Source organism: Mytilus galloprovincialis, chromosome 8, assembly GCF_965363235.1.
Source record: "Mytilus galloprovincialis chromosome 8, xbMytGall1.hap1.1, whole genome shotgun sequence".
Lineage (NCBI taxonomy): Eukaryota > Metazoa > Mollusca > Bivalvia > Mytilida > Mytilidae > Mytilus > Mytilus galloprovincialis.
The window spans coordinates 45,722,753-45,794,841 of record NC_134845.1 but is presented as its reverse complement, the minus strand read 5'-3'; the positions used below and the strand labels follow the sequence as shown (position 1 = coordinate 45,794,841).

General features: G+C 32.4%; 1 protein-coding gene and 1 long non-coding RNA gene across 2 annotated transcripts; one reads left to right on the top strand and one right to left on the bottom strand.

Moving 5' to 3' along the window:
• Positions 1-509: 509 nt before the first annotated feature.
• LOC143043321 (uncharacterized) lies at positions 510-4,505 on the top strand. The gene is made up of 2 exons (XR_012968309.1): positions 510-659; positions 3,039-4,505. It is a non-coding gene; the product is annotated as an uncharacterized LOC143043321 (long non-coding RNA).
• A 40,961-nt stretch (positions 4,506-45,466) lies between these two features.
• Positions 45,467-61,947, bottom strand: LOC143042041 (uncharacterized). Its single transcript, XM_076214275.1, has 7 exons — positions 61,883-61,947; positions 56,281-56,403; positions 55,291-55,410; positions 50,855-50,965; positions 48,216-48,332; positions 47,446-47,589; positions 45,467-46,064 (listed from the first exon to the last, which is right to left on the bottom strand). The coding sequence occupies exons 1-7, from the start codon at positions 61,935-61,937 to the stop codon at positions 45,796-45,798; spliced, it is 939 nt and encodes a 312-aa protein (XP_076070390.1). The 5' UTR covers positions 61,938-61,947; the 3' UTR covers positions 45,467-45,795.
• Positions 61,948-72,089: the final 10,142 nt, after the last annotated feature.

Genomic DNA, 72,089 nt, shown 5'->3' with positions numbered 1-72,089 from the left:
AAAATATATCGCATGTAAAGTTACAGCCTGGTTCGATTTGTAATGCATATTTAGAATTCTATATTTTTTTTTTATTTCACCCTCTTTTGTTAATATAAAACGACGGTCAGGATATCATAACACTATATCCAACAAATGTTAACAGTTACGATCGCATCCAATAACATGTTAATTTTCAAATTATACATCTTATTTATCATTTCGATTTTCTGGCCAATTTTCGAAAATCATTATCAATTTATACATTTTCTGTTTTTCTCTTTACCTTTTCGTAAATCAGTTTGAGTATTTTCTACAATTTACGTTCCGAATTTAACTCAATTAACTAAGTGCGTCTTTTTAAATAACCATAAAAAAAATCGACATGTCGCAAATTCTTCTCGACTTTTCTTAACCATGAGAACGTATTTTTTTCAAACGGTTATGATATAAGTTGATTTATATGTGGTAGATCGGTATGTTCATGTTTTGAGTATATTAAACAAATTGGATACAGTTTCAGACAAATTTGCTGGATATTTTAACAGCTGTAGTATTGATGATACCAGGTCTGATATGGTTGTAGTAGATGCCATCAAATGTTCTGCCATCAGATGTGCTACGAGCTGTGGAATGTCCAAGACTTGTATGGGTTACAATTTCAACAGTGCCATAAACAGGTGTGTGTTTAAAAAAAAAAGTAATAACAAACTCTCCCTTCTTTACACTTCACTCCTTTCATGGGTTTTTTAAAAACAAGTTTTTGTTAAGAATTGTTACACATACGTTCAGAATTCGAAAAAGTATGACGAAAATATTAGTACCAATTCTTATCTTCTATTTTTCCCTCTCTTTTGGTTTACTTTTTCAACCCGTAGGCGTACGATATGTGATTATCTTTAGAACTGCCCTTTTTCTCTTGAGTACAACCTTCATGCAAGCTGGCATGAAGAGGATTAGTAAGAGAACTGCCCTTGTGTTCTTAAATACAGAAAATAAGGGGAAAGTTTCAGGAGATAACAATCCAACACATTTATAAAAACAGAAAGGTTCTTTAAATAATATAACAGATTCAAATGATTGCCAAGTGTTCGTAACTTAACTTCAGTCAATTTAAAAAGAAGTAGAAGTCAAATCAATGTCAAATTTGTGACATGCATCGAAAATCTTGTTTCATAATTCTTTGAATAATCCGTTAAGTGGATTATGGCTAAGTCAAAGGAAACGAATGCCTGAAATATAATTTTGCCAATCATCCTCTTATCATATGCTGAGATTGAAATGCTTTTGTTCGAAAAGAACGGTTAACATGGCTCATTTTACATTTAAGCACAACGGAACAAGGACTAAAGATAAATAGATGAAGTATGATTGACATGAGACAATAGATGGGATCCTTCATTTCAATATTCTTTAATTTTTGTGCCATTTTTCTCTATTCTTTGTATTTTAGCACCTCATTATTCTATATTTTATTTTAGCCCGTCTATATTCTCTTTTCTGTAAACTCCTTTTAAAACGATAGCAAAAGTATTGCTACCAAAATAAAAAAAAAAAGAACACTTTATAATTGCATGCGTCCAAACTGCTTTTCTTGATTTTCCTTCAGAAATGTTTAAAAGTCAAAGCCAAATATTTCAAGTCTCACAATATATACATGTACTTTCATCATAAACATTGTACGACAATATCTATGCGGACCTTGAAAAGACTCTTTTCATTTTTTGAAATAAACGATTCAATCTTGACCTTCTTATTACAGTAGAGACTTAATTGTTATCTTTTAATTTTTAATTATACATACCTTTGTAGGTTTTTCTAGCTCTTCTAGAAAAAGACAACGAATGTCTCCTGTGACCTTTTCCAATTTAAAACTAATATGTTGACAAGTTCATGTGTTCGTCTACTCCCTTTCAACCAAACAGTTTGATGTTGTAAAAAATAAACAGTGTAAAGCATAACTTTTGAACTTTTGTTTCCTTGTTAATTCTTCTCCCAAAGAAAATTCACTCTCCTGGTTGTTCTTGTTTTGGAGTTGTGCCTACTCCTGTCGTTTGCTGTGTCCTTCTAGCACTTAACGAACGCGTAAACTCGTAAAATTGCAAGTCCTCTTCGTCTAAGAAATTGATATGAATATCATTTTCAATTTATGGGTGACTCAATAATCCTACATACAATCTACAATGTATTCGGTGGGTACGGTTTTCCGTCTTGCCCTCTCGTTTCAATCACAAACTTGCTCATTCATGGATTAATGTCACTAGCTGTTAATATTGTAAGATCCAGAATGGCACAACTTGTGCTTGCTATGCGCTCATTCTCTAATCGTTGAATGTAGATATTCTCAATTTTGTATTCTTTGTGGGTTTATTCACTCTCAATAGGTTTAACTAAATTGTCAATGTCAATGTCAATATTTTCATCAAAGTTATCATACCGTCCTTAATTAACATGACCCTCTGCTTTTATCACGCCATTAGTTTCCGGCATGATAATTTTCTCCAACTATTTTTATTGTCGCCTGTTATGGGAACCTATGTTAACTGAAAATCTGATTGAAAAATTTCAACCGCGCGGTTGACATCCATGTCAATTTCGTACTTACTTTACGCCTAGGAAAGGGTTGAATCATCCATGTTTTACCAAAAAAAAGTGTGTTCATTTTACCTATAATTACATATTTGATTTAACGTAATGTAATCAACACTTTGATCCCAGTGTGCATATTAAAACTTCATTTCTACCAAATTTACTTCAGTCTCCGTTTCCATTTTGCTCTTAACAAAGACAACATCAAACACCGAACTGAATTTCAACCCCGAGAAAAAATACAGTTAGGTGCAGTCCACGCATTACATAAAGTAAACGCACGTTAACGCCGCGTGCAACTAGCATACAAGGAAGAGAGCTTCAGCTAGTTTTAAAACCAGGTTTCATACACCATTTTTCTACATGGGAAAATTTCTGTAGCAAGACTGAAGAGTTCGGTAATTTTGTTATTTTACCTTTTTTGAAAATCAAATTATATGTGTATTCTTTAAAACACTTATATATTTCAGATGTGAACTACTCATGTTTGATTCAAATGTTGTGACAGACATACCAAATCACATTGAAGCCGGATGGAGATTCTATACTAAATGTTACAATGGGAAATCTGCTTGTCTCGGATGTTGTTTTAAGGTAGAGAAGGACACTGAGGACCCAAATAATCTAGCCAATGAACTTTCTTAAATTTCCCATATATTGTTCATTGGGGTGTACCTTACAAAATATCAAAATTGAGAATAGGTTTCCAGGCTATTTTTAGAAATATTCTTTGAAATAATTGCCTCCCTTTGCAGTCCTTTTTGGCCTGTTTAAGCTATAAAGGTACCTGCCAAAACAAGCATATATATTTTTTTTAACTTTTTCTCAGAACTTTATGATCAATGAATATTTTGAAATATTTTAGACATAATTAATTTTTTTATTCAAAATGGCTACTCTTTTTTGCAATATGCCTGTAGCCGGCTTGTTTACAATTTTGCCAAAAAAATATTGTAAAAGTAAAAAAAAAAAACTTTTTTTTTGGTATATAAAAATATATCCATGCTACAAGTCATAAACAAATAAAGATGTCTACAGAATTATAATCATATTTAATGGATAAACAAAAAAATGTTGATGTCTACAGAATTTTTAAATTAGAATTTTAACAATACTTTGATATTATGAAAGTTCTTGATAAAAAATCAAGTAGGTTTTTGAGTGATGTTTATAAAAATATATAAATGTTTATTGTAAATGTATTTTTATTTAATATCATTACACATATCATGTAGGATGACTCATAGGAAATGTAAACAAGTTTCATGTGTGTGTGTGAGTTTAAATGTGACACATGATCAATGTTTACCTGTACAAAAAGTAAGCATGCTTACTGAACATTGACCCTGTACTATCTATTGACTAGAATTTATTTGATATTTTATAATAAATCATATGATGCTTTCTATAAAATTATCATAAAACAATTGAAATATTACCAAAATCACCATGAGACACACTTAAATTAGATGAGACCCTTTTGTTCATCATCAATACACGTGGCATTCTTTAATCATCCGATCATCTCAACTTTCATGTGAACTTGTTTTGATCAAGGTTAAGGTCAACGATTAACTTAAAAACAATATCGGACAAAAGATAGTACAAATTCCGTAATTACGTGATATGAGGTAACAGTAAAAAGCAAATTGTCAAAATCAATGTATTTATATATTAGCATTGTATAACTTATCATATTTAATAGATAATAATCTTAGATAATAATAGAGAAATGTGCAATAAAAGATTCATTTTATTAAAAAAGAAAAAAAGAATTTTCAAATAAAACTATATGCTCACTCATATGTACAAAACAAAATCAAAGTGTTAACTGTTATTATTGCTGTTCTGACATAGAGTCACTGAAAAAGGCAAAAAGGGGCTGTGTTAATTACAACAATGAATTCAAGAAATAAAATTATTTTTATTAACTCTTATTGGTGTTTTGTTTATTTATATAGTATACTGATCATATATTTAGCTTGAAATGTTCACGCAAAATCTCCCCCTCAGATGTCATTGCTGAGGGGAATATCTCCCTCTTTAAAGGTTTCAGGGGTTGGCAGGTATGCCCTAACTACAAGTATGTTCATGTATTAACATGTAGAAAACAGTTAAAACATCATATTCATGGGGCAATTGTACTTTTAAAGATTTTAACTTTATGGCAGATGTACCACTTTTCGTTAAAAAACTATTAAAGAAGGTTATTTCGAACATTAATATACCAGAGGATAAAAGTGCTATAGAAAAGTTACATATAAGTAGAATGTGCAATGAGCATGATCCAGACACATTGCAAAACAAACTTTCCTGTTATGTTATACTCGACTTCGGACGTCTCCGTCAAGAGGATAAACCTACAGTGCGGGCATTCATACCATAAATTAACGTCAATAAATGTATTTGATACTATACAATATCATATATTGAGTGTGGTTAAACCCACCATGGCGTGCATAGTAAAGAAGAAATAAATGAATTGTGCATGTGTGAGCGTCTAGATGAAGTTAACTAACCAGTTTTAAAAGTTTGGATCTTTAACTAATTAAGCTTAGTCCAAATTGATCTGTCTTTTTCTAGCAGTCACAGATGAACCCTAGGTCAGATTGCAGATATATTGCACAGCCAATTCGCAAATAATAAAGGTAGCATCACGGATATCTAAGATTTCAAAAACTACATACTTATTAAATGCATACGCAATGCATAAAGACCACTTTAGCAACACATGGCGGTTGATCTTTTGAAATGTCAGTTACAGGACATCGTATTGTAAAATGTTGTAGAAAGCGGACAATTTCAAAAGATTAACCCCTTGTCCGTTTAAAAATCGTTTCTGATGTGGTCCTTGTGCTTTGGGTATGCTTTTGATAAGTTTGTGCATCAATGAGCCAACAAATAATAAGCGGGAGGACACTATCTATAACCTCATCAACTGAAATTATCCATAATAAGCGGGAGGACACTATCTATACCCTCATCAACTGAATTATCCATAATAAGCGGGAGGACACTATAACTTCATCAACTGAAATTATCCATAACAAGCGGGAGGACACTATCTATAACCTCATCAAATGTAATTAACCATAACAAGCGGGAGGACACTATCTATAACCTCATCAACTAAAATTAAACATAATAAGCGGGATGACACAATCTATAACCTCATCAACTGAAATTATCCATAATAAGCGGTTGGACACTATCTATAACCTCATCAACTGAAATTATCCATTCCGCTTCAAACGGATAAGTACTTACCTCTAAATCTGTATGTTTCTCCTCGGACACGGTCGTGATATTAAAGTCATAATGTCGAAAGAGCAGTCTTAAACTAGATATTATGAACAATGCTTCAATTACTGGTGGTTCTTGCACATTTACTAAATTGTACGTAGACGAAACGGGTGTCTGACGTATAAAATAATAACCATGTATCTTTGATATCTAATTATATAAAGATCAAAACCATTGACTGTAATCGTATGATTTGTTTTCACTTCCTATAGTTCTTTTTTAATAGATCTATCTAATGTCTATGTTGTCATAAAATTTGAAAATTATTATGAAGTTCGATTCACACTTTGCATTGCGTTTCCAACTTGATTGTCCTTGCATGGACGTGCGCCCAAATAGACGCAGTTAACTACAAAAAAATAATATGATTTGACACTATTTTTGTATGGAAACCGCACGAATCATATACATCATGTGTATATCAAATTAACAAAAATCAATTCGATATGCATTTGGTCTGTCTAAATTACAGGGTTGTATGTGCGACATCCACTTTGTTGGTTAGTCAAAGCAGACTAAAATAAACGCCTCAATATCAATAGCCAACATGTTCGCCTGTCAAATCATAAACTTGACGCGTTCATTATGAACAATGCTTTTTGTGATTTTACTTTTTTCATGCAAATCCTAGTGATTGACCAGAACAGTCACTGGCGGGATGTCCGCTGACAGATTCGGAGAGGCTTCTGGATAAATAAACTTCATATGATCGGCATCATCAGAAGAACTAGCAGTTTAATAAAAAATCTTTTGTGACATACATTGAAACAAACTACAGCATTTTGAAAATTTAGAATGTACTAGAACACACCCGCGAAATCGCGGGTATATACAGCTTGTGAACTGTTGTAGGATGATTTTTTGTAAAAGATATTATCTATGGATAATTTCATAAAAGGTATCAAAAGCCCTCTCCCTTTTTCCAAAGTCCGATATTTGTTTTTATTCTGTTAAATTCAATTATTTTCGTGATTCTGGTCTCAGACCACAATTATTCTTTTCCTTTGCTACAATGCTTCTTTTGGTAAAAGTTAAATCAAAGTGGCAGTCAAAATTTCTCCGACTATCATCCTGAGTGGCCTCTATCATGACACGATCTACCCATTGTATTTATTGTTTAACTTGTTCTCGTCCTGGACATGCATGAAATATTTGCCACTGGACGTTAAGCAACCAACACTCAATCAATCAAATCAAATTAAAAATTTACACCGTTTCAAACATCAAATAAATGTTACTGCTTATATATAGACCATTATCATGATTATTAGTCTAACAAAATATGCTTCAAGGACAATCCATCAGTGCTTTTTCTTTTGAGAGCTTTATTAACATGCCAATGGTAGGATATGAATCTTGTGGGAATCTTGTATAAATGACTAAGATCGACTAAGGCTAATTTGAGGGGTGGTCGGAGGGGTCCTGATCCCGAAATCCCGAGATGCAATATTTAAAGAAATTTATATCCCGAAATATTGAAATCGAAAAATATATTCCCGGATCCGGATCCGTAAGGATCAATCCCCAAATCCCGAGCTTAAAAACACCCGATCCCGACGCCCCGAAAAAGGTCCTGTCTCCCTCTAATCTCTACCTTACTTTCATTTTTCCCAAATCACTATTTTCCCTTTCAACAATAAATTTGTATGCCCCATTTATGAGCATCATGTTTTCTAGTCTGTGCATCCGTGTGTTCGTTCGTTCGGTTGTCCGTCTGTCCCTCTTTAGGTTAAAGTTTTTGGTAAAGGTAGTTTTAGATGAAGTTGGGCTTGTTTTACTTATTTTAATATATATGCAAGTGGTATGACCCCTTAAATAGTAAACATTTCAAAGAAAACAGTATAATCGTAGTTTACATGTAAATAAACGCGAAAAATAATTGTCCTCTACATAAGGAGGTATAATAGTTGTAGTTCTTGCGATCCAAACACCATGATATAGAGACCGCTCTCATTGGCTTATCTGTTTTTCATTTTTTGTTATCTATCATACGATTGGTTGTATTTGTGAATGTTTCAAACCGGAATTTCTATCTATGACTAAAAGTCAGTATGATGACAGAATCATATCCGGACTCTTTTTTTTTTTGTCGTTTTTCACCCAAAATATCTCAATCTGAATATTCATAAGAATGGATGACAAATGAGACTATACATGTTACCTGTAAGACACAGAGGCCTGATGATTGATTTATTGTGGAGGGAAGAGAAGCGACACACAAAATGAGGTCTTCTCGTTTAATAGTATAGATAGATACGCAGTCGCGATAATATATTATTGAGTTTTATTTGATGAGATTCAAGATTTGGTATTAAATTAACAGTCCAAAACTTTATACCTGTATACATATGAAGTAATTAACGAGAAAACCTAGTTCTATAACATATGACCTCGAGGGCATTATTTACTATTTTCATTTGCTCTTCTGATATTTTTTTTTACTATCAATGTGCCACCCGAGGTCATATCGCGATAGGCCAATGATAATTACATTGATTGTTTCCCTAAATTATATTCCTCCATTATTGGAGCACCAGTATCACATTGTACTAAAATGAAGCTGAGGCTACTATCTCAGAGTGAAGTAATAAGTGATGATGGATTAAAAACAAATCTGTATCTTTATTAATACTCTTTTTCTAAATAATTTTTTTATTTAGCTAGATAACAACTTATGAGGTACAATATAATAACAATTTATGTATACAATATATGTCCTTTACAGAAAATCTGAATATTTGCCGGATAGCTTCTGTGAATAATTGTCTACATTGCATTGATGAAATTTCAAAATGGAATAGGATAAAACTGTAACAGTATACATTGTATTTAGTAAATGGATCCGAAAAAGACTACTATACGCGGCGACCGAGACAATCCTCATTTATCGTTTACCCTAGCTACCACATTTCAGTCTATTTTTGTCTTATTTACATTTCTAGTTTCAGGAAAAAATTCTTAACACTAAAACTACATCTTGTGTGCAACTGACATTATTTAGAGGCACAACATGCTACACTGATACCAATCCAAATCACAACTTGACCTTCACCAGATTATTTCTCAATTTCTTGATTGCTGGCTTCATCAGAAAATACATCTACAATTTGCTTTCGAATGCATATCCCGTTTTTATTTTTTACAATATGAGCAATGTCTTTGTCTGTTGTCTTGAGGGTAAGTGTAAATTTGTCATACAAAATCAAACTATGTCCCTGTCTACCATCCCTAGCACAAGGACCCGCCTCCTGCCAATAGGGCGCTAAATGGTCGACTTTTATTTCGCTAATATTTAAACATCAAATAGGAAAATGTACTGTGTTTGCCAACGAGATAAATATCCATCAAAGTGCAAATGAATATAATGTAAGCATGTATCGTCTTGACTTCAACAATGAGTAAAACACAAACCGCCTAGTCCGTTTTAAAAGATCCCAACATGACAAATGTAAACAAAAATCAAACTGGAAAACTAACAGATCTGATGTATTCCTATACTTCATTGGGTTTTGGAAAGGATTATTTCGAAGAGTAAGAGGCGTGTCTTATTATTAGATTCAGATTAGATAACTTTTTGTATGCAATGTATTGCAAATTAAACAAAAAATCCGAAGATTTTTTTCCTTGAAACCGATTTGTAATTTATCTAATAAGTAATTTTATCGTATCTTTAAGTTGGTTTTTTTTTTGGGGGGGGGGGGAGGGGGGTGTCTGTTCCCAATTCGTCTAAAAAGTATATTGTACCGTTATTATGATTAACAGCCTTGACATGAAATGACCGGAAATAAAACGGCCTTATACTGATATGATTTTTTTCAGTCTATGGTAAAACTTATTGATAAGTTGCATATGTCTTATATTTTATTTGGCTGGAAAATACCACGTTGCTTCCTTTTTACCTTTGTAAATTGACAAAATATCGTATTCAAATTTAAGAAAACAACTTGACCGTTTTTGAAAACGAATCGTTTTTGGCTAACAGGAATAATCCTCGCAGAAAGGCTATTCTGATGACGGACAGCAAGGGCAAATACTTTAATACATTGATTGATTTTTTGGTTGCTTAACGTCCAGTGGCAAATAGTTCATAGATATAGGAAGATGTGGTGTGAGTGCCAATAAGACAACTCTCTATCCAAATAACAATTTATAAAAGTAAACCATTATAGGCATGCATGTTCAGGATAACAAGTTAACAATAAATACAATATATATATAGGTAGGTCTTGTCATAATAGAGGCCATTCGTGATGATGGTCGGGGAAATTTGAACTGCCAAGTTGGAAAATGAGGGTATATTGGATAGGGACCGAAATTTTGCCTTGCAACAGGCCATACACCTACGAACCCATCAAAGAGTTGTTGCAAGCCTTCTTAACGTGCAAAGAGTGTGGCACTTTATTTACACGAGGCATCGGATTTAACGTCCCCACTCTGACCGGACGTGACTGTGAATGTGATACATAGCGCACAGCCGAACGGACGCCCCACTTCGGCAAGAAATGGGGGCAAATACTTACAAGATGTTGTCAATCGCGATGAAAATATAATAGGGATACAGTTAAGAAGGGGCAAAAAGTAATAATAAATCACTGCTTGCAGAGCGAAGTATTCTGTTCGAGGGTGTTACTCGCCGCTTTTAATGAATCGGACAGGGACCTTTGATTTTACCAACTTCTTGCAGGCGGATAATATATATATAAACAAGTATAAATTGAAAACTACGTTCAATCATATGATTGCGTTGGATAAAAACCGCAATTTTTATACATGTGCATGTAAAACAAATTTCTTTGTAGAAGGGTCTCAACACAGCACAAACAACATTTTCCAAAAACAAAAAAGTAAAAGAGTATATTTTAATAAAACGTATATATTTGACTTTAAATTGACTAACAGGTCGAACAACTGATGTTCTTAAACCCTGCTGACTGCCATTGAGGATTGCCAAATAAATTGATCACAAGACGTAACAAAATGGATGTTGATATTAATTTAATACTCACAGAAAACCATAAACTTGCGGAAAAGGTGTTATGCCACAAACATGAGGTGTCAATTTCTTTTTCGTACACCAGATCTGGATTTCGACAATAAATGTCTCTTCAGTGATGTTAGGGATCGAAACGGTATTTGGAAGGCCATATAATTTACCTCAATTTAGGATAGACTCTTAAATTTAAAGAGTCAAATAGGATGAACGGATCATATAAACCGGAGGGAAAATATGATACAAGCCCAAACGAAGAAATATAAACAAGTCTAAATTGAAAACTACGTTCAATCATATATAATATTATATTCATTAAATAAAAGAGTAAAATAAGTAACAAGTTAACAGCTCTATTCTATCGATTTCATCCTTCCATGGGGACTCAGGAACTAACTTGTTACTTATTTTTACTATTTTATTTGATGAATATATATATCTGCACATGTGAAAATTATTTTTTACGCCTATACATGTATATGTATTTTTTTTTTTTTTAATATAAAAACTGTTTGTGAAAATCATACATGAAGTACATCATGTAGACAATGAATAACCTTGAATATAACAAAGAAGGAGAAAAACGGCCGTGTATGACCCTCATGGATAGTCAAAGTCGTTGAACACCTCCATACATGTAGTTACAGAAATAAAACACACAGAATTGTCGTTAAACATGGTAAATGATGATTGCCTCGCTCGCCGACTTTATTCAGTTAATTTTGACTGTCCCTCTGATATCTTTCGTCCCTTTTTTATTCAAAGTGGACAGATGTAAAACACATAGAATTGCCGTTTAACATAGTGAATGGGATTGCCTCACTCGTCGACTTTATCGAAAGAAGACTAAAAATAGTTGATAATTTTTACTGAAAGATAAAAACTAAAACATGTAGATTTGCCGTAAAACATGGTGACTACTTTTTTTGCTCGCCGACAATGTTTTTGTATACTATCAAGTGAATGAGGACTGAAAATATCATGCATACGTAACTTTTCAATATAAATTTTTAAATCCATCAGATGTGAAACAAAAAGTTCGTTCTGTACGATTCTGACGTCACGGTTAGATTTATACATTCAGCTAAATTTAAAATATGACGGAGCACAACAAGCGACCAGTTCGGTATGAACATGCATATATTTATTAAGGAATTTAGTCTTTCCCAACAATGTAAGTACATTTTTTCATTCACTTTTTTTGTCTTTTATTGGTACATGTTCATTTTTGTAGTGTAGCGTGTATGCTATTTTAGATTTTCGCAATATTCTTTCCGCCGTCAAACCAGGGCGGAAAGTGCTAAAGGAAAATGATCAAATACGACATGACTTCGCATTAGACAAAAAATAAAAAATGAAAATATCAGCATGACAACGTTAAATAGTGAATATATAATGCGAAGCCATATATTATAGTTATATTGATATTATCGACGCTGAGGAAGGCCGTGCTTGTATTTCCTATCATGACTTTTTTGATAGATGGTTGCTGCTCACAAGGAAGCTATTAAACCAAGAGTTCCAAATGGTGAAGTTGAAATCATCCCTTCGTAAATTTTACGGACGCCATCACGAGTTGGTTGACCGTTATGGAATAACCGTTCACAAATGATATATCGGATATGTTCCTTACGTCGAACTACAATCCCCTTCCCTTTCATAAATGTGACCTACCGAGTTAGACTCTTTACTGGATTTGTTATCACATAAGCAACACGACGGGTGCCACATGTGGAGCAGGATCGGCTTACCCTTCCGGAGCACCTGAGATCACCCCTAGTGTTTTGGTGGGGTTCGTGTTGTTTATTCTTTAGTTTTCTATGTTTTGTCATGTGTGCTGTTGTTTGTTTGTCTTTTTTCATTTTTAGCCATGGCGTTGTCAGTTTGTTTTAGATTTATGAGTTTGACTGTCCCTTTGGTATCTTTCGTCCCCACCCCCCTTTTGTTCAACACGTTTTATATCATCATCTTCGTATATTGCCATCAAATTTTAGTACCCACTGCTGGTTTACTGACTGATCATGGTGACTTCAGTTACCACGATACCAATCTGGCGGAGACAGAAATTTGTAAAATCGTTTTTTTTACTCAATATTACTCCGTGTATTCGAGTTGTATTTAATCAGTAATCAGGCGCCAACTTGATCTGTTCTGTAGTGATGTGTAGGTGTGTTTAATATTATATATGGTCTCGGCACCAAAATATAAGCCGTTGAAAATTCAAGAAAGATTATTGTAAAAAAATGTTTGATATCGTAACTGGACTATAAGATAGTAGTTATAACGATATGATGATAGTAATTTATTATCAGAGATGTTCATAACTAACCTGGGGATGGCGACCATTATTAAATATATACTTCCCAGGTTTATATTTACGATTAATATTGATGTTATTGTAAACCTACCATGAAAAAAGATATATTCCGTAATTAAATTTTAAGTTTTTTTTTAAAACAGAAAATTTCAATCATTCAATAACTGTTTCTGTGTGCCAGTACCATAGTATTGGCAACTGGGCTGTAATTATCTCTGGGACTTACAGTACACTAACAGAGATGTCGAACCGGTAGTTTTAAAGAAATAATTTCTTTATTTAAATGCTTTTCATTTTCTATATAAATAAAGAAAAAACACCATATTTTAATGCTAGAAGTAGAAGCTACTGTGCACGTGATATATTCGGGAACTGAAAATCAACTAACAAAGGTATCGGAGCATCTGTAGTTATTACATTGATTGTTTCAATTGTTTCCTTCCAGATGGGCTTTCGACTACTAATGTTGATATTGAAAATGGTGACTTTTAAGACAGCAGATATAAAATTAGTTGTTGGCTGCTATAAGTCCAGTTAACAATATTTCATGCATGATGAATGTCGGGGAAATTTGGATAAGTTTGGAGGATAAATATGGTTCTTGCGATTCTTTTAAGGGTTCCTAACGCGCAGACGGCTTGACATTCTCTTTATTCCCCGAGAGTTTCGCCAGCCCAGTATTCAGCACTTCTGTATTGACACGAATTATTGATATTGTTACAACTATAAATTTACTGTTTACATAACTTGAGTTATCTAAATTCTTAGCTTTTCTTCTTAAGGAATAGATAATCTTCGCTATATTTGACAAAACTTTTAGGAATTTTTTGTTCTCAATGCTCTTAAACCTCGGGATTTATTTTGCCTTTTGAATCTGTTTTTATTCGAGCGTTACTGATGAGTCTTTTGTAGACGAAACGCGCGTCTGGTGCAAATACAAAATTTAAATGCTGGTATCGATGATTAGTTAATTTACAACCATTGTGATTGATGACACTACTGGTGGAGTTGTCATTCCCCGAGTTTATCACTACTCTAGTAGGCAGCACATCTGTGTTGACATAATTTATTGACATGGTTACAGTTAAGAATTTACTGTTAACAAAACATTGAAGTTTTGAAATACTAAGCTTTTTTACCTCAGGAATAGAACACCTAAGCTGAATTTCGCATAATTTTTTGGGTGTTTTTTTTTTTATATTCGAGCGTCACTAATGAGTCTTGAAGACAAATTGCGCGTCTGATGCAGTTACAAAATTTCAAACCTGGTATTGATTATGAATTCATTTATATAATCATCGGATAAAACGTCCCCATTCTGATCGGACGTGGCTGCGTATTTGTACATCCTGAACAATAAAATAAAGGACGATCCGTTTTGGCAAGGAAAGTTTCTACTGACGGTAGAAAGGAGGACCAAAGGTTCCCACATTGATTTCCCCTAACCAACATTGGGTGTTTGTTACATGTGTTGCTGTTGGGTTAATCGACATTGCCACTTTCAAATGAAATAAATATTTCACAATAAAAAAAAATACAAAAATCACTGTTCGTATATGGGTAGTTTCATTGTAAGTTTAAATTTGAAGTAATTTTCTAATTTGTATTCACGGATAGTAGAAATCCTCTACATGTACATATGTTGTGTATATATTATCATTTCGATCAATAGAGTGTTAGGTGGTCCATCTTTTATTCAGGTTTCCATGATAAATCTGGATAACCAGAAGTCAAATTGTTTTATACTGGTATATTCCTCAACCCAGTCTTTGGGTTGCAGTTTCTGTTTACCGCTCAACCTTCTCACACATTCATGAACCAGCTTGTTGAATTTTTTTTTGTTGGGAATCTTTCATTTATTCTGAGTTCTAGTTCCTCTGATAGCACTGGTTCTGCAAATAGACTTGAAGCATTGCGGTATGAAAATACCAATTTTTGTGTTTGGATAACATATAAATCACTTAATTCCCAATCTATTTAACCAATCAAAATCTGGCCAATTGGATAGTCTATTGAAAGTAATTGAAGTTAAGAGCTCGAGGCATAGCCTAATGTCTTATGCTTCGATGAACATAAAGACGGACTGTGCCCATCAACGTATTCGTATCGACCTTTTTGATGTTATAGCCATACAACCTATAATTCCATTTCTCAAACCGTTTGAATAATACTTCCTTATGCCAATACCATCCAAACATAAGCCCTCCAAATAGGCCCACTCTATTAGAAGTATTGGATAAAACCAATTTAAATAAGAGAATGCAGTTATAACAATTCTGTTCCTGTTCTTCACGTGTTAACTTCCAAATAATTTCCTTATTTGCCTTGGTCATAATTTGGCATCTATTATCTCTTGAATTACCACCCAAGCATCAGGTATTATTTTATTCCTAGACATATTGACGATTAAAGTTTAACAACAATATGACTGATACTAATTGATTATGATAATTTCTAACCTTCGTATCATCCGTAGACATATCATAAACATATGGTTTTTTTTTCCTTTTCCTTTTCCCTTTTTTAGCTCACCTTGCCCGAAGGGCCAAGTGAGCTTTTCCCATCACTTGGCGTCGTCGTCGTCCGTCGTCGTCAACTTTTACAAAAATCTTCTCTGAAACTACTGGGCCAAATTTAACCAAAATTGGCCACACTCATCATTGGGGTATCTAGTTTTAAAAATGTGTGGCGTGACCCGGCCAACCAACCAAGATGGCCGCCATGGCTAAAAATAGAACATAGGGGTAAAATGCAGTTTTTCGGTTATAACTCAAAAACCAAAGCATTTAAAGCAAATCTGAAATGGGGGTAAAATTGTTTATCAAGTCAAGATCTATCTGCCCTGAAATTTTCAGAGGATTCGGACAACCCGTTGTTGGGTTGCTGCCCCTAAATTGGTAATTTTAAGGAAATTTTACTGTTTTTGGTTATTATCTTGAATATTATTATAGATAGAGATAAACTGTAAACAGCAATAATCTTCAGCAAAGTAAGATTTACATATAAGTCAACATGACCGAAATGGTCAGTTGACCCCTTTAGGAGTTATTGCCCTTTATAGTCCAATTTTTAACCATTTTTCGTAAATCTTAGTAATCTTTTACAACAATCTTCTCCTCTGAAACTACTGGGCCAAATTAATCCAAACTTGGCCACAATCATTATTGGGGTAATAAGTTTAAAAAATGTGTGGCGTGACCCTGCCAACCAACCAAGATGTCCGCCATGGCTAAAAATAGAACAAATGGGTAAAATGTAGATTTTGGCTTATAACTCTAATATTTAATATTGATTACTTGTTTTGACAAAAATGAAGTGCTATCTCATAGATTTATATATAGAATTTTTTTTCCATATTGTCAAAAATGATTACGGGGACTTCAAGTGAACCACACTACGATGTATATCAGCGCCTTCGTTTGTGTTGTATTAATTTAGAAAGTTCATTGATATGTAATGAACTGAATCATATACACGTCTTGCAGACTTTTTTTACATGCATTAGAATTCACGTCAATTCTGTAATAATTGACAATAAATTCAATAAGACGTGCTTCATTCGCTTTGTGAATGATCTAAATCCAATAAAATTTGTTTGCACATGCGTATATTGACTACTGCAGAATAATGAATTATATCAAATTGGCATGCATTTAATATATTTGATTAACTTAAAACTCTACCAACCTCTTATATGATGCAACAGTCATTACTTATTCATTTATAACGACTGTTACGTGTTGCAATTCGAAATTGACATATTTGAGATAGATACGACAACCGTTCATACTGGCTGTTGAAAACTCCTCCTGAAAAATCACATTGCCAGTCGTTTGCTTGTTAACAAACAAAAAAGGGAGGTTCATGGAACAGCCTGAACAACCGCTCCACACTTATACAAATCGGACATAGCAACTACTTTAATTGTCCAAATCATAATCGAAATAATTGATGCGAGCTATACTTTATTGTAGTTTAACATGGGTAGGCATTATATTCGTGTTTTTTAGCCCGAGCGATAGTGAGGGCAAACATAATCACGAATATAATGCCTACCGATGTTAAAACTACAATAAAGTATAGCTTGCATCAATCATTTCTTAATTACAATGTTGGTGGTATAGTTATCAAATGTACCACTATTATATTTTTATACGCCAGACGCGCGTTTCGTCTAAAAAAAAAAACTCATCAGTGACGATAAGATCAAAATAGTACAAAGTTGATGAGCATTTAGGACCCAAAATTCCTAAAAGTTGTGCCAAATACGGCTAAGGTAATCTATTCCTGGAATAAGAAAATCCTTAGTTTTTCGAATCATATAAACTTTTGTCAGCAGGAAATTTATTAAAATTACCAGATAATTGATATTCATGTAAACACCAAAGTGCTGACTCCTGGGCTAGTGATACCCTCGGGGACGAAACGTCCACCAGCAGTGACATCGACCCAGTGATGAAATAGTTATCAAAGGTACCAGGATTATAATTTATTACGCGAGACGCGCTTGTCCTGTACATAAGACTAATAGTGACGCTCAGATCAAAATATTTATAAAGCCAAACATACATGTACAAAGTTGAAGAGCATTAAGGACCCTAAATCCCTATAAGTTGTGCCAAATACGGCTAAGGTAATCTATTCCTGGAATAAGAAAATCCTTATATTTTGTTTTTGTTTACTGTAGTTACCACTGACGCATAGTATGTTGTGTATGATTAGGATTTTTTTTTGGCATATACTAGTTTACAGCATCGATTTATGTAAACGTAAAATTTAGTATATAAGGGTAATTTTTATAGTGTTTAATGTAAAAAAAAAAGTACTGCTAAAAATACTGCAGGGTTTGCATAACTTCTTTGTATGCACTTTTGAAATGAAAGTTGTATTAAAGTTTGATATGTTTGTCCTTTCGACTTTGCCATTTGACTACGGTCTTTCCGTTTTGAATTTTCCTCGGCGTTCGGTATTTTTGTGATAATACTTTGATTATGCATAACATCAGTATCAATCATCTTAAATGATTGACTTAACACTTGACAAAATGAACCTAAAACTTAAATGCCAATTGTAAATCTTATCTGTATCCTTGATACATTCTGTTCCATGAGTTTCTTAAATATTTGTGGCGGCCAATCTATATGAAGCATCGCGAATTTAAAATGAAATGTTTGATAAAGTCGTATTTGTCTTATTAAAATGTATGTCCACGTCTATTTAAATTATTTGAAATTACTTATGAACTACAAGAATGTGAAATTAGAAAATTATGTTACTGCGACAATTATTTCAATTTTACTAATGTTCAGATTTATAAAATTAATTTCAAAACGGTTTAAAGACAAAAACTAAAGAATCCAAGTGTTGTTTTTTTAAGATGTTAGGCGTATCTGCACATCAGATATATGTTATGGATATGATTATGTGTTTGCTTCAAAGTTAAATTTGAATTCACATTCGGAGTTGTAGGGATGACCATACTTTAATATTGATGTTAAGAATTGAATGCTTCTTTTTGTAACTTCATTGGGGTGTAAACGCGTTGACCGAAGTACATTTTGTATGAAGCGCTTCCGCGCTTCATTCTAAAAATGTGCGCACGGTCAACACTTTTACAACCCTATGAAGTTACAAAAAGAAGCATTCAATACTTATAATTACATTTTTTAGCTAGGTTCATGAAAACACGAATTTTATCATTTTTTCTTTAATTCATCTGTGCACTTTAATGTGGGACCTCGTGTTATCATGAATGGTAAGTTTTATTAAGTAATCCAATTGCTTACGGAATAACACGTGATGTGCAGTTAGCCAATCAGAATAACGTTTTATAGTGAAACATACATCAAATGTAATTATTAATAAAATTGAGAATGGAAATGGAGAATGTGTCAAAGAGACAACAACCCGACCATAGAAAAAACAACAGCAGAAGGTCACCAACAGGTCTTCAATGTAGCGAGAAATTCCCGCACCCGGAGGCGTCCTTCAGCTGGCCCCTAAACAAATATATACTAGTTCAGTGATAATGAACGCCATACTAAACTCCAAATTGTACACAAGAAACTAAAATTAAAATAAAACAAGACTAACAAAGGCTAGAGGTTCCTGACTTGGGACAGGCGCAAAAATGCGGCGGGGTTAAACATGTTTATGAGAGCTCAACCCTCCCCCTATACCTCTAGCCAATGTAGAAAAGTAAACGCATAACAATACGCACATTTAAAATTCAGTTCAAGAGAAATCCGAGTCTGATTGTTTGTGAATTATATTATAAAGGAGCAAAGACTGGCGTCCAGAATATGAACCAGCATACAATAAATTAAGTTATGTAAAAATGATAAATCTGTTCGGCTAAAAATGTCAAACACTATTCGTATTAATTACCCGAATTATAAACATCAAATACAGATCTATATCAGTAACGTAATGTGCATTCTTTGTCTGCAGTACGTTAGTTATTATATAATCACTTTTCAATTTATTAATCTTTTTATTTATTCTTTATCAAAAACAAATCTTCATAACATCATAATATTAAGTATAACTGCGTTGGTCGTAGCTACAAAATGCGAAATTTAATATCGCTCCTTTAGTCCTCATGTATAGAAATATTTTGTAATATAACTGCCTGGATCACTCCATTTAGAATAAAACCTGATATATAAAGATATACACTAAACAATGACGCTCAAACCACAAAATCTAAAAAGGCAAAATACATAACGAAGTTGAAGAGCTTTGAGGACCCAAAATTCCGAAAGGTTTTGCAAACAAAGCTAAGGTAATCTTTTCTAGGGTGAGCAAACCCTTAGTATTTAAAAAAAAATAATCAAAGTTTTGTGAACAGAAAAATTATCAATGATAATTCACATAAACACTAAAGTGTAAACTATTTGGCTGGTACTATCTCAGCATTTAAATTTGGCCATGACACTTTGCCGAAATTATTTAATTCCTCTTGCAAAAATAGGTTTTGATTCGACATCACAAAGATTTACAATCGTTTGCTCGGGATTATATATATACTGACGATTGATTCAATATGAAGGCTAATAATGCTGCAGAGAGCAAAGTTATCTATATTAATGTCTACTATCTCTGGTTTTCAATAGGCACACCATTATAGTAGATACCTAGCCTTAATTTTGCGTTTACACACATGAAGTCTATCAATTACCCCAAAATGGATTTTATTACTGATATACAGGTTTTTGGAAAGATTAGAACTTGTTCTAAATCTTTACTTAGGCACCGGCCTCCCTGACAACAGGACAGGTTTGCTACTGTTACTAAATGTATTCACACTGAAATATAGTTCCCTATTGTTACCATGTATGTGCACATAATACACATCTAAACTGAAAAAATGAGTATATTATTGGAGCAGTTCATTCAAGAATGTATGTCATTAAGGTGTGTTGATGTGCAGGCTTTTTTAAAAACATTTTGATTAGGTAAGTGGGTATTGATTCAATACTAGTATGATTGACAACTGTCATTATCACTTAACAATCAGAGACAAGGTGGACCTTTAATTACAATGCCCCACCTCCTAAACTGCCAATCAAATTGACCACATTACCTATCAACCTCAGTCTTACATAATTATACAGACCACTCAATATACATCTAATTCTTAATACACAAGTATTTGACCTCATAATTGAATACACAAATGTGTATATTAGATGTTTGATATACTTTCATTTTACTATTCAGAAATGAATTTGAATATGTATCATGACCGTTTACTTTTTTTTTGCTATTTTAAAAAACCTAAGGCCACTAGTACTTTTAGGTCTTTTATGGTGCAGTGAATACAAAATTTAAAAAAATTCTCAAAAATTCATTTTCATCTGTATGTAAAATTATTTCATATTTTTCTACACCTGATTCATCCCTCAGTTTGGGAAAGTATGTTCAGTTGATACTGTATTTTTTGTCCAATCACACTGTTTAGATACATTTACCTAAGTAGGGTACACAAAAGAGCAACCTAAATTCTGGAATGCAAATACTACCGTGCCACTTTAACCAAGACATAACAAACTTGAAACCAGTCATGACACCTATGATGCATAGACTTCTTACTTTGGAACATATTACAATAAAGAATACTAGTCTGCACTCATTTCTCACCAAAATAAAATGAAACATTACATCCCTACCCCATCTGGCAGATTTTCACTTTTTTTTTCATCTTACCATTTTTACTTCAGGAGTGAACAAAACCTAAATATATGATGTTTCAAATCAACACAGAAGTCAAACATGGTGATTCAGGAGGAATTATTGGATTGCCAACTCTGTTTATGGTTAATCTGACTGAAAGAAACAGTTTAAGCACCAAATCATGAAAAATGATATTAAAGTCCATCCCAAATTTTACAGCATGCCTTATATTACTTTAAACATTTCCAGATTATGAGGGCAATACAACAAGAGTCTTTAGATTGCAGTTAACTATTATTCCAAAATCTGTTTGACAATACATGTACTAGAATATATCTCTAAGTTGACTGTTTGTCTATTTCTCATGTATGCATTAAGTTAAATTATGTCCCCTTACATAATCAATTTGCCTTTATTGTGCTTTTCACTGTCAGAAAATCTTAACAACTAATGGTATTTGCATGGAAAATGAATAAATCATTTAATCTTGCTGATATAACATCATAAATACATTTTTTGTCAAAAATAATATCTAATCAATGTATAGAAACCCCTATTTCTATCTCTATTTCAGACCAATATGAGAGGTAAATGAATAAGGAAGGACCCCTTAACCACTTACTGGTTCCCAAAAAGCTCCTACTGATGTCATGTTACATCAGAACTACAAATTAAACCTCAAGAAAACTAGTATAGCTGTACTTGTGTTGAAAAAAATAAGAAATTATGCAATTTATTTATTTCGGTGAAAATAATAGGATGTACATGCAACTGAAGAATGTCGCGTCTCAAATTTCAGAGGTTGCACATGTGTCAGACACTGCGAAAAGTTAAAGCGAGCATTTATAATTAAAAATGTATTGCAAGTTACATAAAAATAATGAAGTTCTACTTTCTAGGTAAATTTTTACATTATTACCTATACAGATCAGGCAACTTTTTATTGATAAACTTACAAATTGCATAGGTAAAAAAAGTTCCTTTATTGATTTAGTGTAAACATATATATCCCCTTTAAGGTGGCACGGTAGTATTTCCTGGCCCATAAGGGATAATGATAGCCTTTTTAGAATTTTCATCACTTTCTAACACCGCAAAAAAATCTACATTCACAGTTAACTGAAGTACTTTCATTTTACTATTCAGAAATGAATTTGAATATGTATCATGACTGTTTACATTTTTGCTATTTTTAAAAACCTAAGGCCACTAGTACTTTTAGGTCTTTTATGGTGCAGTGAATACAAAATTTAAAAAAATTCTCAAAAATTCATTTTCATCTGTATGTAAAATTATTTCATATTTTTCTACACCTGATTCATCCCTCAGTTTGGGAAAGTATGTTCAGTTGATACTGTATTTTTTTGTCCAATCACACTGTTTAGATACATTTACCTAAGTAGGGTACACAAAAGAGCAACCTAAATTCTGGAATGCAAATACTACCGTGCCACCTATGTGATAGAATTGTAAAATAAAATTGGAAAAGATAACTTTAAGAAAATGCTTTGAGAATATCAAAAGAAAAGTTAGGTCACCGTGCATTTTTCCTGGCTAAAATACAAAATATTTTTAAAAACTTTGATCCAGATATAAATGTACCTGAAGTATGGACGAAATCATCTCGTCTAGGGGTAAATATTTAAAGATATCTGTATTGAAACAGTTCTTAGAATTTTAAATGGACGAACTACTGGAGACTCTATTGGCCAATAAACATGCTATACTCCAAATGGATGTAGGGTTGTAGATTATTTTATTGTATCAGAAAATTTATCATCAAAGGTATGTTTTTTAAAATCCATAACTTATTGGGCGATCTCACTGATCATTGTCAAATTTCTGTGTTATTGAACATACAGTGTTAAATAAAAGAAGATACATGTCACACTCAGATGTCTCTTTAAAGTTATAATTCTAATGCAATTAGTTTGTATCAATGCTTCTGATTGGATGACAGTTAGCGTAAAATTCTCTATCTCCTTGTCTGTAACTATGGTAGCCGACATTTTGAATTGCTGAATGTATTGATATGTAATTTCTACAATAATAAGCCATAAAACTCACATGTTGCACCTAAAAATTCTCTTTTTATCAAATTTTATTACATTCTGAAGCGGCACAGAAGCCATAAAACGCCCGGTGTTTATGTTTGACGCCGGAAGCATACCTATGACGTCATCTAGTGTTGGGACCAAAGAAGATAACATCTTTTCACGGAATTTTCTTTAATGGAGATTTTAAACTGAAATAATGATTGAAATTAAATTATGAACTTGTTTTGCATTAGAATAGAGATAACTGTATTGTATTTGAAGCTTTTCGGACATCCATCGGTAGTTTTACTGTCGCAAATACCCGTTTACCTGTCTCCGCTACGCGTCGCCAGGTAAACTAAATTTGCGACAGTAAAACTACCGATGGACGTCCTTAAAGCTTCAAATACAATACAGTTATCTCTTAAATGGAATGAGAACTTTACTGAATTATTTCAGGAAGCATGCAACAAAACATTTTGAATTTTAATAAACTGATTACCATTCTGATATTAATAATATGATTAAAGATGTAAATACTATATTCTATGAAGCAAAAAGTCTACTTAAAAATCAACAAGTAGGTTAAATCAAAATGTAAAGAAAAAACCCAATTGGTTAGATGCTTCATTGTCTGAATTAAAAAATAAACTAAATGACAAGGAAAAATTGTTACAAAACTATCCTTTGATCCAGTAATAATGGCATCTTTTTCAGTCTTTTAAAACATTACTGAAAAAAATAAGAAAGAAGAAATAATGGATTTTCGACAAGATTTGATAGATAAATTAGATAATTTAAAAGACGATTATCCAAGTCAATATTGGGCACTGCTTCATGAGTTATCAGATACAAATAGGGAGAATTCCACATCTGATGTGATGGTTTTCTTATTTTAAAAAATAAATGAAAAAGAGACCAATGCATCCTGTGATTACTTAAAAGATAAGCTTAAAGTAAGGAATATTTACTGAACTTGATAATTTGATTTCAAAAACTGAAAAAAGAAGGCGATTAGTACACTAAAAAAAAGCCAGTGGTTTTGATTCAATTTTAAAAGAACTGTTAAAGTCAAGTCAAATATAATTAGTTCCTTGTTCTCAAAAATTGTTTAATAGTATCTTAAACTCAGGAAATGCTCCCAACATTTGGGTAAAGGGATATATACTTCCTTTATTTAAAAGTGGTTCAAAAGACGACCCTTCAAAATTATAGAGAAATTACCATTGGAAATTGTTTAGGCAAGTTATTTGTGAAAATTTTAAATATTCTTTTTAATAGAGAAGTTTTTGGCAAGTAGAAATATTATTAAACCGGAACAAATTGGTTTCTGGAAAGACTAGCGCACCAGTGATCATCGTTCAGTTTTGAGACCTCTTATAGAAAAAAGTAAAATCACAAAAATACTGAACTCGGAGGAGACTCCATAGAAAAGTATACTCAACCAGGCGATAAAAAAATCTTTATATGCTTTGTTAACCTACGATGAGCCTTTGACACTGTTAGTCATGATGGGATTTTTTTTAAACTGAGAAATATTGGAGTCAGTGATTTATTTTATAACACTCTAAAAGATAAGTATAATAATATTGAACTTTATGTAAAGGAAGACAAATATTCTATGACTGAAAACTTTACATCTAACAAAGGAGTCAAACAAGGGGATAATTTAAGTCCCACTTTTTTATATCTTTCATAAATGATATTCTCGACTCATTTGAAAACCTGCTATTTTTGTATGACTCAGTATTAATGTCAGAAACAGCTTATGGTTTACAGAAGTGTATTGATAAACTATATAACTACTGTGATAATGGGGGCTCTAAATAAATATAAAGAAAACTAAATCAGTAGTATTTAATAAAACAGAAAAACTATGAAAAAATATTTAATGTTAATAATGTACCGATTGAAAGGAATAGGGGTTATAACTATTTAGGAATTTATGCAGTTGAACGGCAAACGATTTAATGGCGTCTAAGTTCAAGACATTGGTCACGTGATAAAAGGTCAGAGTTTACGATTTTTTGGTAAACGTGCATGTCTCGTGGTTTTTGGACTCGTATCGTCTTATTTGTACTCGTACATTAATAAAAACCAAAGTGTTCAATTCTAGATTGAATAAGCTTTCTTATTTTATATAACTATAATAAAAAAGTATTGTTAAAATGTTATAAATTCACGACTGAAGTGAAACTTTTTTTCTGAAAATTTGCGTAGGTCCACGGAAAATCCTTAATAAATCCTTAAATAGGTTTGGTAACGTGTTGAGGGGTATAAAATATGAAGTAAAACCGTTTTTTGCTCCTAATGTAACAATATCAGATCACAAAAACCCCGGATACGCAATTGTGTCAGTTTATTCGTGGCGAAGCGGAGATCAAAGGGAGATAACTCGGTACGCGCATCGTAGGATATTGCAAGTTCACAACAGTAAATTTGAGTAAAATTAATGATTGCAGATCTATTTCGAAAAGTTCTTGAATACCTTTCAATATTCCATGCTCCTCTACTGTTGTAACATTAAAATAGTCATGGAAAGGTTGAATATGACATTTTTTTTCAAGTTCTTACAGGTTTTTGAACACTTCCAAAGAAGACAATTACCTACATTTTATAACAGACTGACTTTTTCTCTGAAACTTGAACTTATTGTATATATATATTCTCAAACACCCTTTTGGTAGATAGAAGGATACAAGATGGGTTTATCAGTCATTTGTCAGAAGAACCTGTGTTACAATAGAAGCAGAAGCAGAAGATTACATTTAAACAAAAATATGACAAAAAAAAGGAAATATAGTCTTCAAAATTGTGACCATTACCATAGATGATCATAGATTGAAAATAAAATCAATCTGCAGTGGCCAGAAGTACATGCACAATTTTTGTTTTATTATAGCTGCTTTAAGATACAATTGCAGATCTCAGGGAGTCTGGTGATTGGAACCTCCTCTTTTTATGGAAGATTAATGCATTTGAATGGGATCATGCATATAGTTGGAACCCTCCTTTTTATCCTTGGTTGAGAATACCACCACTTATGTTTAAAATTTTCTGGATTCACCCTGAGATAAGAAACTACATAAGTTGTACAAGTTCTGTTGCTTGCCTTAATCAAGAGAAAAAAATCTGAACATCCAAAGAACCAGAAAGGGATTTAAAACATAATAATCAACACAAAGATAACTGAAAAAAAGCTGTATTGCAATCTGATATCCTGCAGTTATCATAAATCCTATTATATGTAATATTTCAAGTTTTGCTTTATATTTCTTCTTCTTTCTTATATTTGAATTCAAAAGTCCTGCAACCAACTGTCCTTTCAATTAAATTATTGATTGGATAATAACCTAAGCTGACCAGTATAAAATAAAATTTGAAAATGCTTTGTTGAAATAAAACAGTGGTATTATGTCATTAGATATACTGAATCAACTTCAAATGTAATCCAAATTCACATTTACCTGCTCTAAAATGCATAGTCAATTGGACTACAAAAACCTGAGACTACTTCAATGTATAACATAGAGATTGTGGTCACCTCCCATGTTATAGTAGTCTCAGACAAAAACAAAACTGACTTAAATACAGTATGTTCAGAATTTTTTTGAAAAAGGACAACAAAAAGAAATTTATTATTCTGATATCAAAAATAAATTCAAAGTGGAATGTCAGTTCTTTTAATTGAGATAACCAGTTTAATAACATTATTTACTATATAAAAAACACTCACGATATTATCTGGATTAATAATCATTGACTAAGCTTGTCATCAACTCACTTACTTTAAATGCTTTTAAAAGTTAACCTGTCAGTACTAAAATAAAGAAATGTGGTATAAGACAAGATATTTTATTCCAATTAAAGGGCATATGAAGAGCAAAGTAATGTACATGTATTACAATGATTTATATATATGTATATATAATGGAACAATGATGTTGATATAAATCAGATAAATATGGAGATAACCAACTCCATTCTTAGATTTTAAACCACAGCCAGATCAGAGCCACACATATATTTGAAAAGGCATATAACAATTATATCTTCAATTAACAGGCAAATATTCCCAAAGGCCCAATTAAAACAATATCTGTACTCTATATATTGATAGTTTTCTGAGTTCAAAACATTTATTTTTCAACACTTTTCAATGCCTCTAGGTTTTATTGAATGAAAAGCCAATTAGATTTGGCACTTGTGCTTAACTTTTCAATTTTTTTACAACTTATTATTATATTATCATTAAATTCTTTTCTTAAAACTTATAAAGGGGAAACTGACATTTATGGTATAGTTGCCAATGAGATAACATTCTGGAAACTTATCACCAGAGTCCAAGTCTCTGTTAGCAGTGACAGTTAAATTACAAGTCACTTTACATACATCAACAAAATCAATACATTCCATTGTTTTAAGGCAAATGAGGAAAATAAGAGTAACAATAGCTTTTGCCTTACTACATGCACAAGAGAACATTAGAAATTATAATATAAATAAGTAAATATCAGAGGCAAAAAAGACAGGACTTATAGCCACTGGACTTTTAGTAAAGTATGCCCTTACTAATCCTTAGAGGAGCTGCTTTATACTAGAAAAAAAATGATGTTGATGATTTAACCCCATCAATTAGCATTTTAGCATTACATTATTGTCAATTGCTATCTGTTCTATTTGTTCCAACCTGTTATGAGAGTCAAAATGTATACCTACATGTAGGGTGGGAATTAAACCCATGTACGTTCATTTACTTTATTGTTCTTTGTGTACATAAAATGTACATGTACATGAAATATATCAAATGCAAAAAATGCTGTAATGTATCATTACACCCTCACTGGTTAAGGACCAAGTAAAGGAAGTCCCTGCACCTACCTAGACGTATTTCTTAGGTAAGATGTAATATATAACTCTTGAAAGTATAACACGATAAAGGTTATTGGTAAGTATATAGTAACATCAACGTGCAATTCAGGTAAACACACTTTCAAACATAAACAATCTACCACGTGTTTGTCTGCTGTGCTTGAATTCAAAACGACCCATCAGACTTATTAACACGAATTTTTGCTCAGGCAGACAGTTAAATATGTCCGTTTACCTTATGGGGTCTGTTAAGAATGGATTTGCTATTATAAATTGTGTATGCATGGAAATATAAGGAAGATAACATTGATTTTTACCGTAACTTTCGAATACACAACATTCCCAAGGTATCCCCACAAAACACATGGCTACTTTGTAACGACGGCTGGTAACGTGTAGCCACTTTCTAACAGCAAATTTAATTGGATGATCTTCAAAGATCAATAATAAAATTGCTAATAAATGATTGGATACGAATTTGTGTCAGATTATAAATAGGTGAAAAAATGTAAACATTGAAATCCGCCATCTTGACGTAGGAAACAAACTAATTTTCAGTCTTGGATTAAAGGACATTGCGCACATTGCCAGCGTATCATGCATAAACAGTCATCTGCAAATATATCTTTCAATTTGTGTTTTACACTTACTTTTCTATGTTTTAGTTAATTTAATGTTTTAATTTACTACAGAATGGGACATCGTTCTCAAAGATGCCGCAGAAAAAATTATAGGTGGCGCTGTTTGTGGGCGTAAACATTTTACATACGGGTTCTTTTTTTGTCGACAAATTGACCTCTATCTGTCAGATTCAGGCGTTTGCCTTCCAACTGTTATGTAAGTTCAAGTGGAAGCTTTACAGAGGCTAAAGAAGATTCATATAAAAGGGGATTGAAAGCTTTATTTAAATATATTTTTTTTTACTTATGTAAACCTAAAATTAACACACTTTCACATATATTTGATCATATTGTGAAACCTGTGTTGTTATATGGGAATGAAATATGGGGAGCTTCAGTAATAAATAAATTGAAAAATATCCCTTATTTCTTGAAGTAGTTTTAAATATATTTAGATATTATATATATGTATTTAAGTTTGATGTTATCCTTCTCTCTGAAGCCCTGAATGTCTCCAGATCACTAAATAGTTTAAACAAAAGTATTTGGTATAGTTGTATTGTTATTCCTATGAAATATCTTGATATAGATCTTAAACTTGTTAAAAATTCAAAGATGGATTAAAAATCACTAATTTACCGGAAATTAAAACAGAAATATTCTTGTATTTGGAAATCTGAACTTTACAATGATAGACAAAATAAACAGCATTGAAATAAACTAAGAACTTACAGATTATTTTAAGAAAATATTTGTACGGAAAAATACTTATTAATTTAGAATGAGGATGAAAGGCGACTGCTCACTAAGTTCAGAGTCAGTGCACATAAATTAGAAATTGAAAGAGGCAGATATGTGGGGCTTCAAGTGGAGGATATAATATGTAAATATTATGCAACGCTGAAGTTGAAGATGAAATTCATTTTCTTATTTAGTGTCCTAGTTTAGAAAGTAAAAGATCTGAACATATAAATTACTTAAATAAGGTTAACACAAAATTTAAAAGTCTCCCAAATAACTCAAAATTAATATGGTTAATGTCATCCGAGGATAATGTTATAATTAAAAGAAGTAAGTTTATGCAAAGAGAGAAATTCAATTCTAGAAACAATTTAGTAACCGGTAGTTTGTGGTCCGTAGTTTGTCCATCTATATTACATTGTAAAACTATACATATTATTCCTGTAGAAAATTATTCTGCTGAGAAAGACTTGATTTTGTTTAATTGTTAAATAATCAATGTAATAAATCTGTAATCACTTGTATGAAATTGAACTTAATTGTTCTGCTCAAATTATTGGGCGTCATAATTGACAATAAAAAATTTGTATTTGTATTTGTTTGATTTTGGTTCTTCTTTTCCATAAATAAAAAAAAAGAGATCTACGAGTAAATTTGGTTCGATTGACCACTGTTATCTCCCAAAAGCATTAAATGTTTAAAATTTTCATAATTGAATTGAACATTTCATAATATGACAATATCTTGGATTAAAAAATGAAGATTTTGGTTGTACTACATTCGAAAAATAAATGTTGCTAATGTTCAGTATTATTTACCGTTTGGTAAATATGACATTTTTCATTTGGCAAATATGACATTTTCCGTTTGACAATCTCATTTTAAGCCTATTTTCCGTTTATATGATATTGTTGATGCAGGTTCATTGCAATTCTTTTATTTTATTCCCGTGTTATCTTTTTATAGATTGTCCAGTACTATATTCAAATCAAAATCGTGCCATTGGTTTTGACATTTTTGAAATATATCTTTTATTTATTATCATTTTTCGAAAATATTTGAGTTTCAATTCCTTTAGGTGTGATTTTTGTGTTTGTCATTTCTATGTAATATAAACATTTCATCAGAAAGATTCAATTTCATGGTTTTTTTTTTACTTCTTTAAGTTTCTAAAATAAGAACGTTTCTGAAATTAATTCTAACATAACTTTTGATTTTATAACCCTGCATACCACCATTCCCTATGTGAAATTATAATTGTTTTGAATAGACATTTAACGACAAATTTCTTTTTTGTGACGTTTGCATTTTCTGAAGCCCAATACGCGAAACAAGGAATGTGTTTTTTCAAATTGATAGATGCTTTTTGTGTTTTTTGTATATGTTTGTTTGTCTCAAGATTGTAACACAGTGATGAATGCTGTAACCACATTTTGACTATTTTACCGAGTATGTCTGTTTTGTTCACGCATTGTTGTAAAAATAACGGAATTTGATGCGACTGTCATAAAAGTGAGAGGTTTAGTGCTTTAAAACCAGGTTCAATCCACCATTTTCTACATAGGAAATGCCTGAACCAAGTCAGGAATATGACAGTTGTTATCCCTAAGTTTGATGTGTTTGAGCACTTGATTTTGCCACATGATTAGGATTTATATCTAGAAGTTGACTATGATGGTCGGTTGAAAACAAAACTTTACGACGAAAGACTTGATTTCAGCTTCCCATTAGTGAAACACTGGGAAGCCGAAATCATCACTTCGTAAATTTTACGGACGCCATCACGAATTGGTTCACCGTTATGTTATATCTGTTATATAGATAATATCGGATATGTTCCTTATGTCGTAACTGCAATCCCGTTCCCTTTTTACGAATGTGACATACCGAATTAGACTATTTACCTTTATTTGTGACATTTTTACCTATTGTGTCTGTTTGTTTTGTTCACTCATCATTATCAATATTATTAAATTTGATGCGACTGTCTTACAAGTGAGAGGTTTAGCGCTATAAAACAAGGTTCAACCCCACCATTTTCTACATTTGAAAATGCCTGTACCAAGTCAGGAATATGACAGTTGTCCATTCGTTTGATGTGTTTTATCCTTTGATTTTGCGATTTGATTAGGGACTTTCCGTTTTGAATTTTCAACGAAGTTTAGAATAAAGTCGGTTGGTATCAAGACTTTTTTTGTTTACTTCTAAAGAATAAATCGATACTAATTCTTTCCATTCCACCCTTTGTAATATCAAGACAATAAACCTGTCTTTATACTTTGTTAATTATTTCCATTCCACCCTTTGTAATATCAAGACAACAAACCTGTCTTTATACTTTGTTAATTTTCCCATCCTATATGATATTCCAATTAATATTCTTTATTTTTTTTGAATATTATTTTAATAGAATTCCTAGCATTTCAATTTGATAAGCGCTCATAAGCAATTTGATTATTTTACTCTTAAAAGTTTAACCACTAAATGAAAAATTCCTGCTTTTCCACAAAAGGACACAGTTTTTAATCATTTCTATAATGCTTTGCCATAAAGCATCATTATCAATTCCATATCCGTGAAAATTAAAATTATAAAAATATCGAACTCCGAGGAAAATTCTAAACGGAAGGTCCCTAAGCTGATGGCAAAATCAAAAGCTCATACACATAAAACGAATTGATAATAACGTTTTGTTTTATCGAAATTGAATTTTAGATCCCGAAGCATTTTAGATACCGAAGCATTTTTTAGTACATCAAAAGTTTTAATAAAAATAATCACAGCTTTATAAATAAATAATGTTAACTACTGATTGTCAATGCGTCTTTTCTCTTCTACTTGTTAAAAGTGTTTTGTCTGTTTTTCCTCGACTTTTGCTTTGAAAGTAGTAGGGGCATTCAACCTCAACTTTTTCAAATTAGCACATAATGTTTAAAAATGTATAGGGTCAAGAAATATAAATGAAAAACATAAAATTTTTATCTTATGACGTCATAATTACGTCATAATATATACTGTTTTCACAAAAAAAAAATACAGAATTTATGCAGTTTCCATCTTTATCTCCATTGTGGAAACCTCTTGCGCAGCCAAGAAACAACAAAATAATTCAACAGAAGCTTTATTATAACTATTGACATAATATAACCAAATATAAAGTTGTTTCTTGGGTGAGCACATACTTTTTCAATCTAAAACATACTTTAAATTTAATGAAAAAACGAGGAAAATTACAAAATTTTAGAAAATATGCAAATTAAGTCCTGATTTGTTACCATGGTAACCTATGCAATTACATTTTTGTTTTGTTTTTCTGAATACCTTGTACCTTAGTAAAGTTTTCAGTAATTTAAGAATATGTATGAAAGCTTTAAAATTTGCAGCAATTTTTGGGCCAAATAAGGGCTTTACTGCCCCTACTCTTTTGCTAATAATGTATTTTTTATTTTTTATATCTTAACTACCTTATTTATATCTTAATACCTTATTTATATCTTAATTTACCTTATTTATATCTTTATACCTTATTTATATCTTCTTACCTAAGCCGTATTTGGCACAACTTTTTGGAATTTTGGGTCCTCAATGCTCTTCAACTTTGTACTTGTTTGGCTTCATAACTATATTGATCTGAGTGTCACTGATGAGTCCTATGTAGACGAAACGCGCGTCTGGCGTTTAAGATTATAACTCTGGCCCCTTTTATAACTAATCATATCAGTAGGCACTGGTTTCTTTAATTAGTTTATACTTACTTTCCGTAAAAAAAACTATTTGATTTTGTTCTGATTATTATTCATTGCGCTTTGTAAACCAACCTATTTCAACAACACATAATTCCCATTGGGGGGTTTTCTTCCCTTTTGATGTTTTACTTGATATCGCTTTTCCTCAAAAATCAAGTGAAAGTGCATAATAGCCATATGTTTTAAGATTCAATGGTTCCTTTAACCTGATTTGACATTTTGTTTATTTGAAGTTGCAATTTAACTCATTATTTTATAGCAAAGGCGTAATGAAATCACATGACATAAAAAATAACTTTTTGTACACCTGAAGTAGCCAATTATATCCTTTAATTATTCCAAAGGAAAATACATCGACACAATACATTTGAGGAATCAGTGATGTACATTCACTAGTAGATGATCATTAAGTTTATGTCAAAGAGTATAACTATAAACTGTACGTTTTGTACTCAGTGCACGATAAGTTATCGTATGACACTTTTTACATCGCGTTGACGATGAGGGAATTCCGATGTATTGTTGCCGCAGAGATTTCTACTTACGTAACTTAGGTTTTTGATAACCAATCTATAAATATGCGGACATTGTCGAGTGCAAAATATCATTCCTTATCGCTTGTTATAAAATTCTTTTCTTTAATGAATACTCATAATCATACTTTTATTTTAGCACATTAATTAATAATATGAAAATGGTTTGTCGTTAGAAATATAAATATATGTATAAATAAAAAATCATCAATCACTGTGCACACGTTCAGAAAAAATGTGTTTACAAAATGCGGAAGAATATCTCAAGAACTTTTTGCGGAAAATATGAATGTCTACTCAAATCCAATCTATTAGAAAAATCGAATTATTACAGAAGAGTGTCGACCATGCACTTGTACTGCACTATTATTACAATAGTAGACTAGAATGATATACAAATAGATGAAAATTATATATACATGTAACTGTTATATACAAATATTAATATAATATATAACAACAAACAAGAGTGTACTGATTTGAATGACTATATTCATAAACAAATCTATAACACTAAAATAACGAGGTCCAATTTGTCAGCCGTCATGGGGTAAAAACGACAAATCAAAGAATGCAACTTTATATATAGCTAATTTAGGACAATGGTGTTGATGAAAAATTACACCACTCCAGATCCTTTTATTTTCCCAATAAATTATATTGCCAATAATTAACAAGTTTCGGGTCGAATCCGATACCGACACTAATAGCATATTCACATGTTACCGCATCTGACAGGCGCACCACCAAACGGTGTATTTTGGATTTGCTATATACACGGGTCATAATCACAGGGATGACATTACTAAATTCTATCATTGTCACATTGTTTCCTATTGTAGACTTTACAATTTCTAAGTAGAATTTTAGTAAAGTTTTTTGTAGGTTTTGTATAGAGTAAATGTTGTCTGGATTCATGTAAAGTAGCATGAAATTAGCACCAAATTTATTAAAGTAAAATGTCGGAATTACTTTCCAGTTAGCAAAATCATCTGCAGTAAGTCTTTTGATCCATGCTATTTGTAGTGCAGTTATCTAATTGTCTATATCTGTCATCTTAAGCCCTTCCTCAGTAGTATCTTTGCTTAGTGTGGTTCGTTTGACTTTTTCTTGTTTACCATCCCATATAAAATTGTAGATAAGAGTTTTAAACTGTTGAATGAATTCATGTGGTAGGTTTGTGAATGAAGCTAAATATGTAAGGTTATTTTACCTATCAATGTAAGATTTCTTTTTTTCCAATTACTTATTAATTTGTCACAATTCTGTATTATTTTTTCAGTATTCAGCTTATCACATTCATCTCGATCTGTTCCAAAATAAACTCCTAGACTTTTTATTGGTCCTTTATTCCATGTTATATTTTCAAACTTATCTTTACAGTGTTTTAATTTTCCTAACCAAATGCCCTCTGTTTTTGATCTATTCGATTTTAAACCTGATAGTACTAGTGCTCCAAAGATTTCAATAATATTAAGAGTGTGACGTACTTCATCTTTTGATTTTAGAAAAAAGTGTTGTGTCGTCAGCTAATTGAGAAATCTTTAAACTATGTGTTTTAGCATCTAGCTTAATTTGAAAACCTTTGATGTTGTTGTCTTGTCTTGTTCTGCAGGACAAAATTTCTACGGCAATAACAAAATTCAGGGAGCTTAACGGGCAGCCTTGCCTAATACCGCGTTTTATGTTATATGGTGACGAGACCCAACCATTGTTTAACATACAACCGGTTATATCGTTGTACAGAGTTTTAACCCATTTAATAAAAGGATTTGGAAGGCCAAATTTCTTGAGTGCTTCATACATAAATAGCCATGCCAATGAGTCAAAGGCCTGGGAAAAACCTATAAAGAGCAATGCTCCTTCAATATTAAAGTATTCTGCATGGTCTATTATGTCTTGAATTTGACGAATGTTGAAACCTATATGTCTATTTTTTATGTAAAATAAAGGCAACAGTAGTATACCGCTGTTCAAACTCATAAGTCCATGGACAAAAAACAAACTCGGGGTAACGAACTAAAACTGAGGGAAACGCATCAAACACAAGAGGAGAACAACGACACAACACTACAATGCAACACACACAGAAACGGACCAAGCATCAGACAAAATCCCACGAGAATAACAAATATAACAGCAAAACCAAATACATGAATTTGGGATAGACAAGTACCGTGACACGTCTTATCGCAATGTGAATTTACACTCAATAATAAACCGTTTTGGTCACTATGGATGATTTTAGTTAGTAATGGTTTAAGACGTTGTGCTAAAGAATATGCCATAAGTGTTGTGTCAACATTGAGTAAAGTAATTGGTCTATAATTGTCTAAAAGAAGTGGGTTTCCTTTTTTATATAATAAAGAGACTACTCCTATTCTTTGTAGTGTGCTCATTTCTTCTTTTTGATAGCATGTGTTAAATACTTTAACAACAATTTCTTTTAAATTTGTCCAGAAGGTTCGATAAAATTCTACACTGAGCCCGTCGATACCTGGTGATTTATTTAGTTTCACAGATTTAACAGCTTCTGTACATTCTTTCATGGTAAGCTCCCCTTCTTGATTTTGAGTTTCCTCATGAGAAAGAGTTGTATCTACTGTTGTTTCTGTTATATATTTTTTTATTTCATTTTCATTAGGATTTGTACATTTATATAAATTTTCATAAAAGTTTTTTTCTAACTTTAAAATTTCAGATGAATCTGTTATAATTTCTCCTTTTTCATTCGTAAGTGCAGAAATATTTTTATGAGTTTGTCTGGATTTTTCAAGGCCTATAAAAAAAAATTTGTGTTTTTTTCTCCTTCTGTCCATTTTACACGCGATCTAACCTGAGCTCCCTTTGCTTCATTTATGTAAAGGTTCTCTAGTTTTTTCTCAGCATTGTTTATTCTATATTGAACATTATTATCCTGTAAGTTTTCTACATTTGCATTCAATTTTTTTTAATGACAGTTCTAATTTAATTATTTCATTTTTATTTTCAGCTTGTTTTTCCCTACAGTATTTAATGGTTATATCTCTTACTTCAGCTTTAAAAACATCCCACTTAACTCGAGGATCTACAGCCGTAGTAAGTATTTTTTGTTTGTAAGTTTGAATTAAATTATTAATGAGATTTTGATATTGTGTGTCATTCAATATACTGTCATTAATTTTAAAGAAACCTCGGCCTCTGCTTTGTGCTTTGTGTCTTAGCTTTTACGAAATTGCCTGATGATCAGCGTAAGAAATAGCAGCTTGTCTAATATCAGCTGCTGTGACTTGTGGTCTTATATCGGAGCTGATGGGAAAATAATATATTCTGCTTGCTATGTTTAAGTTATTTTTCCTTCTCCAGGTAAATTGTCTTTTGTTTGGGTTAATTTCTCACCATATATCAACTAACTTGTGTTTTTTTATTAATTGTTTCAAACTATTTACAGGTTTATTAAATTTTTGTGTACACGTACTTTTTCTGTCGTTTTAAGTCAGACTTTCATTTATATCCCCTCCAAGTATTAAAATGCCTAATCTATTATTTTCAATTAAGTTGTTTATTTTTTTGAAGAAAGAATTTCTATTTCTTTGTATATTTGGTGCATATACATTTACTAAAGTGAAGATGTTATTATCAAGTTCTACATTAATTAGAATAAACCTACCCTCCTCATCTTTAATTTCATTTATTATTTTGTGATTTGTTATCTTTAATTACAATTGAAACACCTCTAGATAGGGAATTGCCAAAGCTATGGTATATCTTACATTTAGTTTCACTATTTATTATATTTATGTTTTTATCAGTGAAATGGGACTCTTGAATAAACAAGATGTCACATTTTTGATTTTTTTGACACCAAATATATTGTCTGTCTCGTTTTTCTTTTTTTCCTAGCCCTTGGCAGTTCAAGGAGCAAATATTTAAATTATAACTCATCTAAATAATGAACTATACATGTATTAGCAAAGATTACTACAGAGATATACATCATAACTAACTGTTCTAAGTTGTTGTATACAATACAACTAAGACTAAACGTATAATAGTAGTAATGCATGAGTATATATAATATATATGTATCATTATAATATGTGTTTTTTTACAATAATACAGTTTAGCAGCCTTCTTATTAACTTTATTTTGTGCTGTAAAATTAATAGATTTAAGTATGTTTTTTTCTTTTTTTCAAAGGTGTAAAATGTATATATACCTGTATGTATATAGGAGCTTGATTTTCAGAAATTACTTTTTCTATTTTCAGATATTTGGATTGTTCAATTAGGATTGTTCGAGCGCTCAACAACATCATTACTGTGATCAAATGAAACATATGCTCGACAGTTTTTGATGACGTCTTAAACTTTCCATTCAGTTGAACCTGGAAATGATATCTGTTTGTGTAGAATCCTTTGGAGATTTTCGAATTTTCACTTAAAGCTGCTGTGTGTGTCATGTGCTTTAATACAATACTGTACTTCAAGTGAATATACTGCGTCAAAAGGATTAGCATAGCTGGTTGTGGAGTATGTGTGTCTGGATAGTATGGTGCAACAATATATGAATGTGATTAGTTTCGTACTTCCTGTGTGTTATGCGGTATATGGTGATATACTACATATAGTTGCGTACCATATTTGCAATTTTGTAGGAATATTTATTGGTTGATATATTTTCCAAGTATCCTTGTTTGAATTGCAGAAAAAAGAAGATTCGTTTGTGCAATCGGTGCATACATGTAATAAAAGCATTTTGGTGATGATCTGAATTAAACTAATGCAGCCTAATGACGTGAATAGTAGAACTAATGATCGTTTGTTTACTAGTGAACAAAAGTTTTTTTCTTTTTGTTGGTTTAATGCTTGTTTTAAAATTATCTGTTTCTTTCAGACATATGTTTTTGTTGGTATTTTGTGAATAAACATACATATAACATAAATTAAACATTACACTGTTTTCTATTTCTACATCGTCAATTGAGAACATATGATCTAGTATTGTGTCATATTTCTTTTTTTGATTGGTTAATATACATGTACTACTCTTATCAACACAAATACAAAATACAGTGTGTATGGAAGATAAGGAATTTTCATTTTCGATATCATTATTCAAACACATATAATCTAATATTATATTGTATTCTTTTTTTTTCTTTTTTTTTTTACATAATAAATAAAAGTCATGAAAAAACATAAAATGAGAACATTGTTTATGTTTACCATAACATCAGTTAGACTTTTCTTTTACACTATAAATAAAAACACAGAAAAAAAGTAAATATATACAAATGTTTATGAAAATAGCTAGATAATTTTACTATTTAATGTTTATAAAGTTTATGTACATTTAGTTGAGCTGGATGATACATGTAGTTAGGGTCCCTTTAGTTTCTGAATATTTGATGTTCGTTTGTGAATTTGGTCGGTTGGTGTTGTTGCTGGGCGTTTGTCTTTGCGTCCATCAGGTGTTGCAACATTGTTATTTCCTTGGAATATTTGTCACATTGAAATTTTGTAAAAAAGAGACGGAGACTGGTTAGTAGTTCCCATCTTTTCAGTGTTCGTTTGTTTATGTTCAGATGTATTTTCATCTTCACTTGTCGAATCTTCAGATTCATGCATGCTGTCGTTATTGACATTGACTGGATGTTCTTGGGCGTTGGAATAACGGTCTCGAAATTTGGACATTCAGCTTTCTTATGTCCTGGGTTATTGCATTTTGTACATACCCATTCATTTGGACATTCTCTGAGCATGTGCCCAGTTTGCAGACATTTGTTACATGTGAGCTGAGAGGAATCAGTTTTCTGCTCTTTGTGTAACAAAACGGCCATATATTTACCAATTCTAAGAGTTCTAGGTAAGACCTTTTCCATGGATTCACAGTATAATATCCTGTCTCCTGTTTGGCAATTGGTGAGTAAACCGTCAACTCTGAGTCGCTCTCTGTCTAATGTGTGGACTGTCCCTCCTAAATTTTGTACCGCCCTCATAATCTGTCCATCCTCAGCAGAGCATGGGATGTTCTTGACCCTAACACGCCAGTAATGAGGATTGTCATGATCGTATACCTTTGAATTAGGATTGCGGGTATAGATTTTCAAAAGTTTTTTCCTTAAACCCTTTTACCCTTTGTTATTAAAGTGTCTCTGTCAGTTTCAGAGTCGGGATAAATGCGCCACATCCCTTTTACCCTTTGCAAACCTTTGAGGTTCCTAGAATTAACAACATGATCAATGGATTTATAAAGTTCAACATGGTTGAGAAACTGATCTATGTTTGGTTTGACATCACCAAACAGGTCTTTCTCTAGCAGGAAAACGGGTTTAACAGAACCTAGGATCTCGTGTGGGTTCATAGGGTTTTCAACCTTATTATCGGCTATCAGACCATTTTTCACTCCGTTTTTGTATGACTCGGGTAAGTTTTTAATATGGCTGACATCAGCACTGTTAATGTCCTAACTTACCATTATCAATATGTTTTTTTGTCCATATATTTGTAAAAGTATTGAAACCAGCTAGTTTTAATTGAACTATTTACCTTGTAAGCACCTATTCAGTATACTTATACTCTGGAATATGTCTTTAATATATTGATTTTACTTGGGTTTGTAGGAGCTAAAAAAATCCGTGGAATACCTTCGGCCCCTTACGTCCTCCTTACTTTATCATCTTAACAACGTGTTTTGTAGTTCTTTCATTTGTCTTTGTTCTATTATTAATATTACTTTTACTGTTGAATGGTTTTATGTGATATCCGTTTGACGTGGCTCGGTAACTATACATCTCGTCAATGTGTTTGTATTGTCTTTCATTTTTTGGTGGCGTATTTTGTATATGCGACTTTATGTATTTCTTTGGTTCTTATAACGTGACTCTGTACTTTAAAAGATCCCGTCAGTATGATATTGTTCTATTTTATGTCATTATGATATATTTCTATTATGAATTACAAAATACGTTGAACCATAAACGTCAAAATCATTCAATCGCGTAGTCGAATCAACTATTTGTGGATTCTTATAAATTCTATATATAACTTTTGGACTATTTTCAATGTCGGTCTATTTCTGAAATTTATTCTTAAATACTTTTGATTTTTTAACCCTATATGCTAACATTGCCTATGTAAATTTTAAAATTGTTTGTATGCACATTGAACGACAAATCTATGTGACGTATAAAATTTTCTGACGTCAGACACACAAATCAATGAATGTGTTTGTAGATAGATGTTTTTGTGTTCTGTTAAATTGTTCCTTTTAAAATTGTAAAACGATGATGACTGGTGTATCCATATTTTGACTATTTTATTAATTGTGTCTGTTTAGTTAACGCATCAATGTAAATATAACGGATTTTGATGAGACTGCCATCAAAGTGAGAGGGTTAGCGCTATAAAACCAGGTTTAATCCACCATTTTCTACATTTGAAAATGCCTGTACCAAGTCAGGAATATGACAGTTCTTGTCCATTCGTTTTTGATGCGTTTTTATATTTGATTTTGCCATGTGATTATGGACTTTCCGAATTGATTTTCCTCTAAGTTCAGTATTTTTGTGATTTTACTTTTTACTCCAGTTTTTAACGACAATCTGTGCATGATATGTCTTTATTTTTCTAATTTTGACTGTGTCAACTTAGCTCCATTTTTGTATTTTAAATAACTATTCAGCTCAACATTAACATAATTGCTGAATGTTATGTATTGCTAAAGGTTAAATTATAGTATTCACATTACTAGAATGTATAGGAAGTAATGAAACTTAAAGCAAGGTATATTAAAAACATTTGCTGTAACAGGAGAAAATAATGAATCACCATATAGAGAGTTGGTCCACTATCCCAACGACAACGAATGCAAACTATAAGACAAAAAGTACGTTTTTATGTAGACGAAGCGCGCGTCTGGCGTATTGAATTATAATCCTGGTACCTTTGATAACTATTTAAACGTTTGCAAATATACATGTATATATATCATAGAACAGATATGCATTGACTTGTTATGTCGTCAGAGTTAAAAACATTGACTTTTTATGTTTAGCGTCAGCGACATAAGATCCTAAATAAACTATACACAATGTGTGTCATTATCTTTTGGATTAAAATATAGAAAAAATGAAAAAATATAGCAGTATGTGAAGTAATAGAATAAACGTCTAATTAAGAAAAACATATTTCAACTTCTTATTCCTTCTTCGTTTATCCATTCCTCTTCTTCTTCATCTTTTTCTTCTTCTTCTCCTATAATATAGGGAGTATCATAAAATTTAAAATATCATTCAGCTGCAGGAAGTCAATAAAAATTAAAATGCATTTTTGGTAACACAATGTACTATCAGAGAGTAAAACAAAAAACTTTCAAGTCTTCTGTTTCCTATTTATTGTCAATTGATAAAAGTTGTTATAACTAAAACAAATGTATTTTGTATTTGAGGGATAACTATCATTTTGCTTATAGCTGTGTTTCTGTACGCTCAATATTTTCGAGAATTCTAAAAGATTATGTGGTCCGATTGCTACAAATGCTTAGTCAGAAGTACAGTGGCTGAATTATAATATAGTATATGACGGAATGCTTTGTAAATAAGAGCATTTGTTCTGTCTGGTTTCTGTTACTGCAAATATTCTTTAGTTTTATTTTTACTTAGGTGCGGTTGCTGTTGAAACTTAATCATAAGTTTAGTGGCTGATTATATGGCCATTTTTATAAATTTCCTGTTGCAAAAAAAAAAATAATGATTTTCTTATCCAAGGAATAGATGATTAGCATAGTCGTATTTGGCAATTTTGGGTCCTTAATGCTCTTCAACTTTGTATTTGTTTGCCTTTATAACTATTTTGATCTTAGCGTCACTGATGAGTCTTATGTAGATGAAACGCGCGTCTGGCGTATAAAATTATATTCCTGGTACCTTTGCTAACTATTTTCACCACTGGGTCAATGCCACTGCTGGTGGACGTCTCGTCCCCGAGGGTATCACCAGTCCAGTATTCAGCACTTCGATGTTGACATGAATATCAATGATATGGTAATTTTTATAAATTTCCTGCAACAAAACTTTGAATTTTTCGAAACACTAAGGATTTTCTTATCCAAGAAATAGATTACCTAAGCCGTATTTGGCACAACTTTTTTGGAATTTTTAGTTCTCAATGCTCTTCAGCTTTGTACTTGTTTGGCTTTTTAACTATTTTGATCTGAGCGTCACTGATGAGGCTTATGTAGACGAAACGTACGTCAGTCGTATTAAATTATAATCCTGGTACCTTTGATAACTATTGTACAAGAGTATATGACGGCATGCTTTTTAAATAAGAGTACATTTTCTTTCTGATTTCTGTAACTGCAAATATTCTTTAATACTTTTTTTTACATAGGTGCGTGAGTACTGGACCCTGTGTTGAGTCCAATTGTTTTAGTTCCAATTGTTCATTATCATAAATACATGATTTTCCATATATATCATTTGCTTGTACCATATGTAATAATGATTATGTATACCAGTATATACCATAGTTTTGCTCGGAATATACATATTAACTATCAACGCCACTCGATACATATGCTTGGGTATTACTGATTTACTTGTATCTCTGTCCATGTTGTCTTTTACAGATATTTTAGAGTGGTGTACTTTTTCTATCTTAACGGATCGAATGTACTTTCTTCTATTATATTCCATTTGTTTCTTTACTTAAATGGTAATTTGAGCACTTGAAACTAATTGTCAGCAACCTTCGCCTATCCAAGGTAAGAACCTTTTAAGCGGTTGTCATCATTTACATCTTACATTTTGTTTTGATTACAGAACTTAAGTATTCTTTATATAAAAAAAAAAGTAATGTGTTCAGATGAACCCTGATTCTCACTTGTGATAGCTGCTGTCAGTATAATCTATTAAAAATGAGACCATTTTTAAAAAATGAAGAGTAAATCAATCAAATCTAATTTGCTCATTAGATAGTATTTCTTTGTCTTGATAATAGCGTAAGTCGAAGTTTCATAATAATCAATGAAGGTTCACAAATTTATTATCTCAAAATAATCAATTCCTGACGACTGTCTATGTATGTTTACTGAAACAATTCTATCTATCAGTATAATACTGAAAAAAAAAGATACAAATACGTTTTCAAGATTTTCCCTTAAACATTATCTCTTAATCACAAAAAAAGCTTCTGAAAAAAAGTTTCAGAAAATTACATGAAAGTTTGACAAAGTTAGTGTTGACTGAAAAACATTTATCTTAGACTGTATCTAAACGTTAACTGTAAATAACAAAGTCCATTTATCAGTAAAATATTCAAAATTTAAAACAAATGTTTTCAAAATTGTGCTCTAAGTGTATTCAGATCATAAAAAAGATTTAACCAAATTTCATAAAATTCTTAAAATTCTTATAAAAGTTTGTCGGAGTTATTGTATTTTTGTCTCAAAAATATTTTGAACTCGAATACACGATAAAGACTAAATCAATTGTTGACAACGCAACATCGGAATCTAGGAGCGTTTAATCTTGCTTTTGCTATATGAATGTAGGAGGCCCGACAAATAGAAGCGGGAGATACAAAAGAGACATTAAAACTCATGAGACGAAGAGAAATTTACAGCGCCATGACAAAATTGACAGATGAAGAAAAAGACAAACAAGTCCAAACTATAATACATATCAAAAAAATAAGACTAAGACACACAAATCCCATCATAGTTTAGGATTGATTTCAGGTTCTCCAGAAGGGTAAGAAATTCTTCCTTCTCTAGTGGCACCCGTCATGCTTCTCATTGTAAATACAAAGTCGGTGATAAGTTACTTTCAGTTATGACAGAATCAGGGACAAGATCAGAGAACGGTTTATTAAATTATTCTATTCAAAGATTTAAGATACTGACATATGGTATAGACAGTCTATAAAAAAAATATGCATGTAGTACTATTTTCGCATTGATTTATAACAAACGTCTCCCGTTTTAATCATACTCTTTCAGCACAGCTGATAAAGTTTGATTATTATTAGAAAAAGAAAAGATATGGGTATCCATTCATGACAAAAAATCAGTTCACGAACATCAGAAAACACAATTGAAAGTCAATGAATCAGCCCTTTAATTTTTTTTCTTCATCTCAGAGTTATAATGAGGCCTAGTTGACCTCACTGCGAGTTAAAGACGCCACCTAGCACTGGTTTGAGCGGATTTCTTTGCAAACTGGCGATCACGCGCCACAACTGTGAATTGAAGAACATAGCCATAGAGGTGATATGAATAAAATAACCTGACACAGTAATCAAATATTTACTGTTATATAATTCAGCAGAACAATCACACTGATGAAGTGTGCTAAAAAATTCTTCAATTAGTCTAAATCTAAACTGACATGTTTGGTAACCTTTGCAATTTATGTCTCCTTCATAGAATTTTATATATAGTTACTAAATATCCCATAGAGCAGTTACTCCTATTTTTGACAGCATTCTATGGCATTCTTTTTTTTATAATTTTTGACGACATCTATCAACTTAAATATATACCTCTATTAGTGTATTGATAATTATTAGGCTGAACATGAAAGTATTTGCTGTATATAATTTATTGCTTAAAGTTGAAATATGTTATACACATTACAGTGATACATGATAGCAAGTAATGAATTCTAAATCATTAGCTAATACATAGGACACAAAATTAGTCACCGAGCAGTGTTGTTCCACTGTCACCGAGCAGTGTTGTTCCACTATATGACAACGAGTTCAAGAAACGGGTTTCCTAGCGACATGTGATCCTAAATAGAATATATACAATATTTGTTGTTATCTTTTAGAATAATGTTATAAAAAAATACAGAAAAAATGAAAAATAGAGCAGTATGTGAAGTAATAGAACGTCTAATTAGGAAACAGTTATTTCGACTTCTTATCCTTCTTTCTTCGTTTATCCATTCCTCTTCGACCAAGATTTCTGTTAGCTAATCTTTCATCAGTCTTACTGCGTAATAGATATTTCCGCAAGTAATCCTTCAAATGAGATTCCCCTCGTCTCAGAGGTTGCCTATGTGCATCAACATTTTTACTGTCGCGGGCTACGGTGTTCTCTCTACTATCATATTTCTTCCTTTGTCCGCGGGTTTTTAGTAAACTTCGTGCTGGTGGTCCTGGTGGTGGTGGTGGTCCTAAAATAAATAAGTAAAACGGGTTTACCACATATATATGACAGTATAACATACCTCATCAATCACCAGCGCTCGACTCCTCCGGATAACAAACAACAATCAAAATAAGGTCATGAAATATAATTCTTATAATAACAATACCTCAGTAGAGATATTCTTATGAGATGTGTGTATTGATACCTATACGACTCATAATATACTATATTAGCTGCACATATTAGTTGAGAAATAATTGCATTCTTGTACATAAACATAAGTTGTCGAACAATTGGTATGTACTAAGAGACTTTTTCAGAAAAGGCAGACTTAAGTTTCATTGACATCCAATTTTTCAAATTGCGAATACAAAAGATAGTCACTTGACCTTAAGTCGTAGTTGTGACATTTGCGCCAAAAGTAATATTGCAAAATTAGAACTAGAGCCTGTGTCGCTAACCTTGGTCTATGTGCATATTAAACAAAGGACACAGATGGATTCATGATAAAATTGTGTTTTGGTGTTGGTGATGTGTTTGTAGATCTTACTTTACTGAACAATCTTGCTGCTTACAATTATCTCTATGTAAAATGAACTTTGCCCAGAAGTGGCAGTGGAAATTCTTTTTAAAAATTTACAATTTACAAAATTTATGAAATGGTAAAAAATTTACTATAAAGGGCAATAACTCCTTATTTGTAGCTCTTACTTTGCTGTACATTATTGCTGTTTACAGTTTATCTTTATCTATAATAATATTCAAGATAATAACCAAAAGCTGCAAAATGTTCTTAAAATTACCATTTAAGGGGCAGCAACCCAACTACAAAATGCCCGATTGGTCTGAAAATTTCAGAACGGATAGATCTTGACTTAATGAACAGATTTGCTCAAAATGCTATGGCTTCAGAAATATGAGCCAAAAACTGCATTTTTCCTTTGTACTTATTAGCCATGTTTGCCATGTTGGTTGGCGGGCGGGGTCATCGGACACATCGGAGTACAGAAGTAAATATTATTTTACAAAATATTTGTTCAGAGTACAAGTACAGAAGTCAACATTTATCGTCATACTAAATACTTATCAAAGGTGTTACATATTGACAACAGTGAGACGAGATATAAAACAAAATAAGTAAACATTGGATTACAGATATGCATAACAAATTGTGTCAACAGGTCAAATTAACTCAAGGTATAATTTGAGAGAGTACTCGCAGTTACCGAAAGCTAGTAAAAAGCTAAAAACAATTTAACATTAAAATATTATGCACCAGAGACTAGACCTGGTTTTATAGCTAGCTAAACCTTTAACTTGTATGACATTATTCTTAGTTCTGTTATATTGACAAAACTAAACACAATTATATAGAAAAATAGTATAAACGTGAATTATCAACATACCCGTAGGGACACAGGATTCAGCAAACGCCTCATCAGAGCAGTCTCCACAATCATTAGTGCCATCGTTTATGTTATCCCCAGGAACACATTTTGGAAAACTTGGAGGAGGGTTATAACATTTAAATTCATCATTACCACATCCATCTGTAAAAGAAAAAAAAGTTAATAAAATTTGAATATAAAGAGGAACATGTATGCTAATTGTAATCATCAATGAAGTGAATGGTAAAAACTCGAGAGAACTAAAATGCGGACAATATTGCCATTGTTTGGGCTTAAATTAAATTTGAAGGAATACAATTTAAATATAGGTAGCTAAAAAATATATAATGGGTTGAGATTATCTAAAGTGACATTTAACAAAACATCATAATTCACTATTAACATCATATTTCCATCTAAACACCGTGTCGACCTTGCGCCATGTAACTCGCAGTCTATTCATGGTATATACAAGTAGACTAAACTAGAAAAAAAAACATGGTGTATAATAAATAAATAATGTTTTATAAATAAATGACATGGTTGAACCTGCAGTTCTATTTTCAATGTTTTAAAGAAAGCAGAGGGATAAATAAAGACAACAGTAGTAGGGCACTGTTCATACATCGATTGAGAGAACATCCGTGTTACAAACTAAATCCGAGGAAAATATATTCCTTTCATTCGTCATAGAGAGATATGAAGATTCTAAGGGAGTATAGAACGTATAATTACAAAGAGTCAGACGTAGAAACACATATCTATCGAAAGGAGAGTATCAAACCTACTATCTGGACATCCGATGTCATCTTGACCATCACTGCAGTCCGGCCATGAGTCGCATACCCAGTTCGATCTAATACATGTACTATCTGCTGTACACAGGAATGCATCATTGTTACATTCTGCAAAATATGAACAAACAAAATCAGATTTTAACGTACCAACTATATTTATTAAAACCCATTTACAAGATAACGATACAAATATAAAAACTTGTAAGAACGCTAAACTAAATACAAGCATTTCACGTTGACGTGCTCTTCTTTTTGCCTCTTTTTCATCTTAACAAGCATTTAATGTGGAAATTTTCCTTTAAGTTTATTTATTCCGCTCATTCGAGTTGTTGATAATAATTAAATAATATAAGGGTTGTCAAATAATTGCGTCTTATATTTTTTGTGGATCAATATGACCGATTCGCTAATTTATATCTCGAAACGCAAAGTTGACAATGGAAACAGGAAATGTATCAGAGAGACCATATAGCAAAAACTGCCCAATGCCACCAATGGATTTTCATCACAGCGAGAAAAATCCTGGAGTCGGTTTCACAAAACAACTTACGACTAAGATTGATCGTAAGTCATGAATAATTAGGGCCCCGCCGACGGCGGGTCGCCCTATAGTGATCAGTCTGTCCGTCCGTCCGTAACACTTTCGTGTCCGCTCCATATCTAGAGAACCGTTATGATTTCATACTTAATACTTAACATGATTATTAACCAACACCAGAGGGTGTGTCATGTTGTATGTACAACTTCCTAGGTCAAAGGTCAAGGTCAAAAACTTTGGTTTCAGTTGACAACCCCGTGTCCTGTGGTGAAGATCGTGTCCGCTCCATATCTAGATAACCATTATGATTTCAAAGTTTATACTTGACATCCATTTTAACAACCACCAGAGGGTGTGTCATGATGTATGTACAACTTCCTAGGTCAAAGGTCAAGGTCAAAAACTTTGGTTTCGAGTTGACAATCCTGTGTCCTGTGGTGAAGATCGTGTCCGCTCCATATCTAGATAATCGTTATGATTTCAAAGTATATACTTGTCATACATTTTAACCACCACCAGAGGGCGTGTCATGATGTATGTACAACTTCCTAGGTCAAAGGTCAACGTCAAAAAAACTTTGGTTTCAGTTGACAACCCTGTGTCCTGTGGTGAAGATTGTGTCCGCTCTATATCTTGAGAACCGTTATGATTTCAAATATTATACTTGACATCCATTTTAACCAACACCAGAGGGTGTGTCATGATGTATGTACCACTTCCTAGGTCAAAGGTCTGTCTGTCTGTTGGTCTGTCCATCGCTAACAAATTTGATCCACATTATATTTTGAGAGGACAGCTGTTATTATTTCATACTTTATACCTGACAAACATTTTCAACTTAACATATATATTAACCAACACAAGAGAATGTGTCATAATGTATGCATCCTAGGTCTAAGATCAGTCTGTCGGTCTGTCCATCCGTTCGTTGTTCTTAACAAATTGTGTCCGCTCTACCTCTCGAGAACCATTAATATTTCATACTTTATACTTGGTGGGTCATAATATATTGAAGGCATAATTCTAAAAATATGTGACAAATATCAATTGGGCAGCACCTTTAAACATATTGTTCAAACATCAATCCATATATCCAGAAGTCACCTTAGAGTAGTAAACAATGAGTTCACATCATGCAGTCATATCACTATTATACTATGAAAGTAAGATGAGAATATTTATCAGTTTTAACTTAAAATCTTAGATCAAAATCACACATGAGACTATGTAATAACTTCAAATAATGCTTCATATCAGATTATCCATACAACTTATTTACCCAACGTTATTGACAGCGGGGCCCACAGAGATGGCTCCCATCTCAATGATATCTAGTTCAGTATACTTACGATCAATCTTAGTCTTAAGTATGTTTGTGAAACCGAAGTCATGAATAATTCAGTATACTTACGATCAATCTTAGTCTTAAGTTTGTTTGTGAAACCGACTCCTGATCCTTACACAATGATGTATATTAATTCAGTCATAATAAGAGAAAGGAAAATGGAAAAATTAAATTTTTACTTCATTTCTTTTTAGTTTTTTGTTTTTTTTTTTTGGTACCGAAATTCTGTGCAAAGCACTTAATCTGAAGATATGAAAATTATGCTGACTTACATTCTAAAATGGAATACTGTACATATGACTACATTGTATAAACTGTACAGTTAATACCCAATCTTAAATACCTTGTGTTATTTAATCTGGTGTTATTTAGTCTTGTTTGACAACCTGTCAACAGCAGTTCATTGGAAACTTTGTTATAAACATTGCCATAGTTATTGTTAGAGAGAGCTATCAAAAAGTATTCTTAGGCAGTAGAGTAGCCCAGTTTGTCCAATTCAAACCAGTCTACCATTGGCAAAAAGAAAGAATCAATCTGATAGACGGCTTTGGAGGGCTGGTGTGCCATGCCCTCCTTATGGAGCTTCATATTTGAAAAATGCATATAGACTTTTTACAAGACTCACTCCAAACATTGGTTTGCGAGAGGGTTCCCTTTTTAAATCACTGGATCTGCACTGGCAAACTAAATGTCTGTGATAGCGAAATCAAATCAATACTCTTATTATAAATCAAGATTGATAATAACCTTCACAGTCCTTTTCATCTTCCCCATCGCAATCATCAATTCCGTCACAATGCCATTCATCAGGGATACATTTTTTCTCTTCTGAACAGTGAAAAGCATCGTCAACACATGCTGTAAATAAAAAGATACATAAAATCTGATTTTGCTCAAAATTCGAAGATATAATAAACTTACAAATATGAAAATAAGAAAACTGTATTTCCTTTTGAAATCCTCTGTCTGCTTATTTGGTGGACAGGAGACTGGTTGTACATACATGTATGCACCCGTAGTTCTCTATTCGTTTTTGAACAGTTTTAAAACTTTAATATGTCCATGCTCTTTTTTGGAACTAGTTGGTCAATATAAATCAAATACGTAAATTGGACCGTGGAATAAGCTTTAAAATCTAATAACAATTAAAAAAAATGCCTGCCCCTTTTCCTCATTACATAAACTTTGCTAAAATCTTTGATTGATAAACTAAATGTTGACCTTAAAGACATATTCAATGGCACTGAGTGAATTTCTATGCAATTGTTTTGTTTGTATTTTGTATTTGCTTCTACATTTTGATGATTAAATAAACAGCTGTGCCAGGAACGTATTACACAACCGTCTAAATCATAGTTAATGGTCCTTGCTCACTGATTGCTAGCACCAACATTATCCTATCTACGAAGTATAATATTTGGTCAGGATGCCAGGCTATCCAAATCAGTGAATATGTATATTGTATGGCAATTAAGGCGGCCATTTAATTAACACAGGACTGTTGATTACAAGCATACTTGATTCATGTTGAAGATCAACGTTCCATCACTCTGAAATTCTTATCTCTAAATCGTCGAAATCGTCAAGAATTTTATAATAAGAGTTGTGAAATTGTCAAAATATTTCATATGTTCGGTGAAATAAAAATTGAGTTTTAACATTTCAAGAAATATAAATTTATAGTCCAGTCGATTTGAGCAGATTTTAAGCAAAATTGCTCAGATTGTGGTAAAAGCATGAAATTTTGCATAGTAGTAGTATAGGTGATGGACAACATTTTCGGCTATGGACCCAATCTGGAAATTGAAATTGGCGGGAGTGGCGGCCATTTTTAAAATGGCGGACGTTGGATTTGAAAAAAAATATTTAAAAAATTCATGAAAATGTTATTATTCAAGTTATTGTCTTGTAACTTGGTAAATAAAGTGATAATACGTATCTGAGTAGAACAACATTGATAAAAAAAAAACAGTTAAACGCCTATTGTGTCGAACTTGAAAAAAATTTTGGATTTCAGTTTAAGCCAAAATAGGTCGACCTTCAAAATTGAAATCGATGAAATAAACATTTGGTTGTTATTGTTTATCTGAAAAAAAAACTTTTAAAAAACCTCCATTGGCATAATGAGCATAGTTAGTATCATATCATACAATAATTAATGTCATAACGAAATCAACTGCTCATATGTTCTCAATGACATCTTAAAAATCACAAAATAAATTAGTAGTACCAATTTTGTCAAATGATACAATAGCGGTCACTGTCTATTAATCCCTATCACATTATCCTCCACATGTACACAGAGCAGTACAACTGAATGATGCCTTAACACATTAACATCGTCCTCTGCAACCGTTTTCACTTTTACATCCACAAGTTCAGCAGAGGACTCTGACGCTTGCTGTAGCGATGTCCAGAATGGTTCCCATAGCCCTTCTTTGTTCCGTTTCCAACCCCAGATGGAAGGTGATGGTGTTTCTTGGAGCCAAGTCTCAACTGACCAAACTGGGACAGTAAAGGTGGGTAAGCTTGGTTCACATCACGAAAAAGTCATCAAGATCAACTATCACGACCCTGGCAAGACACATACAGCTGGGAAAATAAAGAGCAACTCTGTTTTAAGGAGCTAATTTGTCTTTTTTCATTTGAATCACTTCGGATCGGATAGTGGTGTTGTCCTATTGTCAAGACGTTCCCTCACGTACTCATGGTACTTATCATTCCCTATTTGTTCGATATTTCTAACTGTGTTTGCAACTTTTGGATCTACTATGTCACGTGTGTCCAATACTAGAAGATCTTCTAATTCCTCCAAAAACGGATTTCCCATTTTCTCTATTGTAGCTGTGAATGCTATAACTTGTTTCACAAAAGCCTTCTGCTTACTTTCAACCTGTTCATGGTGTCTAACATCTGAACCTTTACTTTGTTCATGCTTAATAAGTTCTGGTGATAACTCGAGTTTATTGACTGCACGTGCCATTTCTGGGTCACACACCATCCAGAGAAGAAGTTGAGATGCATTCTCTGTTAGTCCAATAACTCCACCTTCACCCTTTACTAGCTTGTTGTTCTGTTCATGAACATGATCAATAGCTATAGCAGAGAATGTGGTGTGCGTTTTGTGAACAACGAAATGTCCGCTCTCAAATTCTGTAGCAATACTGGGTGCTATTGTGTCCAATAACAACATATCCCGAACATGAATAGGAAGCCATCGAGCGTAATTAGGGTGATCTAAAGCGAAAACCCAAGGTATCAACATAGTGAGAGAGTCTTTGTACAGGTTGAAATTCCCTTCACGGAGAGAGCGAACAAATATAAGAATGATCAGTTCCAGCTTCAATGTAAGTGACCAGAAATGTGACAAAGGGCTCTCAATTCCTTTCCTTTCTTTCCACTCTTCGAAGCTGATAGTATTTTCCGCTTGATTATCAGCTCTGTCTAAATATGGTCTGTAGGCTTTATGCATTTTAATATGTAAGGAACAAGCAGTCACTTGATGGGCATGTCTAGTTTGGGTCACATGGGATGCTTTGAGGAATGATTCTACTGCTCCAGCAGATGCAACTTTGACTGGCTCAAAGCATTCACCCATCCACTATTTTGTAGCCAATCTCCAATTGTTCTCAAAGCAGCAATCTCAATATGTAGACCATCAAACATAATTACAATATGATTTTCCCCGTATCTTGCAGGCCAATTCCACTGAATGTTTTTAGCAAGGACCGAAAGAGGTTGATCACATTCCATTAATGGTATTTGTCCTGGGTTCAAGAAAGACACACACTCTTTAATAATTGTCATAGAGTGGCAGTGGATTTTGCTTCCTCTTGAAACAATGGTAAAACTGAACTTATGTCTAAAGGTGGTACTGCAACTGCATGAGTCTGAGATAGATTTGCATGAAATGCAGATCATGTCATATTCTTGGTATTTCTGTCATCATCTTCTATCTCCTGACGTACATGATTAAGCCATCTGCAAGTCAGAAATATTAAATACATGCATATTTTTAATCCTTCGATGATTTCCTTATGTGTCTTGTAGGCTGCCAAATGTTGCATACATACAGCAGATCCAAGGGAGCAACCATTTCTATTTTGGGGGAGCTATAATTATCCTGTCCTATTATGTTTTATTTTCATTGTACTTTCAGCCAATGTTTTTTTTTTAACTTTAAATAATTAAAATAGAGGGTCGTTCCGACATGATTTATGCCATTTCGCCTTATGGTTCGGAAGTGTTCGTGCAATTCCGTGGCCTTCATTTAACTGTTCCAAGTTGATTAATGAGGGAAACCAATTCAAAGCACAGCATCTTTGGATGACGCATCAAAGGACTGATAGCCAGCTCCGATGTCAATGTCAATTCTGTTGTTATCTGCTGGGAATTGTAGGTCCTCCTGTGTTCTTTCTTGGCATATCATACATTTTTTCCAGTCTATTTCACTACTACGTTTTACAGTGTTTCCAGTCTTTTCAATATCTACAAGTTTAATCTTTTTCGACATAGTGTTGTCATATATCTATATGTTATATTCTGTTGTCAAAGTATTAGATACCTTCATTTGGTTAATAGTGCATTAGTGCTTATTTGACCACATGGTGAATACCAAATACAAATAGCAACAGTCCTATACGAATGATTTGATAAGCTAGTTTTAAATATATATATATATATATATAAAACTACAAATAATTAAATATTTGAAATTTTTGTTTTCAAAATGACCACCATTCAAAATGGCCGCCAGTAATTCAGTACCTGATGTTCTCAGATCATAGTCCTTATCACAAGTGATAAATATACCAAGTTTTATAAAAATAGGTAAAGTCATTTTTTTTTTTACAAATTTTATTCTGATTTTATTATTTATTTTCAGGTATCCATTTTATGTAAATAAAGGAACTAAAAAAAAGGAGAAAAACAATGAAAGGTCCTTGTTTTTGTTTTCCTGATATAAGCCATGTTTGCGAGAAATGACTCTCTCCAGATTTTTCATATATTTAACATTGGCACTTTTTTTCTTCGAGACCTGAGTATACAATGTTTGAAGAGCCTTTTGTTATTTGATATTATAATTAAGTATTGTTGATACAAATTTTCACCCAGAAACTAAACGTTCAGTTGTTCAGATAAAAAAGGACCAAAACTAACAAGAAAAGAATAAAGTTTCATACATTCACAATCTTGTTCGTCTTTGTGGCGCGGACAATCGCTACGACCATCACACATTTTACCATCTTCCATTCCACAAACATCATCCGGGCATTTCAGTCGGTTACCTGGACAAACATATTCTGCAATAATACAGAAAAATCACATTTCAAAAGTTGAAACATAGTGTACCACTTGATATAAATAAGAATGCTTCAAGTTTCACCCAAATAACGATGGAATTAAACCATTTTATTCGGTACCACCAATTAACAAAATGTGCACAAGTATTGTTATTGGTTTTTTTATTGGTTACCACTCCTTCGCAATGTGTGTTGTCAACAGTACTGAAACTTAATTTTTAGAAATTATATCACTGCACTCAATTTGCCGTTTCAGAATATAATGCATTCTGGGTAATATGTTTTAAACGCGTGCATCAAAACGTTGTGATTGTTTTTCCTAACAAATGGAAAGGTAACCAATGACGTAACGTTATTATCATTTTGGGGTAGGAACAATGAGATTTTTCATAGTCCTTTAGATTATGAAACGGCGAAATACTTATGCTTATAACTTTGTTCGCAGATTTCGTGGATATTGGATATAGCTGAATACGATAATAAAGATATAAGACTTGTGTTTACTTATTCTATTACATTACAGCAGATTTATTTCTGAATCATATCCAATCTCCTACCTTTTCTTTGTTCTTTGTTTTGTTCTTTCATAGAAAAGAATGACAGAAGAAAACAGGACACCCAATTAACCAAATCAATAAACAAATAACAAAAATAATGTCAACCTCCGTACAGCGCTCGTTTCCTTTCCGTATACATAGTACACAACAATACAATGACCTCTGCCGTACGAATTTTAGCGTTGAAAATCGGTTTGAAGACAAATTCCACACAATGTGTGGCAGAGGTCATATATTAAGTGCAGTGATACGAAGGAAGTACGGAACGGATGTGAGCTCTGCGCCGGAGATTGAAATAATGTGTGTCACGAACCTTCACATCCACATTCATCAGTTCCATCCCAACAGTTTGCAGTCCCATCACATCTTAACTCCTCTGGATAGCATTGTTCTGATCTGTCACATTCTAGTTCACCTTCGGAACATTCGTCGGCTTCTGTATAATAAATGATAAGATGTATAATTAGTAATGCAAGTCCACCTACATATCTCGATTTATTGTATCGTTATTTCGATAAAACGAAACTGTTATATCGAGATCTCGGATAATTATATCGTTATCTTGATTTATTAAAACGAGATCTCGCATTATTACATCGTTATGTCGGTTAAATATATCGAGATCTCGATAAAAATGTATCGTTATCTCGATAAAACGAAACTGTATTTCTGAATTCGTCATTTTGATGTTATCTAACAAATATTCAAATTAATCACTGAAAGAAAAATTCAAAGCACTCTTTAAAATTTGTAACTTAATTCATTCATTTATTCAGTTTCGGAGAATAAACTAGTGGATTTCCTTAACTATTTTTAACAGAAATCCCTTGGTTCAATGTATGGACGACCTGAATACCAAAACATATACATAAATATTAAAAAACTCAACGTTATCTTTTTATTTTTACGTTACCTTTGCTGTTCTCATCCCATATTTATAGATATAACATGTCCATTGTGTCGCAATGACCATTAGAGGGGTTACGGAGGACCTAAATGCCAAAATACGCGTGAAAATTATGAAAATAGCCAATTTTGAAATGGAATGGATATTTTGAATAATGGAATGGACTGCATCGACCCTTCAGCCCCTAATTACATACATACCTTATACCTCATTCGAAAGCTTATTTATAGAAAACAAAAGACATATATAGTCAATATATTCCGCAACGCCTATTAAAGGAGAAACACATACCCTTCGGCCCCTTTATACACTACTTGAAAGCTTATAGAAAGAAGGATAAAATGGTATATTAATAAGCTTTCGATTGAGATATAATGTATATTTCGAATAAGGGGCTGAAGGGTTGCAACAATCTATTCCAATATTCAAAATGTCCATTCCATTATTCAAAATTGGCTATTTCTTAATTTTCACGCGTATTTTGTCATTTATGTCCTCGGTAACCCCTCTAAGGGTCATTGCGGCACATATTATTTATAACCATTTGTTCCTCTTTTAATAAGCTTTCAAATGGTGTATAAACTTTTCCTTAATTTGTGGCTGACGGGTCGCAGAAGTTCATTCCATTATTCAAAACAAGAGGCTGTCACAACGACAGCAAACCGGATTTATTAACATTTATTTGTGTCCTGGCAATATCACAAGAACCATTACTGATGAATGGTGAAAGTGAAAATCGTCAATATCAAATTTGACCTCCATTTTGTCATCAGTATCAACATATTAAAATTTGAAAAACTTAGATTGAATGTTTCATGAGTAAATGAAACAACCTGAATGGAAACGCCATTTTACGATCTTTCAAGAACCATAACTCCTGAACGGTAAAAGTCAAAATCGTCATTATTGAACTTGACCTCTATTTTGTCATCAGTAACAACATATTAAAATTTCAAAAGCTTTGGTTGAATGGTTCATGAGAAAATGCACGGACACGACGGGAAAAACCATTTTTCAATCTTTCAAGAACCATAACTCCTGAACGGTAAAAGTCAAAATCGTCATTATTGAACTTGACCTCCATTTTGTCATCAGTAACAGCATATTAAAATTTCGGAAGCTTTGGTAGAACAGTTCATGCATAAATGCACGGACACGACTGGAAACTCCATTTTTCAATCTTTCAAGAACCATAACTCCTGAACGGTAAAAGTCAAATTCGTCATTATTGAACTTGACCTCCATTCTTTCATTAGTAACAACATATTAAAATTTGGGAAGCTTTGGTAGAACAGTTCATGCGTAAATGCAGGGACAACTCCATTTTTCAATCTTTCAAGAACCATAACTCCTGAACGGTAAAAGTCAAAATCGCCATTATTGAACTTGACCTTCGTATAGTTGTCAGGAATAACATATTAAAATTTTAAAAGCTTTCGTTGAACGGTTCATGAGTTAATGCACGGACAACATTTGATTGCCGCCCGCCCGCCCGGCCGCCCGCCGTACATCCCCAAATCAATAATCGACATTTTTGTCACAAAAATCCGGTTAATAAGCTATTTCATAATGTTCACCCGGATTTCCATTTTTAGGTCCTTTCCTTTCTCCTCTAATATGCGTTGCAGAACATATTGACTATATACCTTTTGTTCCTTTATTAATAGGCTTTCGAATGAGATATAATGTAAATCTGTAATTAGAGCCTGAGGGGTCGCAGCAGTCCATTATTCAAAATTGGGTATTTCTTAACTTTCACAATTAGGTACTCCGTTACCCCTCTAATGGTCATTACGGCACAATGGACATGTTATATCTATAATTACGGGACAGCAAAGGTAACGTAAAAATAAAAAAATAAATGCTGAGTATTTTAATATTTATATATATGTTTTGGTATTCAGGTCGTCCATACATTGAACCAAGGAATTTCTGTTAATAATAGTTAGGGAAATCCACAAGTTTATTCTCCGAAACTAAATAAATTAATGAATTACGTCAGTTAAAAATTATAAAGAGTACTTTGATTGAATATTTATAAGATAACATCAAAATGACGAATTCAGAAAAACAGTTTCGTTTTATCGAGATAACGATATATTTTTATCGAGATCTCGATATAATTAACCGAGATAACGATTTAATCATCCGAGATCTCGTTTTAATAAATCGAGATAACGATATACTAATCCGAGATCTCGATATAACAGTTTCGTTTTATCGAGATAACGATATTTTAAAAAATCGAGATAACGATATAATAATCCGAGATCTCGATTTAATAAATCGAGATAACGATATAAATATCCGAGATCTCGATTTAATAAATCGAGATAACGATATAATGATCCGAGATCTCGATATAATAGTTTCATTTAATCGAGATAACGATATAATAATCCGAGATCTCGATATAATAAATCGACATAACGATATAATAATCCGAGATCTCGATATAACAATTTTGTTTTATCAAGATAACGATATATTTTGTATCGAGATCTCGGTAAAACGGTAATGTTTTATCATGATCTCGAATTAAAAAATATTTTCTAATTATTTGTGTGTCCCCTTACGGCTTCCGTATTAAAACAATATAAAACATACACGCATAAATAAATACAGATATGTGAAACAAATGTTAACAAGATTGCAACTCAATGACACAAATCAAACCAGGCACCACGTGTTCATGTCCCTGTCTGTGAGAAAAAATCGTCTTTAGTTGCTGGGGTCTTATCTTAATATTTTCACGTTATTTTGAGAACTGTCACATCGTATATTGTTTCTGTGTACTAGTAATCTGTTCAAAACCTGTAAAGCCTCTGGATGATTTAGAGCTTGAAATATAACATGGACACTTGTCTACTGATGAGTACTGTTTGTCATCCTTTGAACGTTTATTGGTTTTATTTTTGTCGTTTTGTTGGGTTTTTGTTGAGGTCTCATGCATGGACGTATACAGACAATAACAATCAAAACCAAGGAGTAAACAAAGACTCAAAAAACCAAAGGACATTTACATCAACAGTTATAAATAATAAATAAGAAACAACACGAACTCCACTAAAAACTGGGGGTGAAATCAGGTACTCCGGAAGGGTAAGCATTTCCTGCACCGTATATGGCACCCGTCGTGTTATTTTTTTGTTCAGTTCGGTTGGTATCTATCGCATCTCAATTTGTTCATTTTTTAATACATTACAGGATTGACTTCTGTTTGTGAGTCACCGGACGAAGTTCAAAGAAACAAAATCGTGCCAGTCAGAATTATGTAGCGTCATTCGCCTATCATTCAACTGATGTTTTATTTTAATCTAGTATTAAAATAAGAAGATGTGGAATGATTGCCAATGAGACAACTCTCTACCAGAGACGAAATGGCAAAAAATTAAAAACCATAATTCATCGTACGGACTTCTACAATGATCAAAGTCCATATCGCATAGTCAGCTATAAAAAGGTCGAAATGACAAATGTAAAATAAATCAAACATGAACGGTAAAAGTCAAATTCGTCATTATTGAACTTGACCTCCATTCTTTCATTAGTAACAACATATTAAAATTTGGGAAGCTTTGGTAGAACAGTTCATGCGTAAATGCAGGGACAACTCCATTTTTCAATCTTTCAAGAACCATAACTCATCGTACGGACTTCTACAATGATCAAAGTCCATATCGCATAGTCAGCTATAAAAAGGTCGAAATGACAAATGTAAAATAAATCAAACAAGAAAAGTAACGGTCTGATCTAGGAACAAAACAATGGCGAATACAAATATGATATAAATCAACAAACTACAACCACTGAATTACAGGCTCCTGACTGGGGACAGGGACATACAGAATATGGAGCGGTTAAGATAGTTTGATGGCGCCAAACCCTTCCCCTTACCTGGGACAGTGGTGTTACAGTACAACATGAAAATAAACTATAAAAAATAAGCTGAAAAGAACTCAACTCTTCAGATCGATACAACTTATTAAAAAATCATGCATCTAAGACTAAATTGACAATAAGTATTCATCCAACATCTAATGTGTTTACTAGTAGTTTACAGACGTAATTAACAGTCAGAGAAAAACATGACCTTTTGCAATGTCAAAATATAGGTATCGATAGATTGTAGTATCGTGAATGTGAGCTGATATTTATGTTGATTTTAATTTACTGATATCAAAATCAATCTTTATACCAAAAAAAACAATATTCAAAGATCCAATTACATTGTTGAATTGGTAATCTTTTAGAATCAGTTTATTAAAAGGATCGATAAGTTTACCCGGATCGTATCTATATTTCCAGGCTCGTCAAACCAAAATCACTGACTAAAATTACCAGTTATACATCGATTACGTTTATTGAAATCCTAAACGGTAATAGCGAACGAGCTGTGATATGTATAAACACCGTAAGCTGGTGTCACAGGAACATCTCCGTTCAAAAATGGGAAATTAACAATAGGGAAAGAATAATCGCCTCTTTTACATTTAACAGTTTGGAAAATATAAAGAACATGTTAGCATTCATGTAAAAAATGAAACCAACATTTAACGAGCACATTTTCATTGGAAACAACACTCGATTAGTACATTTTCACATTTAAATGATGCTTCACATCTTTGTTGATTTAAAAAGATTGAGAGGTTGTCGAAAAGAAGACCTCTGATGTCTAACTCAATATTGACTCATATTAGTCATCTTAGATATCAGATCGGCACAAGCTCTTGTTCAAAACTTAGAAACACGATGTTATCTTGTTATGTTTCAAGCATGCAAAACGGTATCTTCCTTGTCATCGACGATGGACGTAAAGGGATTACAAATCAGTAGACCTTTGGATTAAAATCGTAAACAAGAATATATATAAACCAGTCTTTGGGTCTTCTCGAGATGAACTCATGTTAATTACGGCCCACACCACTTATGATGTAGAGTCCCACTCATCCTAAGGCAGGCAGTACGCCATCTTTTAATATTTATATCACGTTTAATTTATACATACTTGCTACATGGAGTCCTATCAGAACCATCCATATAAAAATGAACTGTCTCCACATTTTCAATAGACTAAAATTAAAACAAAAATAATATATATTTCTGATTGTTTGCGATTTTAGTTATCCTTTCTTTATCTGACATTTGTTTTGTCTGTTTAATGATTTAGATTACTATAGTGGCTTACAAGATTTTGTGAGGTAGACGAAATTGACCTTAAAACGATCGTATTGACTTTTTGCTCCAAAAATAGGTAGATCGGACATATTTTGACTTTATTTAATGACTTCCTTAGTTTGGGATTAATTGTAATTAGCATGTTCCAATGAGACTGAAAAATGTTGTTATTTTGTAAGATGAATAATAATTTTACCTGGCGTAGCCGTGTGTAAAGTGTATTTCGGCATTTCTCTCCGAAAAATGACTTGTTGATTGGAATAAAACGTTTTATTTGTAAACTTTTTCTGTTTTTCTCCGCAATTGACTATTAAAAAATAATCTATTTACTTTGTATTTTGAAAATTTTGTGAAAATAGAAGAATTGGCATTTATTACCTTTCATACCTATACTTTCATTGATAAAACATAACATGGACTCATCCAGTGTCCAGTTTAAAGGTTATTTTAGTTACTGTCACATTCATGCACGTTCTGATTTAATCAATAGTCATGTAAGAAAAGTATAGACAGTTTGAAGGTAAACTAATAATAACTTAACCCAATCAAATTGCGTAATATTTGATAACAATGACCGGTCCACATTATAATAAGTAATAGGGGTAAACTGGGTAGGGAGAAAATGTAAGATATTCAAAATTTATTTTTTTGCGATAACGAATAAAAATTTGTCAACCAAAAGTTTTGCTATAATTTCATTAACATGTCGTTCTGTATTGGTACAGTTTTTTTATCTTTCATTTATGTATTTAAGGCCATACAAAGTTTGGGCTTCAAAAGTCCACATAAGTATTGACTTTATACAGAAAATTTATCCTTTTAAAACATAAAATGTTTCCAAAACAATACGTTTCTACAAAGTAAAATCATTTCTCAAAACACTGCAAAAAATTTCATTTCGATTGGTACAGAAGTATTGTCATAAAGTGCGTTGAAATAAACAGTGGTATAGCAAACATCGAATTCCCTCACAAAATCTTGTTAGGCACTATAGTATACTTTGAAATATTTTCCCCAAACATTATCTATTTGAAAAGTTTACATGTGTATTTCCAAATGTCACCAACAAGATTGTTACTTTAATCGGAAAGATATGTATATAAAAAAATACCGAAAACAATTATCAATTTTTCACATAAGAAAAATAGCAATTTAGGTTAACATACATTTCTTGAGTACATAAAGTTTACAAATATGTCCATCTTACTGTACCGCAACAACAACAAAAAGTTAAATAATTATTTTAGTTCGATAATTTTAAATAGAGGCATCAGTAGTATAACGCTATTCGAAATTCATAAATCGATTGAGAAAAAAACAAATCCGGGTTACAAACTAAAACTGTGGGGAACACATCAAATATAAGAGGAGAACAACGACACAACAAAAACATTAAAATGCAACACACACAGAAACGAACTATAATATAACAATGGAAATTTACCTGACTTGGTACAGGACATTTTAAGAAGTAGTGCTGGGTTGAACCTGATTTTGTGGCTAGCCAATCCTCCCGCTTTTATGGCAACGTTGAGTATAACATTAAAATGACAACATTACATGACAGGACTACAATACAAATAAATGGGAGGACATACAGACAGAGAACCACACACAAAAAAAAATATTAAATAGAACATTACGACAAGCTAAAACTTATAATATAATCAGTGACGCTCAGGTCAAAATAACAAAGCAAGCCAGACAAAGATGAAAGCATTGATAACCAAAAATTCCAAAAATTATTGCCAAGTATGGCTTAGGTTATTTGCCTGGGATAAGAGTATCGCTAGTATTTAGAATAGTTCATACTTTTTATCAAGGATCCTTCTCCATACTATTAGCTTCTTATACTTCATTTATTCAACATTTGCAGATAGGTAAAATAACTATTATCTAAGACTGTATAATGAAGGTTTAGGGACATACAAAAAGTTGCAAATTGAATGTGGCTATACTAAACACAGGTCAACTAAATAACTACCTCCGCTGAAAAATTCCAATTTCTACACCTGGACATTAATATAAAGTATCACCATCACTCACGTACGGTGAAATGAAATACAAAATGAACCCTTCGAGTAAAATCAAAGTCAATTTATTTATTTTTAAATCATTAAAAAGTGTTTATATTTTGCATTGACCTTTTCAGAGTTTGCAAATACTTTCTTTTACTGTATAACAGATTTATGTTTTTGGGTTTTTTTTATTTATTTTTTAAGTTTTACTCAAATAAATATTCACAAGTATCATAGATTTACAAAAATCTTTTTATTTTAATGCTTTAGTCCCGTTTCTTTTTAATGATTTTGATGGATATCTTTAATTCTAATGTTATTAGTGGGATATTAATGTTAATCTACCATAATCTTTACGTTAAAAAATTCTAAAAATTATACTTAAAATTAAAACTTGAAAAAAAAGATAATACTAAACTGACAAAAAAGCAGAAATACAAATAGATTAAATGTTAAAATATGTGAAAACAACTTACCTTTCGTCTACAGTAGCTGGGGTTATGCCTCATCTGAATGATTTTAGTGTATTTATACAGAAATAATTTTAGTCGCTATGGTAATTAATATTCATATATTTCATGCATTAAGAGTGATAAATTTAACATTAAAGTAAAAGCTCGCTTAATTTTGTTTTTTTAGTTGCTTCACGTTGGTACACAATCTGCTTGGTACAGACCAGACTTTAAAGTTACTTAATGTACTAACTTAATTTTGAATTTCAATTGTATCGTGATAAACTAGATTCGGGTTATAAAACATATAATATTCATGTAAACAAAATTATAAAGATCAAAATCTAGTTTTGCACTTTGCACACACCTTTCCTATTTAGTATGTTTCAAGGATACCATGGCTTTATGTCTTTCCTTTTAAATGGAAAGTGCTACGTTCACAATATCAACCGTTAATTTTAACGAATGGAAGTCATATGAAACTTCAAACTAAACAAAAGTATGCATATGTTTTTTTATAACTAAATGGCTACTGCTTTTTATTATAAAACTTATGTACATATACTTTTTTCTCACGAAAATTCTACAATTTGTCCAATTCAGAAGAAATTTACCTTTTTTATTGTTTGCTTCCAGCATGGAAGTATTATATGGGTCAATATAATACTTCCATGCTTCCAGGAATATATATATTTACCTCATCAAAAGACAGTAATTGTATAATACATGTATTTAATTTTATTTATGGTTTCCTTTAATGATTGGTATTACACCTTTAGCTGTGAAACATTTGGTTTTTTTTTTTGGAGTTCGTTATGATTTATAAAACCAAAATAGAGATATCTGTTTTCTTATTGCCTTTCAAGGAAATGTATAGTAAAATGTTTTGATATGAAAAACAACTTTCAAGATGAGCACCTGAGATCACCCCCTATTTTTGATGGGGTTCGTGTTGCTTAGTCTTTGGTTTTCTATAATGTGTCTTCTGTGCTATTGTTTATATGTTTGTCTTTTTATTTTTGAGACATGACGTTGTCGGTTTGCTTTCGATCTATGAGTTTGGCTATTTCCTGGTATCTTTCATCCCTCTTTTATCTCTAACTGGTATTAACATATACAGGTATTATTCCCAGCCATAATAGCAGTTGTAATTCAAAAGTCAAATCTACTGTTAAAACACTAATCATAGATGTATTACACACAATTGTCATGTCCTATACTTGGCAATGGATTTTAATGAAAAAAACAGTATTGATACCTCCAATGTGGCTGAACTGTTCGGACCAAACAAATTATAAAATGCTCATACAAAGCATATATAACTATATAATGAATACAAATACTCTTTGAAATGTAAATGTAAGTAAGAGTGCAAAAACAATTCACGTACAATATAATATAAACCGGTAGTTCTTATTATTCAACATGCAACATCCTAACATTTCACGAAATATCATTTTGAGAGAGCATAATATTGAGCTTGACGTTCCGAGTATTTCTGATTTATAAATCTAATACAACTTATGAAGGAAGTCTTGATATCTCCAAAAGAAGTTCAACAGTCTCGCCGGATATAGTTCAGAAACCATCTCTTCCGAATCGGACGGATAACTTTCTTAACAGAGACACTCCTTAACTTTGCATATAAATCTTTTTAAAGTGTTTTTCTTTATTAGGATTTGTATGATCAGTCTCAAACAAAAATAAATTGGAAAACGGTAAACCAGTTTTAAGAAAAGAACGAAATTGTGGCTACAATATAAAATAAAACTTGTAGAATGGTCAAATTGGTCTTCTTCAAAGCAGTTGGAAGCATATCAACTTTCGTTAAATGTACAAATATTTGTAAATTGAAAAATTATAAAATGAACATGTATGGACATATTTGATAAGGACAACTACTGAAAAATGGAAAAGACAAATCGTCTGATAATTCCCTACCAAAAGTCTCAATTCAGTGTATTTATAAGATAAGTCAAACATGCTAAATAGGAATATAAAGGAATGAATAGTAATCGTGGACATCAACCCAACACCAGACCCGAACCAGCAAAGACATTAGGGGCATACTACTGTCTTCAATAGAAGACTATTGTCTTTAACCAATAGTCTTTTATTCTTATATGTAATCATCGCCAGTTCAGGGGAGTCAGTGGTGAATAGATGGCGCAACCATATCCTAAACTGAATACAGTTATTTTCTCATATTCCTAGTTGTATGTCAAGAAAAGAAAAAAAGAAAAAGGAAAAGCAAACATAGATAAGCAACGTTGTTTCTAATTTAAGAAAGGGGAATTAATATTTGTAAAGTAACAGATAATAATATATAAAGTAGCAAAAAGGCGAAAGATACCAAAAAGACATTCCGACTCGTAGTCGAAGATAAAATAACAACGACAAACAAACATAAAAAAAGTCATAAAACACACAACAGTACACCAAATACAACATAGAAAAATTAGAGTGAGGAAACGAACCCCACCAAAATCCGGGGGTGATCTCACTTGCCCCGAAAGTGGAAACATATAAAGCTCAACATGCGACACCCGTCATGTTGCCCATGCTAGCATTCAACCCAGTGATAGTTCTATTTCGATAGATCACATTTGGGGAAAAGAGGAAGGGATTGTGATAACGACAATTGGTACATATTCCATAACAGTCAACCAACTCGTAATGTCGTCTGTTAAATTTACGAAGGGATGATTTCAACTTCAACACTTGGCACACTTCTCTTTAAGCAGCAATCCACTATAATGGAAATCATGATAGGAAATACAAGCCCTTGAATATCGTATCAACTGGGATATATATACTCCGTATATATGCCCTGCTGAAATGTTGTTACATAGAAATGTAAACTTGACAATTCGGAAGCTGAAATCATATCTTTTGTTGTAAAGTTTTGTTTTCAACCGACCCTCATTGTAAATTTCTAGATACGCGACGGACTGTATTTGTTGTGTCCTTTATCTCAATTTTAATGGGATAGATGTGTCCAACATAGTCACCAACTTCCAATTATTTAGTGACAGAACATCGTCTATATAGCAGAAAATGAAGTTAAAGGATAATGCTAACTTCTTTTTATCACATCCTAAGAAACTACTGTCCGAAGTCAGTCTCGTATGAATAAAGGTACAAGTCGACAAGAAGAAGAGCAGTTGGTTCCCATGGGAATAGCGATTGTTTGTTGAAAAAAAATCGTCCTCCAAACGTAACACATATGTTGCCAATCAAGACATCAAGCATCTTGATTTTTTTGGTGGAATAAGAGTGATTTTTAGCAAAATCAATGTATCCCACCCTAAAACAATACCTGTAACTACGTTGCACATTATTTTTATGGAACAAAGCAGGACTTTAGTATTTTAGATTGGAACCAATATTACTATTGCAAGATGAAAGAGTCTCAGATTGTATGTACTCTAAAATATCTTATGATTTTTTTTAGTATCCACATCTGTTTCGTGCCACCTCTAAAATGTTAGGTATTTTCACAATAATAATCCACATTCTGTATGTATGTGCCTGTCCCAAGTCAGGAGCCTGTAATTCAGTGGTTGTCGTTTGTTTGTGTGTTACATATTTGTTTTTCGTTTATTTTTTATACTTAAATTAGGCCGTACGTTTTCTCGTTTGAATTGTTTTACATTGTCATTTCGTGGCATTTTATAGCTGACTATGCGGTATGGGCTTTGCTCATTGTTGAAGGCCGTATGGTAACCTATAGTTGTTAATTTCTGTGTTATTTGGTCTCTTGTGGAGAGTTGTCGAATTAGCAATCATACCACATCTTCCTTTTTATATATATAATGGCACATTATTTCACGGCTGGATTTGTACTTTAAGCATAGTCCATATATAGATCTCTCTATGTAAATAATATATCCGTTAAAAAACATCAATTAATGTTGGATCTATTTTTATTTATTTTAAAATTTGGTCGGTACGACGCATGAATTAACGGCACATGTTATTTTGATGATCAAAGTAAAACTTTTACTGCGGGACTAGCCTCTTCCCTCCTTTCCAATACATTTAACAATATGCCTATCTTTATAAGATCTCAATAAAAATCAAAACATGAAGGTGCAAATCATAACTAAATGTCTAAATTAGGTATACAAAAATAGATCTGCATAACTTTACGTGAACTGATATCTTGCTGGATAACCAGTCAGCTATTAAAAGGGTAAACTAAGTAGTATCATATACCACGGAGCTAAAACGTGACATTTAAATCTGACGGGAGCCTGAGGGGAATCATGTAGCTTCAATTTCTATATTTAAAAGCAAAAATATAATTAAATGTTGGCCCTTTAATTTCGTTTTTACATGCTTGCTAGATACTATTTTTAAAAAGAAATAGTACAACTAACCTGTCTGATCTTGACTGCTTATTATCATATGGCTTGCTATTTTGTGTGTTGACATGAAAGGAGAAGGGCCGATTTTGGCCTCAAATTTCAAGTTCATCTAACGAAAAATTTTAGACACTTTTTAAACACTTGTAAGTGTCTATTTCAATTGATTCGATAAGTGTATGGGAAAGATTTTAACTGATTTAGTGATTAAAAACGCTCCGATTCGAGCTGAAATATGAAAATCTATCAATTATGCCAAAAACGTCACTTTCTAGATGGTTTTTGTCAAAAATTAAAGTGGCCGCATCCGTGTTCATACTCAACCTTTATATATATTATCTATTATTATCAAATACACTTTACATTTCAATATAATGAATGAACATGAATGCGGCCACTTTCATTTAAGATGGAAACCGTCTAAAATTTAACTAAAATGCTTAAATTGTGAACATTTCAGTAATTCAGCTTGACTTAATGATGTTAGTACCCAATATATGTGCACTGTATTGTCAAAAAAAGGCCCATATTTATGTAAAAGAAGCATTCTACTTTCCAATAAATAGCTTAAAGATTACATTTTTTTACAATTTTGTAAAACTGCTATATTTTGGGGCCAAGAAGGGGTCTTACTGAACGTACTCCTTTACTGTTCATTAAGTGTTGAAATCGTTCGAAAAGTAAGGTTTTCTATACCAATATAAAAAGAAGATGTGGTATGATTGCCAATGAAACAACTCTCAACAAGATACCAAAATGATATAGACATTAACAACTATAGGTCATCGTACGGCCTTCAACAATGAGCAAATCCCATACCGCACAGTTAGCTATAAAAGGCCCCGAAATGACAATGTGAAACAATTCAAACGTAGATTGCCTTGGTCAGATTTGGAACCTTGTTGAACTTTTGGATCTTAATGCTCAACTTCCAAATTAATGTAACCTTAAACTTTTGATTTTAGCACCACTGAGTTTTATATAGACAAAACAGACAGCTGGCGTACTCATTAACAAGCATGGTACCCTTAATGAGTTTTTACACGACTTAAACAGATGACTTTGCACGTAGACTGCATGAGAGTACAAGCTAATGGCTTGAACCTTTTTTTAGTAAACCTTTTCAAACAAAGGATAAACTAATCTTTTAAACAGTGTTTTGTTTGAATGGTCTGCGCCGTCGTGACATCTCCCAATTAGAAAGAAAGTAGACTGGGCGTCTCCCTTGCAACATACGGGTATCACAGATACCTTGTTGTCATAGCCAGACAGATTAAAGACAGAGAACCAGTCTGGAAAGAAAAAAAGAAGAACAACAAACAATGCCACAATCAAAAACAAAAAAATAACGGGAAAAGTCCACGAACAGTATAGGAGTGAGTTCACGGAGGGTCAAAGTTGGCCCTTTAATTTTGATGGGTTTTTTCAGGCCTAAATACTTCAAATTTCATATAGGAATAGTTGTGATATAACTATCAATACTAAATAACGTCTTAATGGCACATCACTTTAAGATTGACGAAGACATAACCCCTTTAGTGTGCTTTTTTGTGTTGTAACGCCAGTCTTACATAATTTTCTTTGGCCGCAACCTCTGACCAAGAAAGTGTTTTTGTTTAGGGATTCAATATCATCATTGACAACTTTTGGCTTCAAAACGTTTTGTATCCTATGCTGCGGCAAGGAGCTTCTTCAAGTTTGGAGGTTCAAAAAATGCACAATATCATCGTTTTTTGACAATATAAAAATGAGAATGGAAATGAGGAAACATACCTCATACACATGTCAAAAGAGCTGAACTTGGCGTTAAACACCAATTAATAAACAACAATTTCAATGTAAGGGGATGGATTCTGCACACATAATCCTAAAATATTTGTTTATGTTCTATATTTTGGAACATTATAAAAAGTGCTATGGCTTTCCTTTAAACATTCTCATGAACGACCTTGTACATGTTTGATGTCCCAGTTATCCTTTTTGACTTGTGATCAATATTCTTTTTAAAACAGATGTTTTATGGTATAATTTCAAGTCTATATTTATGCTTAAATACACATTACTTACACAATATATTAAGTAGCACCGTTTATGATTTGACTTAGCATAACTTAAGCCTGTGTGATCTTTCAACTGTTTGTACGAGTCCCATATATATATTAGGTACGTTCGACATTTAATTTGATTTAATATATGTTTCTAAAATTATCAGATCTTATATATGTCACACTTTTGTTTATGGGTTTACCCGATAAAATACTGAAAACAGAGGCTGAGAATTTTTTTTCAAAAAGCTTAGTCCCTGTTATGTTGAAGACAAACCGGTCTCATATATATATATATACAACATAGCGGCAAAATACGATGGATTAACAATGCATGGGCTTCATCAACAAAAAGGAGATGTTATTTGGTAAAAGTAAAATTGTTCCACTTCAGTAAACGTTCATTTTATTTGGCAGTTAAAAAGATATTAAACAACAGTAAGTCTTTCAGAAACGAACTCCAATAAAAGAAATAAGAATGAGAAGTATTTCGACGCTTTATCGTTTAATGTCTTTGTTGAAAAACATCAAATATATCTGCAAGTTTATAAGTTTTTTGTTTATTAACAATTTTTGGAAGGTTGAATTCCCTGTCATTTATTCATCAACCACACACGAACTTGTTTCAGAAATAAATATATCTAAAAAAGAAGATGTGGTATGATTGCCAATGAGACAACTATTCACAAAAGACCAAAATGACACAGACATTAACAACTATAGGTCACCGTACGGCCTTCAACAATGCGCAAAGCCCATACCGCATAGTGAGCTATAAAAGGCCCCGATAAGACCATGTAAAACAATTCAAACGAGAAAAGTAACGGCCTAATTTACATGTATGTACATTAACCTCACTTTCAGATGTACAGATGTGATTCTTTTTTTTTTTTTTTTTTGAGACAAGTTCTTGTGACCATCCACCAGAAATAGCGGTCATCCGATGTTCAATACCTCAGTACATTGATTATAGTTCGTTTTGTTGTACTGTTACACCACTGTCACATGCTAGGGATAGGGTTGGGATCACGCTAACATGTTTCTCTCCGCCACATTCTGTACGTATGTATCTGTCACAAGGACCATGAGATCAGTGGTTGTCGGGTGTAGCTGTGATACATAATTTTTTTTCGTTTATTTTTTTTATGACTTTTG

Coding starts and splice junctions, on each gene's coding strand:
- LOC143042041 (XM_076214275.1), bottom strand. CDS start 61,937: ATGTGGAGACAGTTCATTTTTATATGGATGGTTCTGATAGGACTCCAT. Junction 56,404..61,882: donor GATAGGACTCCATGTAGCAA/GTATGTATAAAT, acceptor TTTATTATACAG/AAGCCGACGAATGTTCCGAA. Junction 50,966..55,290: donor AGACGAACAAGATTGTGAAT/GTATGAAACTTT, acceptor TTTTATTTACAG/CATGTGTTGACGATGCTTTT.